This window comes from Nicotiana tomentosiformis, chromosome 11 (genome assembly GCF_000390325.3).
Source record: "Nicotiana tomentosiformis chromosome 11, ASM39032v3, whole genome shotgun sequence".
NCBI lineage: Eukaryota > Viridiplantae > Streptophyta > Magnoliopsida > Solanales > Solanaceae > Nicotiana > Nicotiana tomentosiformis.
Window position 1 is genome coordinate 39,413,874 of NC_090822.1, and position 72,089 is coordinate 39,485,962.

The 72,089-nt window shown below is 39.1% G+C and overlaps 2 protein-coding genes and 2 long non-coding RNA genes across 6 annotated transcripts; 1 reads left to right on the top strand and 3 right to left on the bottom strand.

The window, feature by feature from the left end:
- Positions 1–16,054: 16,054 nt before the first annotated feature.
- Positions 16,055–16,660, bottom strand: LOC138901301 (uncharacterized). The gene has a single exon (XM_070189056.1). It carries the CDS (start codon positions 16,658–16,660, stop codon positions 16,055–16,057), a length of 606 nt encoding a protein of 201 aa, XP_070045157.1.
- Positions 16,661–20,249: 3,589 nt separating this feature from the next.
- On the bottom strand, positions 20,250–27,908 carry LOC104106826 (protein At-4/1). Of its 3 annotated transcripts, none has more exons than XR_011412427.1 (9): positions 27,462–27,908; positions 27,289–27,394; positions 24,938–24,993; positions 24,682–24,759; positions 23,808–23,881; positions 23,587–23,720; positions 23,410–23,505; positions 22,704–23,264; positions 20,250–20,576 (listed from the first exon to the last, which is right to left on the bottom strand). XR_011412427.1 is itself a non-coding variant. In XM_009615457.4 (9 exons), the coding sequence occupies exons 1-8, from the start codon at positions 27,522–27,524 to the stop codon at positions 23,119–23,121; spliced, it is 753 nt and encodes a 250-aa protein (XP_009613752.1). In that variant the 5' UTR covers positions 27,525–27,905; the 3' UTR covers positions 20,250–20,576; positions 23,102–23,118. The 3 variants fall into 3 exon arrangements, 2 of the variants coding, with proteins under 2 accessions (XP_009613752.1, XP_033514696.1); XM_009615457.4 differs by having other exon boundaries at positions 23,102–23,264; positions 27,462–27,905; XM_033658805.2 differs by lacking the exon at positions 24,682–24,759 and having other exon boundaries at positions 23,102–23,264; positions 27,462–27,899.
- On the bottom strand, positions 26,243–27,282 carry LOC138900991 (uncharacterized). Its single transcript, XR_011412428.1, has 2 exons — positions 27,085–27,282; positions 26,243–26,870 (listed from the first exon to the last, which is right to left on the bottom strand). It is a non-coding gene; the product is annotated as an uncharacterized lncRNA (long non-coding RNA).
- Positions 27,909–29,804: 1,896 nt separating the features above from the next.
- LOC104106825 (uncharacterized) lies at positions 29,805–31,668 on the top strand. The gene is made up of 2 exons (XR_688648.4): positions 29,805–30,681; positions 30,903–31,668. It is a non-coding gene; the product is annotated as an uncharacterized lncRNA (long non-coding RNA).
- Positions 31,669–72,089: the final 40,421 nt, after the last annotated feature.

The window sequence follows — 72,089 nt, forward strand, 5'->3', positions numbered from 1 at the left end:
TATAGCACGGTCTAGCGCGCTACAAGCTGGAGACGCGAGATTGAAAAATTTCAACTCCCCAACACACTGTTCAACCCCAAAACTCCAAAAATATACTACATTAGCCTACCTTGGCACCATAGAACCTTAAATTCCTTAGCGAAATTTTCTGGGGCCTTACATTCTCCCCCGCTTAGGATCATTCGTCCTTGAATGAGGAGTAGAGGTCGTCCCCAAACACTTAATATAACTCGTTTCCTATTCCACACATATTAAGCTCCCAAACTTGACTATCTCCCAAATATTTCAAAACTTTCGGCCGAGTCTCCTTTGCAATTGGGCCTAACCACCTGCTAGATAATTACCAAAACCACTCCTAACAACATATCCACAACTCAACAAAGCATCACAATGTATATCAACAACACTAATCTCAACATTACAAGCATCATATTATCAAGAGTAATATCTGGACATGAGCTGCACATATTTAAATCATAACACATATAAAGTGCCTTTTGATCCACAATCATTTGACTATACACACAAGTGGGAACATTTTATTTCCTTAACACTTTTGGACCTCAAGGTGGCCTTCTCGTCTCACAGAATTCGCTATAACACATTAACTAAGGCAATCTCAACTTCCGAACTTATCTAACAAGGACGACAAATAATTACCTCTCATAAGTCGATTATCCATTAACTTCACCTTCTCTAGCTTTCACCGGAGCGATAGACAAAGGATTCCCAAGTACCTTCTTAGACATAGACATATGAAACATCGGGTACACGGAGGACAATAATAGGGAAAATATCGCACTCATAGTTTGGCCTATTGGCTCAAGATTTCATAAGTCCTAATGCTACTACATATGCTTTACCTTACTTAACAATTCACATAACATCCTCTTGGAGAAAATATTGAGAATAACCCGTTCACTTTCTTCAACTCTAAATCCCTACGCCGAACACCCAAACTAAACCTTTGGCGACCTCCAACAATTATTCTAAGATGTGCTAGCTTGAATATGACCATAAAATTTCCTATCCAATATATTTGATCAGGGGATGCTGCTTCTTCTTTGACATGTGACATATGGGAGACATAATCGGAAGGATAAAGACATTAGCGCAATTATTCTTGGAAGACTATGAGTCATGAAAAGGACAACAATAATTGTTTCATTCCATATGTGCCTTGTTCGGCAATAGTAAGCCTCAAAGAGAAATGGCCAAGTACATGACACCAGTCGTCTCCTGGAGTGTAGGGAAAATCAGTTCAACTCGAAATGAGAATATTTTGGCACCCCGAATGTGATATGGGTTTCAAAATGCATGAAATTGCATTATGCTCTTAACATTATCTCACACAAGGTATCTATGTCACAAGCCCATGGGGATGAAAAAGAAGTTGAACACTTGTGAGATTATTATCATTCTCACAACTTAACCTTTGCCAATAGTTGATCCTATGTGAGAGGACTAGAGATATGACGAAGTTGTGAAAATCTCATATTTCCCAAAAACTTTTATACGGACAAGTGACCCCTTTCAATTGACATTTACACATATGATAGGTTTTGAGATATGCTCTCATGTTTCTAGACAGTGAAAAGGATTCATGATAATATTCACAAAGAAGTGAAGTGATTGTTCAAACCATAGGAACCACATTCACCGGAAAGAGAAAGAGTGGCTCAAGAATGATCTCAACAATAGGCCGCAATACATTGGATTTGATACCACATAGGTAAACTTTATGACCGTGCATGCATAAGCACAAGTTAGCAGATGTCATCCATTTAAATCAAAACGTTCTGTAAGAAATTCATCGGGTATAGTCCCTTGTTGAGAATTTAGGGAAGCAACTGGGAAGTATTAATCATAGAGTTATAAATCAATTCAAGGACATAATTATAGAACTCAATTCCTCAAGAGGTCGTAAATAAGAGAATTGTGATCAGGAGGCTTTACGAATAATGCGTCTTTTTCAGAAAGTAACTACATGCAATGTTTTGTAATTCAACGTTTTGGTTAAGACCATATTTGTGTAGGCTCTTCAATATGGATGTACATATACAACAAGGAAAATAATGCGGTGTTCACAATGAGGTAGCAAGGAGTGACTTAATTGATGACTTTAGATTGACAGGACAGTACCTTAATTGATGCCTCTCTACTCCACATCCAAAACATACATTAGTACCATAGTGACATACCCCCGAATGACATCTCATACACTTCATACAACGAGGATGGGGTACGCTAAACTGACTCGCCCCACTTACCTGATATTTATCCTTTTTGCATACATCATAAGCATTCCCCCTATCCTTCCTCTAGGACCCCGTGATGGGATTAACAATCTCTGCAACATCTCGTTGTATGGACTTTTGGAATTGCCCAAATCTACCACTCCCAACACAATTCTGAGCATACTCACAACATGACGCAAAATATTTTTGCCCGCATATCGGGCATACCGAGATGGGTGTATCCAACTTAAGGGCATTTGTTCTTCTTGTGCCCCCTCTTTCCACAACCATAATATATTTCAAGAATCATCCAACATAAATCTGAGTGGCTCTTCTTTCATATCCATTCCGGCTTATTGATGCCAATAATCCCTTTTTATTTCTTAGGTGCTCTCACCACATATTCCGGTAGCGTGGTAACATTAATAGGAACAAGTACCTTCCCCTAGCAACTGGTTCATTCAATACCTCCTCGCTGCCTCGAAGTCGTGGGTTACTTATATGGAAAATGAGATATGACAAGGAAATTAGCTTCCTATCTTGAGCTCTATCGCACGATATGGAGTATTAAAGAAGTGTGAAATTCCTAAATATCCAAGTAGCCTCCTCATTATAGATGTGGTTGACAACACACTGATAAAAAGGACTCTACTAGACACGGCTCCGAGACATCCTAGGACACTTTAAAACCTTAGGCTCTGATACCAAGTTTGTCACGCCCCAAAATCGGAAAGCGCGACCGGCGCTCAACCGAGTATACCCGACTGAGCAAGCCTGTTAGATTTCATTCTACCCAAACTCATTCATGAAATAATAGGAGATGTACTCCATTAATCAAACACTGAGAAGATTTCATTAACAACTTCCATTCATTCCATTAGCAACTTCGTTCATAATTTCCAAAGTATTACAAATTTATAGATATAATGAAAAACATGTTTGCCAAATAGCAACAATTTTAGTTCAATTCCCAACATCATACACCACCCACAACCTGTCTACGGAGCCTCTAAATATGACAGAAGAATAGTATGAAAGTACCGGCAACAAGGCCTCGGCTATACCTCAAGACACAAAGTGTAACATCAAGTGACATCGAGCCCGAAATAGATTAGGGCTCACCAAAACCTATTCAACAGGGAGTAACTGCTAACGAGGACCAAAGTTGCACCGCTGATGAATCACCTGCATCCATTGAAGATGCAGCGCCCCCGACAAAAGGGACGTTAGTATATATGGAATAGTATTAGTATGTAAATCTAACTGTCCTCTTTCAAAATAGAATACCAATGTAAGAAAGGAAAATCCACATAAACAACAATTCACAATCAATGATATTCAAATGCCAAGTTAAAACATAATAATCTCCAAAATGTGAAGATAACACTGTGAAGTGATAATCAAATTATGATGATAATATTTTTTTTTGTTGGGAGATCTTTAGCACCGATATACCACTGTTCACAATATCACCGTTCACAATACCAATGTTCACAATACCAATGCCACCGTACTTTGTGGCACGGAGTCCGATCACGACCCGACTGGCTAGGCTATCTTATTTGAAGACATCAACTACAATTACTATTAATACCAATACCACCGTAATTTTAGCACAGAGTCCGATCTCGACCCAACCGGCTAGGCTATCTCATTAGAGACATCAACCACAATTACTATCAATACCAATACTACCGTAATTTTAGCACGGAGTCCGATCACGACCCGACCGGCTAGGCTATATAATTAGAGACATCAACCACATCTCAATTTCAATTATAATTTCCAGCACAATCACCACCATGTGTGCGGCATGGTGTCCGATCATGACCCGATCGGCTAGGCTGTCTTATTCGAGACATCAACCATTCTATATCAATCAATCTCATCCAAATTAAGAGGAATCATTTTTATCACATCAATCTCATCCCAAATAAGGAGAATAATTTTATCAAATCAATCTCATCCAAAATAAGGGAAATAATTTTATCGCATCAATCTCATCCCAAATAAGGGGAATAATTCTATCACATCAATCTCATCCCAAATAAGGGGAATAATTTTATCACATCAATATCTTCCCAAAAAGGGGTAATAATTTTATCACATCAATCTCATCCCAAATAAGGGGAAATATTCCCAAAAATAACATAGGTGAAAATGTATTTACCTCATCATCTTTCACATTATATAAATCTCCACTAGTATTTTCAACCAATAACAACAACAATATTTCCTTGGCTCTTTTGGCCATTCACAAGATTCTTTATTCAAGGCACGGTGGCCATATTTGATATTCCACACTTTCATTTCATCTCTTTCATGTATCATCATCATAAATATCAACATACATATAATATTCTGGAAATCACAACTTTAAGTTCATTAGAAATGAACAATTTAAGCACAATAGATTTCTTTCCGAGAAATGGAGTAAAATAATTGGCAATTGATGCGCAAGTTAAAATAATCAACAAATAACATACCATTTATTATTGACATATTTTTCCCCACAAAGGGCAATACACAATTTTCACTCACGAATATGTAAGAACGCAAAACACATTGAAAATACTCACAAATCATAACGTTTGTTAAAACAGCCACATATGAGCATGACTTGAGTTTATAAGCTTTTAGGCAATTCTATTTTCGAAGTCAATTCGAAATAGTTGAATCAAGGCTCATTTCATAACCTTTCTCACATCATTTCATTTAATTGGCTCCATTGGCCACAGGTATAACTTTCACTTATATCAATCATCGCATTTCATACTTCTTTCACATCTTTTAATTCCATTGACACCATTGGCCACAAGTATAACTTTCACTCTTGCACATTGTCCACACTTTATATCCCAATTCACTTATTTCACTTCCAAACATCTTTATAGGTTATCAAAAGTAAGACATTTCCAATCAAGACTTTATGTACACATATGAGCAATTAAGAGTCTTAAGCATATTGAGTTTTCTCACACAATTTGGAATCATAACCTTCATTTGAAACACAACTCAAAGACATAGCATTTTATGACACATATCATTCTTGAACACGTTCCCAAAGGATAACATAATGTGTTAGGAACATTCGGAACATGTTTTGAATACTTCATTCTCGACACTTTGCTTATTCGGAACAATCAAAATTATTGGAAACAACTCGGAACATAGAATAAGGAACTTAAGACAACCATACTTGAAACTTATGAGAACATCATTGAATTCAATTCTAAGAGAGTAGTTTAGCCAACATACCTTTTCTTGAGCTTTCCTTACATTACTACGATGTTCCGGAAATTCTAGCAACTTCAATCTATTTAGAAATATAACAAAAGTAAATAATAATTATGAAGATATTCATGGGTTCACTTTACTTAAGCATTTCATCAATCACTAGGTGTGCAAATTGGTTATAAGGTTCTTCCACAAGATTTCCTTAACTTCACAATCCAATCTTTACTTGTTTGAGCTCAACAGACTTCCCAAAAACCTTATTGGTACATTCATGTATAAATAATACTCTTACACCCAAGAATCATACCCTTAATCAACCATCTTCTACCCAAATTCGAAATTCAAAACTAGGGTATGGAACTCTTACCTCTTAGATGAAGAACTTGAGGGATTTCTTGTTGGATTTCAAGGCTTGAACAAGTTCTTGAAGAACAAAGCACTTGAGTTTCTTCCTCTCTCTAGAATACTCTCACTTCTCTCTAAAAATATGAGATTTTTGCACCAAAATGAGCTTCAAGGTTTATTTATCCAAGTTGGGTCGGGTTATAAAGATAAAAGAATGGATACTCCGAAATTTTGGACCGAGCTACAGACCAGGCTAGGCACGCTCTATAGCCAGCTATAGACCTGGCGAGGCACGCTCTGTAGCCAGCTACAGACCTGGCGAGGCACGTTCTGTAGCCAGCTATAGACCTGGCGAGGCACGCTCTGTAGCGCGGTCTAGCGCGCTACAGACCTAGATTTGCGAGGGATATAGCACAGTCTAACGCGCTACAAGCTGGCGACGCGAGATTGAAAAATTTCAACTCCCCAACACCCTGTTCAACCCCAAAACTCCAAGAATATACTACATTAGCTTACCTTGGCACCAAGGAACCTTAAATTCCTTAGCGACATTTTTCGAAGCCTTACAAAATCATCCAAAAATGCTTCAATATATAAAACTAGAGTTATAATCCACAACAAATCATCAATACTCCAAATCCATCAAACCCTAAAGAGAACTACTCCATAGATATAGAGCAATTCATCACAACTAAAATTAAAGTATAGGAAAACATAAATTCAATCCATACTCGTGTCTTGAGTGAGGAAGGAATGATGAAATCCTTGTGCTCGTGTTCTTCCAACTCCTCTTTAGCCTCCTTAGGTTGAATATGTGTCAAAAGTCCAGCAAATAACATTTTTCCATATATTTATACTGAGTAGGGTCGGGCCCAAACGAAACCACCTTCTCCTAGCCGGAATAGGACATTGGTTCTGAAATAATTGCACAGGCACGCTGCATGGGGCGACGCGCCATGTGGGGCATTAGTGGAGAAATCCAGAGAGATCAACTGTTGTCAGGCAGCAGGAAATAGGCATCCACGACGCCTCACGCGCCGCGGTTGTGAAGTTTTCTCAGAGTATAGATTTTGTTTGATTTTTGACGTCCATACTTAGTCCTCGACCCCCGAACACGATCCCGACTTAATCCCTTGGGCTTTTACTTAGACTTCAAAGCTCCAAATAGCTCGAATTAGCTCCATAACATCCACATCACTCGGAATCAATCCTACAAGGCATAAAACACACAATAAGTGCAAAACACTCCCAATTAAAGCTCAAAACAAGTAAAGTGCAGTGAATTAAAGTGCAATAAGTGACTAAAATACGAGATTATAGCCTACCATCAACACCCCACACTTAAACAATTGCTCGTCCTCGAGAAATCAAACTATACTTTATATAAACACGACCTTTTTCAATAACCCTTATAACTCATTACACCAAGAATATTTAAAATAGATTAAGCCCAATACCATAACATCCTACCCTCAAGATTTGACTCAAAAGCACCACACATTATTTATAACCCGCCCCCTTACTCTAACCCAGAGGTCAACGACATTACCTTTCCTTCATGAATCAAGTTCCCTCACACAGCAATAGAGAGTAGTTCCACACATAATGAAATTTAAGAACAATTAGGAACTCAAGATAGAAAGAATTTTCTCACTCTCAGAAACAACATTCATATGCCACAAAATACGTGCCATAGGCTTGCCCATAGTTTACTATTCTATTAATGGAGCTCATTCAGTCAAGGATCAAGTAGGACTTTATTTTGGTTGTAATGTAGGCTGCGGGATGGGTAGGATACATTTAGCTATAAGAGTGACTACACTTCCCTAAGCACTTTAATACATACATTTCATTGCTCAAAACCCCACATTTATGTCAAACCATAACTCCACCTTCACATCAATATACATTAACTCCCAACTTCTTTAAGCACAATTACATCAAGAGTCACCACTATCAAAGAATATTTTGCACAACAATAGAACTATTTTTTTCTTTTCTTTTTCAATTCAAGTGGATTTTGCTTTTTCAAGACAATGTACTTTTCTCCTTATTTCAATAGTTCCACTCAAAAGCCAAACCAACCACCTCACGCTTCAACTTTTACAAAGTTCATAAAAAAGTCAAGTGCTCACGAGAGGTACAAGGTTCAAATAAATGGTCAATTCAAACAAATGGGTAGGCTTGTAATGTGGTTGCCAAAGAAATAGGATTACAGGCTCAACGGGGTTAACTACAATACATAACACTTAGGTGGGTAAAAGCTTACAACTGGCTCAACAAAGAAACGCCTAATTCACTTCCAAGACTGAATAAAACTACCATTTCGCTTTGCAAACACACAGGGCAAGTTTTAGACATCAAATGCAATGCACAGAATGCATAAAACCTCACACACACATGGCACATAACTCACTCAAGATCGGAATCATCAAGATACTCTAGTCAAAGCAGTTAAGCAAAGTTAAGATCATACACTTTATGGTACTTATACAAGAGTCAAAAACTGAGCCTAAGCGTCACAACTAAAGTACTCACTATTCTCAAGGTATAATAAAGTCAAGAGATATTGCCTTCAATTCAAATCATCGCACAGGATTTCCTACTACTCTACAAAACAAAAACTAACTACACTCGGTTCAAACAAAACTCTTGGAAAAGAACCGCGGTACAAAGAAAAATCAAGTGGGAATTATTACACTACCTAACAAAAGAAAATCTTTTTGTCTTTTTCTATTCGACTTTAATCCCTCAAGAAATCTGTCGATGACATCCATCGTCGGAAAAAATCGAAAATTTTAAAATTTGTATGTTTTTTTCAATTTTTTCTATCTCCAACTACTACAGCTAACAAAAAAAACTAATATACATATATACATATAAATATCCCCCACCCCACACTTTGAGCCCTTCACTTTCCACTCAATACTCGCAGCTGGTTTTTCCTTTTGTGCCCCCTTTTCTACATCCATCTTGAAAGTCACAATCTCCTCACACACTCTAAGCATGAATTTTCTCTCGTGTATATCCAATATTGCTCTACCCATTGCTAAGAATGGCCTTCCTAGGATAAGGGGGACCTCCTTGTTTTCCTCTATTTTCACCACTATAAAATCCATAGGAAATGCAAACTTATCCACCCAAACTAACACATCTTCCACTATCCCCTCGAGTATTAAAGTCGTTTGGTCTGCCAGCTGCAACAATATTGGTGCAGACCTTACTTCTCCAATCTCCTTCTTCAGTTTCCTATAAATAGATAGAGGTATTAAATTAGTTGAGGCACCAGAATCACATAATAATTTATCAAAATGAATAGTTCCCACATAGCAAGGTATAGTAAAACTCCCTGGATCTCCACACTTTTTGGGAGTTTGTTTTGTAATATCGCACTGCAATGCTCTGTGAGCTTGACCATTGAGGTCTCTTCTATCTTCCTCTTCTTTGTAAGGATCTCTTTCAAGAATTTAGCATAAGCAGGCATTTATGAGAGAACTTCTGTGAATGGTAAGTTTACATGGACCTGTTTCAGCACATCCAGAAATCTCTCAAACTGCTTGTCCCGCTTTTCTCTACATAGCTTTTGAGGGAAAGGTAGCGCAAGCATATGCTCACTCTCATTATGTTCCTCCCTTCTCGACGTTTCTCCCTTCTTTTTTTTCTCAGCCTTCATCAGCCCTTTCTTCTTTTTATCAACATCACTCTTCAGATGCTCCCCACTTTCTTTTTCAAGTTTCACATCATTTCGGATCGGGGTGGGATCTTTCAACACTTGTCCACTTCTCAGAGTTACAACATTCACTGTTTCTTTTGAGTTTCTCTCGATATCAGTAGGGAGAGTGCCTGGAGACCTCTCAGATATATTATTGCAATTTGTCCCTCTTGTCTCTCCAGGTTTCGAAAAGATGTGCCAACTCTTTGATAGCTTCTCCATGGGCGTCCAGCCTCTCATCTGTCTTGATAATGAAGGCCTTTATTAGATCCTCTAGACCAGGCTGAACATGTTGTTGAGGCTGAAATTGATGCCTCTTCTGATTTTGGTATGTTGGAGCTCCTTGTCCCTAGGGTCTAGAGTTATTTTAGTTAAGTATAGTCTTCTTTCAGTCAAGAGAGTAAAGGATATATATATATATATATACAGTATTATATTTATTAACCAAAATCAAGCTATAATCGGTGGGCAGGCCCCTATTGGGCAGTATTACAGTATTTTCACCACCATCGAGCTATAACCAATGGGCAGGCCCCTATTGGGCAACTTCCGATTAGATGGTTAGTTATATAACGACCCTACTGTGGCTGAGCGCCTATGAGAGATCCTAGAAAGGCCGAGATACAGAGCCTAATATGGTCGAGCGCCTATGAGCGAGCCTACTACGATAGAGCAATTACACGTATTGAGCCTTATAGGGTCGGACAACTATTTTACTTACTATATTGAGAGAGTTGAGTCAGTATCAGCAGGTAAGCATATCTTCAGATTACCATTGACTCCTAGTTAATTTAAGTTATTATATTATCAGTTCAGTTTCAACTTTCAGTTATTCTGTTGCCGTACATACTCGGCACATTATTTCGTACTAACGTCCCTTTTTTCGGGGATGCTGCATTTCATGCCTACTGGTCCTGATAGACAATTGGATAGACCTTTCTTATAGATAGAGCCAAACGTCAGCTTGATCGGTAAACACCATTTCCCTGGTGTTACCAGGTCTAGACCTTGGTGTCCATTTTATATATACAGGTTTGATGGGTAGGTCAAGGCCCTGTCCCTACCATGATACAATTCGGTTATCTCTAGAGGCTTGTAGACGAGTCCTGTATATTTTGTATATCATTAATGTGTCCTTGTCAGCCCTGTGTATATGTTCAGTTTTGTATTGTTGGTTGTAGTCTTTCATGGCGGCCTCGTCGGCCTGCACAGTTATGTGTATGAGCTTTTGTATTAGTTTACCCCTCATATGAGAGAGACGTTATTTTTAGATGATTTAGAATATGGCCTCGTCAGCCTTGATTGGTATTGTCAGCTTGCATGTAGGATTCGTCGGTCTAAGTTGAGGGCTACCCCTCTAGAGTTCACAGTTACAGAGTGGTACGATTGGGCCGAGTATGGAAACGGGTGCCGACCACGTCTCCCCAAGTTTGGGGCATGACAAACTTGGATCCAGAGCAGTTCTATCCTAGTGAGTTTTCAACCTGTGTCTAGTATAGCCTTGTTTATAGATGTGTTGTGCACCACATTATATAAAGAAGAAGCTACAAGGCATTTAAGAGTCTGTTACTCTTCTTTCAAATGCAAATCGTGCTATAGATCTAGTCATAAGAGTTTGAGTCAGGACTTATGTTAGCTAATGATACAAAGATGTTTGCAATTAGAAAGATTAAAGCTAGCCAAAGGGCTAATACAGCAACATGTAAGGGCATTAATAGAGAGAGAGATTTCTTGGCGACGAGACCCTGTTTGAGGCCCTATCAGATCATTCGTGCAAATTTCCAGCTTAAGACCCTAAGATGGAAGTATCGAACACATCCCGTGAATACAAGGCCATAGGAGTATCAGAAGGTAAAAGTATAAGTTTCAAAAGGTAATAGAAGCAAGGTGAAGGAGGTCACGAGTCACCCAGTTAGTGAAGATTATCAGTATTTACAATTCATGTAGAGAAATATAATTATTCCGAGTTACCTTCAACATTAACAAAGGTATGTACAATTGGCCACACCCATCTCAGTTATGCCCTATGAGACCTAACAAATATAGTTTAAGAGAAGGATGAGATATCAGGATCCAACTGGGGTTAGAGTAAGCCAAAATGGTGGATGGATTGTTAGCATTAACTGACATTTCCAAAGGATATTGCAAACATAATAATAGTTTTCCTTGTGAGACACCCAGATGGTGCACTCTAGAATAGTGCAGTCAGATATGAATACTAGAATGTTCAAAAAATTAAGAAGATAGGTACTGGAATCCTAGAAGGGACAAATATTTACCTTAGTATGGCTCCCGTCCCTAGTAAAGAGAGAATGTTAGGCAACTCGAAGAGCCAGTGGATGGAGCAAGGGGAGCTAAAAGCGAAAGAATATTTTGTTGAAGTTTTCAGAATAAGGTAATGGACAGAAATATTAGCAGGAGAATAAGAAGAGAGTAAATGAAGCATTATGAGTAAAAGGTGATAAATGGGTGATAACGGTAAATCAAAATATGACAGGATGACAGAGTCTATACTCAAGTGAAAGAAAAGACAAGAGGTGATAGGCCTTGAGACAATGAAAGAGTATATGCCATAATTTCATATCCTTAATTCGAGAAATGAGTTTGTGACTCCAACATGATTACCAGAAGGCTAAGTTAGATCCCCCAAAGTAAGAGAAATTAGTATGGGCTAGTAAACAAGATGAAATCGAAATGAATTAGGGACCAAAGAATTTGATAATAGTTGACATTGTGAGAATTTCAAAGATCGCGTTCCGGCAATAGTAGAACAACAGAAGAACAACTTTTAAAGGTCATTGAGGAAGACGCTTCCCCAAAGCAAGCACTATAAGCAGAGTTAAGCTTAAGGGATAAAGTGTGCTAGTTACACTAGGTGTCACCCTCGTGCGTAAGAAATTCAGTTAACCCTGATACAGAAGGGTTACCGCAAGGTATGTAAGGGTCATTGAAAATATGGAAAGACGCCGAAGATGAAGAGGTGAAATATTTGCATGTAAACTGGGCATATTTTGAGGACCGAGCTTTCCGAATCAATCAACGGCATGTCCCCAAGTATCGTTCTTCTTACATCCCATTGATAGGGGGTGTGTAGGAAATCCGAACCCCCACAGTTAGAATATAATCCAGTGTCATCACAGCTTGATGTTGGGGAAATTTTCAAAATCAAAAATCAAATCATTCCATCGTATTTCTAATCGCTTTCTCGAACTACAATCGGCCTGATTCTCGTTGCCTTCGAGATATGTAAGAAACTCAACATAGAGCTCGGTTGTACCCATATCAAAGCCCATTCAAATCAATTCATCCATTATCCAACATCCACGTCGAGTGTCCCACAGCCCGACGTGGGGGCAATCTTGGAAGCAATGTCGAGATCACACAGGCCCTTTCGTCTTTGAACATCTGCATCCTTTGTCTTCCATTCCATGCGACTACTAATTCATAAGTAGTAGTAAAGTGCATCCCATAACTACACATGACCTGATTCTCATGCAACCCAAGATATGTAGGCAACTCAAATACCAGAGTTCGGTCACAATCTTCAAAACCTCCTCCCTCCCCACTCTAGCGCGTCAGGAATAAATTGAGTATGGCGCCAATATCTTTGCCCGAAGACTCTTACATCAAATCCGGTCAAAGAGGGGCAGTTGTTGACACTCAATTGACCCTCCGTATTAAAAATTAACTTCTACAGGCTTCCTAGTTGAAAAATGATAAAATGTAATTTCTTGCACATTATTTGACTTTAATGCAATTTATTGATAATTATTCCTATTTTCACAAAATATAGAAATTTTTATCATTTTATTGCAATTAGTTGAATACTACCATTTTTGTTTATTTTTCTAAATTTTAAAATAATTTGTTGATAATTGTCCTATTTTTTAAATATTAGGATTTTCTATCAACTTATTATCTTTTAAAAAAATAAAACAATAATTACTATAACACTATTGTAGTACTTGGTATTTTAATAAATACTACAAGGTATATTTTTAGTTTAATATTCATCTTTAATTTTATAGCACAGTCTATTAATTACATGGAAGTCAGTAAAATTTATTTCAGAATATAGATCAAATCCAGTCAAATCATATGTTTTGTCAATATCTAATGTGACATGACATTTGATATGACTAAACATGTGACATGACACCTGATGTGATATGTCATATGATGTGACATGACACCCTCTCATCCAACGGGTAAACCTTCTACCCAATGGGCAAATACCATTATTTTATCTTCTCCTGTGAGCTAAATTAATTACATTGATACAAACACATACATAGGTAAAGAGTACACGGTATTATAGCCATGGTATTCAAGCACACACTATTCGTTCCATGGTTTTTGCCCAATTTGTTTTAGCAAATCCACTGGGCGATGTGCCTAGGGCTAGTTTTTATATATATATGTAAAGCTAAACCAAATACAAAGGAAAGTAGTGTCTTATCTAGTGTAGCTAATAAAATTTCGATGCTTACATAGCCCCCAATACCAAATTTGAGCAGAAGACACTCAACTATTGTAATACATTTTGAACTACCTGAAAACTGACAACTAAATGCAATGGTAACATCCCACATTGCAATTGCTTGTAGCCTGTGCATTCTTCCTCACTTAATGTAAGCACATATTTGCTCCAGCAGTATCCTGATTTGTAGTGGTGAACTCAAGAAAAGTTGATGAATATGGCCTCCTAGCCGTATGGATTTAAGTGGCATGAGCGACCAATGTCTCCAATTGTAATTCATCTTTTGGAAATAACTGGGCCGCACCTTGTCAACCATTGACCACACTGCCCCATCACGTATCCTGTGTAGCCTTCCTCTCTTAATGTAAGCATACTTTTGCTCAAGCAGTGTCCAACATTGTAATGGCGAGCTCAAGAGACGTCGATTAAAATGTGTTCCCTACTGCATATAGTTTGTACAACAGCATAGCAGAATTTCTGGCACCTTGTACTCACACGTATATAAAGGTTTTTGCATGACTCTCCTTGTAAGTGTCGTAGTTGTCCTCCAAAGTACAGAGCTGATACCTTCTTGTATTCTTGATATCCCAGCATATATACAAAGGTATGTAGTCACCAAGTGCAGATGTATCTGGTAGTTGTCCCATGGTAAGTCCATTATGCCCACATTCCTCTTTGATTTTGATGTCCTGATCCTCTGCACGTAGTTGGTCCTGCCCTATTTGATGTGGAAATCGTGTGATCTCCAACAGCCAACTGATGAAGTCGTTGTGTAGAACCATTCTTGGGATACACTATGAACAAAGTGCACTGGGATTTGACTCCCCAGTACCTTCATTGTTCCCAATTTTGGATGCCAAAAAACTGTTCTTTCCTTAAGTGTCACGCTCAAAATCTGGGCAGTCCTCTCTTGTCTCTCCAGTATTGGTTGCTCTGTTCCTAGTAAACTGAAGATCCTCCATGTTTCCATGCTTGTACTTATCCTTGATTCCCCTCCAATGGAATGAGTACATAGTACTAATACCACCAATTGAAGGTTCCTCAGAAGACAAGGCACGAATATAGTAGCTTGTCCTGCAAAACAAAAACCAGTGTTAGTAGTAAAACAATCCACCTTACTCTCCTCCATCCGTATTTGAGTTTGGTGGTTGTATGTTTCCTTTCCATATTTCCCCCCAGTGATTATTTCAATCGTATCTAACTTCTGGTTCGTACTCGCAAATATGGGCATAACCATTTGTCATTGTTAACTATCCTTCTTCCTTGTGGTTCCAGTTGATTAAAAGATTGGGCTTCAAAGTCTCCATTATCAAGGGCATAGTTAGCTAGGTAATCAGCTAGTTTGTTTCCCTCTCTCATTATGTGTGAGAACCTAGTTTTGCTTCTTCCCATCGGTTCCTTTATTTCCTCCAAATATGCAGTCACTGCCCAAGGTGGATCCCAATTTCCCTCTATCACATTCTTCATTAACATCGAATCAGTTTGCACTAAGATGTTGGTGTATCCATGATTCACATAGTACCTCAAAGCCTCAAGTATAGCAGCTGCTTCTGCTTCAATATTAGTAGTCTCCTGAATTTCCTTTCCTCTTGCATGCCTGACATCACCTTCTTCATCTCGCACCACAAAACCAATCGAGTTCCGACCTAGATTTCCCCTTGATGCCCCATCTGTGTTTATTTTCACCCAGCCATGTTCAGGTAATTCCCAAAGGACCTTAGTCACCTTCAGCAGTAGTGTGTAATTATCCATTTAGTGTATTAAGTCTGGCCATTTATGAGGGACATTCTACAGACTTGGTTTCCTTAGCCTCACCAGTTGTTGAAGTGTAGATGAAATCTGATATATCACCCTACTAACAGTTACTACATCCCCATGTTTATAACTGTTTCTTCTTTTGCAAAGTTCCCATACAATGATCGATGGTAAAGCATTGAAAATATGTTTATGCCTGGGCACTACATGCAACGACCAACATTTTAGCACTGCCTGAAGCAAAGACATCCCCTTCATATTGATGCCTAATGTTGAAAGAAAATAATGTCACACTGTCCGAGCTGCATAAGAATTGAATAGTACATGTTCCATTGTTTCCTCATATGGATTAGCATAACACCAACATTTAGATGACATAAAGTAACCCAGCCTTCGAAAATAATCATCAAACGACAGCTTGCCTTTCCATACCTTCCACATGAAAAAAGTAATTTTGAAAGGTAATCCTCTCACCCATATATTTTTATATACAACACTAGGATCCTTTCTTCTTCGAGTATATTCCCAGGCAGACTTTACAGAGAAACTGCCTTTATGCTCCAAAGACCAGTATGGTCTATCAAGGTCATGATGCAACAATGGTGGCTTAATGTTTTCAGTAACATGTTGTGCCAGTTCTTGTGGGAGTATTTCCAGTAGCTTTTTCTCATCCCACGACCCATATACTATAACATCATATACATTGTGCACAGATTCATCACAGTAAAAATCTGGGGGAGTTACAAAGTATAAAGCTCCCAATCTTGTCCAGTTATCAAACCAAAATAGTGAAGAACCCATTCTTGGTTTCCAAACTATCTTATGTTCAATCTCATCTCTACATTCAAGCATTTTCCTCCAAATATGAGATCCTTGTTTCCAAGGAACCACCATTGCATTCAGCTTTTTACAATATTTTTGACTCATGAATGAGCTCCACAAAGTAGGCTTTGTCCTAAAATTCTACCATACTTTACAAAATAAAGCCTTTGATACATCATGTAGCGATCTAAATCCTACCCCTTCTTCCTCTTGTGATAGACATAATGTGTCCCAAGATGCCTAATGCTTAGCTTTTCCTCCCACAGAATTACTCCAGAAGAATCGAGCAAACAATTTATGGAGTTTGTTTATAACAAAAGAGGGGGGATTCACAGCTGATGATACTAGATGAATTGGCATAGTTTGAAGCACATGATAGATCAAAGCTACCTGCCACCAATGGAAAAAAGTTTACCTTTCCATGATTGAAGCTTGTCCAGTATCTTATTTATAAGCCCCTGATAGTAATCGATCCTTATCCTTGCATGATAGTAAGCCCCTGATATTGGAATTCACGCTATGTTGGAGCTTTGAAGTCTGAGTAAAAGCCCAAAGTCTTAGTTGGGATCGAGTTCGGGGATCAACGGACCCTAATACATTCAAAGAGAGGCGAATAATCGAGCCGGGCGTCACCCAGGTGCACGAGCGCGCACTGGGCGCGCATGTGAGGCAGTGTACTGTGCAAAATGCGTGACCAAGTGCGCGAGCACATCTCCAGGTGTGCGTCCGCACACGTCCTGTCCGTAAAGAGTCCTATTTCGTTAAGGAGAAGGTGTGTTCATTTGGGCCCGACCCTACTTGGTATATATACATGGAAAAATAGTATTTTGAGGACTTTTAACATACTTTAGACCTAAGGACGCTAAGGAGAAGTGGGAGAAGCAAGAGCACAAGGATTTCATCATTCAATCATCAACTCAAGACAAGGGTTTGGACCGTTTTATGTTTTTCTTTAACTTAAACGTATTTGTGATGAAGTACTCCATATTTATGGAGTAGTTCTCTTTAGTGGTTGATGGATTTGGAGTATTGATATTTGTTTGTGGATATTAATTCTAATTTTTATGTATTAAATCGTTGTGGGTGTTTTAATTGTTGCATCTATTTTTACATGTTCATGTAATCGAAAGAGGCATAACTTGTGATGTTTTTGCATTATCTTGTTGGTCAAATTCATTGATTCTTCTTAGTAATCGAAAGAGCCTAGTTGAATTATTGTTTAGACCTAGTTAGGAGAATAATTGGAAGAGGTTCTCTTACAACCCAATCTACTACGAATTCTTGTATATCTTCACCGAGCTTAACTTAGTTCATATTGTGAGGTTGAGACTTAATCGAGAGAGGAGTTTCTACTGGACGTTTGAACTAATAATTGAGTGAATTCGAGAGACTCACTTGAACCTTAGGAAATAATTAGCTAGAGTTAAATCCCAGACAAATATCTTGCTCCTATCTCATCAACCCCTATTTTCTCCCATTGATATCTTCCTTACTCATTGCTGCGATTGTCATTAGTCAATAGATTAAACTCTTAGTTAAATTTTAGTTTTAATCACACAAATCTCAATTGCTGATCATCTTGGATAGCAATCAAGTTATAAACTACAAAAATACTGTTTAACTCTAATCCATATGGATACGATATATTATTATACTATATTTGACTAGCGAGCATATTTAAGTGTGTGTTTTGCGCTCGTCACCAATTCCAGTAGCTGTGGGTCTAGGGCTGCGATTAAATTGAATTTGTTCCAGCAAAGCTAGTTGATTGTTCTCTTCAGTATCCTCTGCATCTTCCACTAAAGCAGCAAACTTATTAGTCGTTTGAACACCATCAATAGGGATAATTTCTTTACCAATGTCGCCTTGTGCATCCTCCTATTGAACTGATTTCTTGACATGATTATCTCGCACCTCTTTCCATTGCTTACCAAATGCCCAATAACTTTTCCACTTGTAAGGATCATCAAAGGGCCCTTATTTTGTTCTTTTTTCCAGCATTACCAGTACCTGCCTGCTTCTATTTGTCATTAGATTCCATTAGTTCTGGATGAAGTTGCCAACATTCAAACTGATCATGACCCTGTATTTTACATTGCTTACAATACTTAGGTAGAAAATCATAATTAATCTTCACCCATTTAGTCCTTACCTCCCTAGTAGCCTCATCCTCAATATCCATACGAACCTTCTTAGGTAAATCTGCTAACAAGTCAACTAGGATTTTGACTCTTGCACAACTAGGCCTAGTTTTATTAATTGTAGCCATGTCTAGGTGTAAAGGCTTCCCCACAGCTGAAGCTATTGAAAACAAGCATTCCTTGACAAAGAAGGTAGGTAGTAAACCTGGAAAAGAGATCCATGCCATAGCCATTGGCGTTTCTTCCTCGGCCTTGAATTTTGCATCATAAATAAGTAATCGCAATTGATATTCATAACCATCCCTGCTTTTGACGTAATAAGCACTTTTCGACGTAAAATTAATGAAATCTTCTCATAAAGTCAATCTAATTAAAACATGTCGATCTCTAAGGAAACCAACACTACATTCACCTTTAATTCCACATTGACTTGGGATGATTCTCCGTAATTTCTAAAGTTCTGGCCAGCCATATGACAATTTTCCAACAACTTCATATTGCAATCCTTCAATTATGTTCATGCGATCAACTTCAGTTTCTGTAGATTTGACAAAAGGTTCTACATTTAATACAGTAGCACGTCGCATCTGGATAGGCTCAAAATTGGTTTTTGATTATGGTTCGACTGCATTGGACTGTTTTGGACGACTGGTTTTAATATGTTGCTGTAATCTAAGGGTTGGGGATTGTTGTTTTTGGTCGTAGTAGTTGGGGCGAGGGAGGGAGGAGGCTGACCAACAGTAAAAGATGGTTGGCCGCCGGCGGGAGAGACCATGGCAGCGCTCATCGTGAAGATCGCCTACAATCGCGGAAGAAGGTGACTTTTTACTGTTTAATTAGTTTGTATGGTTTTTGCCCATGGTTTTGAAATGGTGCTTTAATTTTTGACCACATATTTTTGATTTTGCATTATCTTTATTTTCAATAAAATGAGGACCACATATTGTCTTACACATACTCATTACAAAGCACATACACACTATCACATTTTAAGAATGGGGTTACACAAAAAATCCCAAATTATATAACTCTCTATCTCTCATTTCTTCACTCATAGCCGCACCCCCATCTCAACAAGGCTCTCTCCTTTCTCACAGCCGCATCCCCCATCTTCTTCTGCTTTTTGAAAGAAGATGATCTGACTCACAGTTGATCTGCACTAGCCAGGCAGTCAAGAAAGGACATACAAAAAATAAGCCAAGCTTATGAACTGTCCAGAGTAACCAAAAACAGTCAAATAATATCATTGTGTTCCAGGTAATGGAAGAAAGAGATGATTTGAGAAATATTAACTCGTATTTTGCTATACAAAAGCGCCAATTCCGACTACCCATATAACGCTAATGTCGTCCTTCCATAATGGAAACCTATACTCATTAAGTTTGTCACGCCCTGACCTCGGGGAGCACGACCGACGCTCAACAGAGTTACCCCGGTCGAGCAAGCCCGCACAGTGCCGTCTACCCAACTCACCCACAAATAAAGAGACGAATGCATTTCACTAATTAGTCAGTAAGAAGTCATGTGAACAACATCATTTCATTTCCATTAGTTACGTCCTTAACAAATGTTCAAAACAATACATTGTACAATCATAGTTAAAGTGGGACAGATGATACAATTACAACATTTTTAGTTTTAAATTTCCCAAAACAGACACAACCCACACTATGTCTACGGAGCCTCTAACAGGAACAAAAGAGTGCTATGACAGTGCCGATAACAAGGCACCGGCTATACCTCAAAACGCTATGTACAAAGGATAGAAGATACAAGACCCCGAAATGAAGTGGGGCTCATCAAATCGGCTAAGGAGAGGGTGCGCTGCTATCACTGATCAATACCACCTGCATCCATTAAAGATGTAGTGCCCCCGGCAAAAAGGATATTAGTACATATGGAATAATACTAGTATGTAAAACTAAACACCCTCTCAATAAAACGAGCAACAGAAAACGAAGAATAAAATATGATATCAATAAGGGACTCAAACGGTATCAAAGTGTCACATTAGGGGAAACGTAAATTTCAAGTAGGTTTCGGTAATTTAAGTTGGGAGATCTTTAGCACCGATATACCACCGTATTTTAGCACGGAGTCCGATCTCAGCCGACCGGCTAAGCCGTCTCACCCCGAGACATACACTCACAATACCACCATGTGCGCGGCATGGCGTCCGATCTCAACCCGATCAGCTAAGCCATCTCACCACAATGCCGTGTGGGTCGACATTACATCACATCTAGCTAGCAGTAATCTCATCCCATTTAAGGGGAAAACATCCCAACACACCAATCCCATCCTATATAAGGGGAAACAGTCTCATCACATTAACACGGGGATTTATCCCTCAATCACTCCTACACCGGCACGTGTAGTTTTGGGGTTAGGTTGTTCCGACCTACCCTTCCTCGGTGGCTAATCGATACTCCCAAAGCATTTGTTATTAAAAGTATTTACCATTAAATTCATATTCTTTTACATGTCATTCATTTTATTGACATCATTGGCCATAACGCAATATCATTCTTGGCACATTGGTCGTACTTCATAATTCAAGCTCACTATTCCATTTTCAATCATTATCATGGATAATCAACAGTAAGGCCTTTCAAATTAAGACTTTAAACACATACTTGAGAAAATTAGGGTCTTAGGCACATATTACCTCTTATACAATTTGATGTGATCACTTTCATTTGGACTTGACTTGAAGTCACAACATTTTAATACATACTCATACTTCAAATACTCTCCCAAAGAATAGCACAATATAATAAGAACATTCTGGAACACATTTGAACATATTTATATATATATATATATATATATATATATATATACACACACACACACACATCATCTGACGTCAAACTTATTCAGAAAAGTCAATTCATAATGGCCAACTCGAGACTTACAAGATCATCATGGGAATTCAATTCTAAGAGAGAAGTTTAGCCAACATACCTTGCCTCGAGCCCTTTTAATTTACTAAAATGTTCCAGAGATCCTAGCCACTTCGATATATTTAGAGATATTGCAAAATTGAATACAAATTAGGAAGGAGTTCATAATTCTAGCTCACTTGAGCATTTTATCAAACACTGGGTGTGTATTAAAGTTCCAAGGTCCTCCTATGGTAAATTCTATCATCCCACTACCCAAAGCTTACCCAAAAGAGCTCAACAATCTTCCCACTACCCTAGATGGTGCATGCATGTAAAATAAACAACTCTCACACCCCAGAATTTACTTGGCTTATTACCTATTTTCAGTTAAAATCACTAAATTGAGGGCTATGGAGTAAAAACTTACCTCTAGGATGAAGACCTAGTGAATTCTTCTTACAATTTCTTCAACTTTGAACAAGAATTGATGGATGATAAGCTTAGGAACTCCCCCTCACTCTTTGGCACTCCCTCACTCTGGAATATATGTTTTTGCTTCAGAAGTGGTCCATTACTCTAATATATTGAAATAGGGTCGGGTAAAAAAATTAGAAAAAAAAAGGAGCCCCGTCACACATCTGCGGTCGCATATGCGACACATAATGCTTCTGCGGTCCGCGAAATGGTCCTCCGGAACTGGGCAACTCTGCCCCACTCTGCAGCCATTATGCGGTCCGCAGACCTGTTCTGCGGTCGCATAATGCGCCGCAGAACCTCCCTCCGAAAAATTTTCATGTTGGTTCCGCGGTCGATGTGCGGCCCGCGAAATGGTTTTGCGATCGCATAGTGACCGCACAATATCATCCAAACTTTACCCAGTTTTTTGCTTCATTCTGCGGCCCGCATAGTGGGCCGCAGAAATGTCTTTTTCTGCCAAAAATTTTCCTTTACTCCCCAGCGCAATGTCCAACCCAAAAAATCTACTTTGGCACCACAAAATCCCGGGTTATAGGTAAAATATTTACGGGGCCTCACATTAAGCATTCAAATAAAATTCGAATTTTCAACAGTACAATGAAAAATAACCTGTTATGGGAAACAATGCTTGAAATGTGGAAATGAAACAGCAAAGCAACTGTATGTTCCAGAGGAAAAGACCACAAATGTTCGCTGGCCTTTTATTGGGGAAAATCCTTCTTTGTTCTCCAAAAAAGCATTAGTAACATACTGTAAGATTTTGTGGTAAGTCATTTCACGAGTCTCACTACAATTAAGCATTTAGTAGTGACTAACATGACATCTATAGCATCTTTTCTTTCTTAAAATTAAAAGAACTTTAATATCTAACAGGATTGACGTACAATGTTCAAGACTTTTGGAATTACAAGGATTTACCAGATATAAGCTTGGTGACGCAATGTTCTCAGTTCAGTCAATATGCATGATATATGAGACTTGCTATCAAACCAAAAACAAAAACTCACAAATGGGAATACTTCAACTAGAACTCCTTTCTTTCATGTATCTGCCTTTTGAGAACCTCATTCTCCTTCCTCAATTTCATTATCTTTTGCTTTAGTGTATGCATATGTTGATTTGAAGTCGAATCTTGTTGGTACTCTACCAGTTTTGTTCTGCTGATAAACACTGCATATGCGAAAGGAACACTTAATTTCTAGCTGTTGTCAACTATAGAGTAACTCGTCCTTTTACTTTCAGATAGTGTGAAGTTTAGTGACTAGAAAAAGATAATGAGAAAAACCATCTATGTATCAGAAGTTACAATACTCACATTCTTTTTCCATATCTCGGAGCCTCTTGTTCAACTCATTTTTCTCTTCTTGCTCAACCAGGAGAGAGTCCTTCAAACCTTGAATCTCATAATGATCTATGAAATAACAGCTAACATTTAGCAGTGGAAGAAAATAGTATGCAACCAACAAGCATATACCAATTGGTGGAACTTTACATCTGGAGTCTACTTCAGCAGACACTTGATCCAAGTTTCTTTTAAGAGCTTCTATTTGGCTCCTATGCACAACTAAATCATGTCGAAGCTGGTTTATGGTCGCTTTGTTAACAGCATCCTCAGTTTGGTATCGTCTGATTTACATCATCAAAGACAACATAGATTCTGCTGAATAAGCAATATAATTTTCCTATATACATATCTCATAATATCAAAGTTACCTGATTTGAGATTCCAACTCTTGAATTCTCTCTGCATGATCCCCTTTAAGTGATTCAATAGTTCTTATGTACTCCTATTTACATGTTTCAATAATCATTGCTGTGTATAACTGTAAAGTCTGATAAAATTGGATTATCATGGGAAAACATGGGATTTTGACCTTTCATATATGAGGTGTGTAAAATCAACAAATGCCTAGATTTTAATAAAGCTTCTATGTATTTCACCATTTTACCCTTCCAATGCTCCAGTGGAGATGTTTGTTCTTCTTTTTCTTTTATAACAATGGTGTTCGGGTCAGCTTGTACACACCTCGAATAATTCCACCGGGGTACATGCTATGTCCCACCAGCACAGGTACCGGAACTCTATCCACCAAAGCTTAGTAAGACAGGAAGAAATTACCTAGTATTTTTGTCTCCACTCAAATTTGTGGAGGTGTTTGTTCATTTAGTTGTATAAGTAAATAGGACAAAATAAATAGTACTCCCTCCATCGTGAATACTCTTTCCATTTTGAGACATCCAAAATGTTTGACATTATTCTATACAATATTCACAACTTTCAAGAAGTCATATACTTTAACGATTATGTTCATCAAATTAATAACTTAAACTTCATATCAAATCAAACACTGCCGTATCAAACTGAATGAAGGGAGTACTAAGTTTGACTTACCCAGACACCAACAAATGTGTGAGCAACAACTTTCCTTATTTTCTTTTTTCACTATTTTTTCCTTGTTTCCCTTCAATCTGCCTAGATAGCTTTGAATTGAAGACAATTTATGTGCAAGAAGGCCCCATAAAAGATATGTTTGTGCATTCATTAAGATATACTCTTCTTGTGTCCTAAAAATTGGCCTGAACTCACATTTTCTTTCTGTAAAAACTCATGATGTACACCCTTTAGATCCTCCTTCAAGCTCTGGCAACTTGAATGGCTTTCAATCTGTCACTTATTATAACAATTCAAGATAATCAAAGAACTTCGGCAATAAAACATACAAGATTCAGCGGCAACCACTAAGAAAGCTCTGAAATACTTGGCTTGTCTTCAACTACCTCATAAAAATGCATTAATCCAGATAAACAACAGGAAAAATGGTGTTTGTTTGGTGAAAGTGCACCTTATAAGCCAATGTGTTGAGTGATTCAGCGTAAAGCTTTCTCAACCGATCATTTTCTGCATGAATAAGCATGGTTTATTTGACATGAAGAGGACAAAGTCCTACACAGGAAAAACATAACAACTTGAAGTCAAAGTTTAGGCTCATATCTATCAGGTTAGCACAAGCCTGTAGACATTGGAGTATCCCTCTAACCGTGACTATTATTAACGTTTTTTTGAAGAAATTTTTCGTAACATTGGGGCTGCAAATGCTTATCGATGGAAGCTTGAAAGCAGTTCATTCACAAAAATCAACTAATATTATGATGTACTGCATAAACAAAGGATAATCATCAAAGGGATCTTCCTTGAATGAAGGAATGTGAAATTTATTCTCTCATCTCCTAATCCATATATTAAACATGACTTCTGTTTTTTGTAATGAAGCTCATTAGTCAATTTGCGGTTTGAAAGAAAAGTGAAAATAATTATCTACTTAAACCTATAATGATCCTCACGGATTCTCAAGATTTGACTAAAACAAGTGTTACAGAATATACGGATCTGAGATGTAACACTCTGCATAAATGAATATCTGAAACAACACATGTTTATCATGTATGTGCCTTTGATTTTCAGTTAGTTCTTTGAAATCTTAGACATGATAATGATCATGCTTTTCTTTCATTGAGACCTTCAAAGAATGTGATATAAGAAGATCAAACAGGCATATACAATTGCTTAAACAAGTCAAATAATAAGTTGTCCCGAAATTACAGCAACCATCTCTATTTACTAATCCCAGCTCCAAAATTCAACAATGAAAGACAAGACGCCAATGTGTCTAATTAAAACCACACTTTCTCTATCAAAACATGGACACAACAATGTTTTTTTTCTTTGGTCAACCACTTAAAACTTTTAAGAAATTTAGTACTTTATTTCACTCCTGCAGTTGATAACCAAGGCCAGTGTTGGCAAAGGCTCATTTAAGGTGCACTTAAGCCCTGAAGCTCAGGAAAGCTCAAGGAGGGCACTTCGCCTAGCTTAAGTTGCACTTCAGTGTAGGCAAGGCACTAAGGTGTGCGCCTCAATGCCCATGAGTTCTATCTTGAATTGAGCAGTACTAAACAACAAATATTATAGCAAATAAGTGTATTAGTTGCTGAGGCAAACACTAGGAGAGAATTTGTTTCCTTTTTTGAATTGCATGTCTTTTTATTTGTTTCCTTAGTTGCGCCTTTTTTTTACTAACGCCCGCATTTTAATTGCGCTTTGCGCTTAAAGCCCCAGTCGACTTGGAGCGCTTTTTAGAGCTTTTCACTTTTGACAACACTGAGCAAGGCACCTCAATCTCAAGCACGAGGTGCAGGTTTTATTTGGTGCAATGATCCTCAATTTTACTTTGTTACCTTTGTTTCAACACAGATTCACAGATTTTCAAAGGCTATCCAGCGAAATTATGTTTAGTCCTTACAAAATCTCCCAGTTTCACATCCCAAGAAAGAAATTCATAAAAGGGTGGAGTGATTGATTTCTATGGTAAAATTCTAACCTTAAAAGAAGAAAAATATCAACTTATGTCCACCCTTACTCACCCTGCCCCAGAAATTAACCCTATCCCCTACAAATCCAAAACAAGTTTTTTTTTTCCACAAAACCAACACTAGAATCGTGTATACATTCACCAGGGGCGGATTTAGCATTTAAGTTATGGCCTTATGGGTTAATTCGGAATTTGTAGTTTTTGCTCGACCTTGTATATGTTTTTTAAAAATCCACTAAATAAGTACAAATAAAAGATTTTGAACCGGGTGTGGTAGGATCCGAACTCAAACCCTTTAAGTTCAAATCCTCAATCTGCTCATCATTAACTAATGATTTTCGGAAGTCGGCCCTTTAGATGCTTTTCCGGCAAAATTAAGCCAATTTTCAGCAAATAAAAACACATTCTATAGTGGGTGGTAAGCACCTTCCACTTCCAACCAAGAGGTTGTGAGTTCGAGTCACCCCAAGAGCAAGATGGGAAGTTCTTGGAGGGAGGGAGCCGAGTGTCTATTGGAAACAGCCTCTCTACCCTAGAATAGGGTTAAGGTCTGCGTACACACTACCCTCCCCAGACCCCACTAGTGAAATTATACTGGGTTGTTGTTGTTGTAAAAACACATTCCATAGTGTCCTGATGTTGAGACCAGTTTACGTCCAACTTATATGTTAGACATGTCAGTTTCTACGGTTGCGATATATCATATAAGTACCCCAAATATACTCCTGAAAAAAAAAGGCATCCTAAAATTTGAAAACCATATGGAAGATTATTGAGGATAGTCAAACTAAGAATTCTCGAAAAATAAAAATGTAGAAATTGACCAGATTGAAGGCGTTGTACGGTGAATTCAAGAGCTTCTCGTTTCGTGCTTCCCGTGATGTAGTCCGCTTGCAAGGTTTGAATCTCCACAGCGCCGTTCTTAAATTCCTGCAAAATAAATTAAAAAGTTGGAAGCATAAACAGAACCATAAGAGAGAGGAGTGTACGCACTTACGTCATATATTTGGTCGAAGCTCGAAAGCAATGACTCCATAGCTTCGTCAGTTGTTGCCGCCATTGCTGGCTGTTCTCTTCACTGTTTCGATTTTGGGCAATTGAAATGTCGGTTGAAACTGTTTGGGAAATACTCCCTCTTTCTCTATCCCATTTAAAGTTGGAGGAAGCGCTGAGTTATAACGTGACACTCATTCCCCATTTTAATGTTTTAATTTCATAAATAACCGTTGAAGTAGGTGATGAGATCAAAGACGAGGATGCTTAACCCAAAATTGGATTATTAAAATAAAATAATTAAATTTATAAGCGTGTCATCAACTTACGTTAGGCCAACCTGGGAACTAGATGTGGTCACGTTTCTGATCTAACACCAGAGGCGATAGCTTAGGATAATTGAAAATGAATTCACTTTCATTAATCGGAGGCAGGTGAGGGGATGGCGGGCACGCCCCCAGCTTCTTAAGTTTGGGAATTATGCCGGACCAATGCTACGAGCTTCCGGAATCCAATGGACTCTTCATAAAGTCGATCATTACGAGTGTTACGATTCTCCGAATCAAGCTAGATAGTCTCCTATCACTAGAGAAGATCTCCGAATAATTTTTCTAGGGGAGGACTTTCTTGATCGCCTCATTATTCAACCATGCGTGGGATCAAAGAGAAAAAAATGGGATGAGGAAAGGCAAAGCTATTAATCTTTAGTAAAGGCATGGCTTAAGCCAACTCAGGACGGGAGGTCTTTCTACAACTATTATAGCACACAGTAGGAGAGTTCGAGTGTGAAAGCAGTGTACTCACGTGGGAAAATAGACCTTCTTTCTTTGATTTGAAGCAAATTTTTTTGAAAGTAACAATTCCATTCAGTTCGCTTTCGGAAAACTTGCTGGTCGCGGACTAATTCGTTCCTCCCGTATCTTGTTCGTTCTGGAAACACGTATTCCTATTCCATCTTTTCTCGAATCTCCTTTAACGGAAGAAATAGAAGCTCGAGAAGGAATACCAAAAATGGGAACTCCTGTTTACCTTGAGACAAGTATTCCTTCTTATAGATATCACCGGCGGCTTGAAAGCTTACCTTATTATTAGAGAAAGGTTTACCCTAACCAAGGAAGGTGGAAGAAATGAAGTCTCTCTTCTTTTTTTTTTTTGGGAGGGGAGGGGAGGGGGGAGCAGAGTAGTAAAAGAATGAACCAAACCAAATGATTGTTCTAGAATGGCTAGCTTTCTCTCATGTACCTTTTTATATTATATTATGACGCCGGAAAGTTGAAGCTTTCTGAGAATGGAGAACCCGGGACGACAGTGGAGTCCTAACAACAAGACAGTCCGAAAAAAGGCTTTCTCTCTTAAAAATTGATACTAATATATCTTGCAACTCTATAGGATAAAAACCTTCCTTCTAACATAAAATATATGGAGAGAGAAATCGACATAATAAAGTAGGAAAATTAACTAAAGAAGTGCGGGAAATATTTTTCAAAGAGCTTCTTCGAAATTTCGTTATCTTTTTTAAGATAGAAAGGCGAATTACTAACAAAGGAATTTTCTTTATTGAGGTCTAAAACTAACAGATTCAATCTAAATAGTATCTAGACGGTGAAGATAGAATATGAAATAAGACAATGAATTGTAACACAAGAAAAGAGAAAAGATATTATTCCATGATCACTTGGAACTTGAGTGCTTGGAGCTTGGTTAAAGAGAAGTTGTGAGACTGCTAAAGATAAAAAGATAAAATTTCTTATGTAGATATTGATGTAGAGATTTTAGATTGTCCTCTGAAATGTTACAAATGTAAGCTTTTATAATGGTGAATCTCAGTTCTCGCTTCCTTAAATCATGTTGTCGTTACTCTCATTTGTTTGAGCCTTTTAAATGGTTTGTAACGGTTAATTTAATGTTAGAATTTGTAACCATAAGGTAAATATTGAATTCTGGATACTTCGGCGCCTTTCCGAGTACTCGAGTTAACCTTCCGAGGAGTCTTCTGCCTATATCCGATTTTCTAACTTCTCGTTTGCATTTTGGTTGTTTTGCAAGCCGACTGGACATTTATGGCTGCATATCTGTTTTTTTAATGGTACACGTGTTATGTTCGTGTTTTATCAATGCAAATAGTCTTTTCACTTTTCATATATTTTTCGGGAAATTTCCGGATAGTGAAAGATTCTTGGTGGGAAGAAAACGGTTATTGGTATTCTTAATTAGTAGGAGTAAAATCTTTTTTGATCCCCATATCTCGAAATTGAAGTAATATGAGTTGTAATTGAAGTAATTTACGCTGCCTTTATTTAAGGTTCAAGTCACGTGGGCGGCCTCGATTGGTGTTACTATTGGCAGTAATTTCAAGATAATGATAACTATATCCTAGATCAATTTGTTCTGGATCGATGCTCTATATTGTCTAGTTCGAAGGGCCAGTCACTTGCCTATATATGAAGGCTTTCTCTTTTCTTTTTCTTTTTTTTACTTTTAACCTTTTCAACCTAATTTCTTACATCTTTTGCAACTCCCTTTGAGTTCTTCCTTTGTTCTTAAAATTTTTCCAAAGGTTATGAATTCTCAAAATCTTAACTTAGCAGTTAATGAAACCATAGCTTCATTAAGCCATGTTTCTGGTGAATCTCTGGCAGAAGGAATCTTCTCAAGAACCAAAAGTGGGGGAAATCCCCAAAAATCTTCTAAAGGAGAAAGGACCAAGCATGATGTTGAACAAACCATTCAAGATATCCTACCCAGGAAGTTGGATTTCTATGCGGACAGGATCTCGTGGATAAAAACACAAGGGCAATCGGGAAATATGAATTTTCATGTAGATAACCTTTTTTTATGATTCAACCAGAGCATATTCTTCTCGTTCGAGAGGAATATCGTTGGGGTGATTATATCGATATTCAAGTAGCTTTGGAACGGGATTGATTATCAGTTAATGAACTAGTTTTTCCTTCATATATATATTGACCCCTTCACCCTTGGTTTTAATCTTCTGATCGACTCAGTGATCATAGATTTTTGTCGGCACTTCAACATTGGTATAGCTCAAGTTAGCCATGGTGTTTGGATATTGGTGGCCTGTCTTCGATTCTTGATGAATTTGGCTAAGGTTGACTTTATCCTACAACATCTTCTCCGAAGCTTTTCTGGAGTGCGATTTTCTTATATTTTAATCGAGGAAGACGGGCATTGGTGGATACTGAAGATGACCATGAGAGAGGATGGTATGACAAGTTCATTATCATATCAACATGAGAATTAAATCAGTCTGGAAACCAATCATTTCCTGAAATGTGAAACAATAAGCATAAGCACATTACCCTTTTTTTAGGCTTATGTTTGATAAATGAAGAATTTAACCACTTATTAGTATCTTTTTACTATAGTCTTTAGTCCGAAAGTACATATTTAATTCCCGATTCTAATAATAATTATTGAATTTCAGGCTTGCTAGGAAGGATTTAAGGTCTTGAAGGAAAAATGACACAAAATGAAATAATCATAGGCAATTCAGTTGAAGAGGAGAAGGGCAACGAAAAGTGCGACCCGCAAAAGAAGAAGTGTGGCCACAAAATTAAAAGTGTGATCCACAAAAAAAGAAGCGCGATAGAAAAATGAGAAACTGAAGCCTCAGAACCTCAAGCAGAAGTGCGGTCCGCACTTGAAAGTGCGCAGCCGCACTTTGATTCGCAAAGCAGTCCGTACTGCTGAAATAAAAGATCAAAGAATGAGCAGACAACCAATTTTGTTTTCTCTCCATGTGCGACCACAAAAGGAATAATGCTGCTGCAAAACCTTATGTGTGGCCACGACGCCTGAAGGGCGACCGAAAAGTCCCACTCGTTATCAGCAAATGGCAATTCAAATCCAGCAAAGTGCGAGCAACAAATCTCTTCTTGCAGTCGCAAAGTCCTCTGAAGGGCATTATTGGCAGAAATTTTGGGAGTCCTATAAATAGAATTCTTTAGCTCTTTTAGGGTATCTTCTCACTATAGTAGCTGTGGGTTAGTTAATTTTAGCTATTTGGAGCAAGTTTGAGCTACAATTGGACTCATCTGATCTTTCTTTTATTTTAGTATTATGTCTTTAATTTCATCTTGTATTTATGATTTTATGTCTCTTATCATGAGTAGCTAGATTTTTATCTATGGTTATAATCCAACTCTAGTGTGTGAATCTTATGGGTTGTTAATATTATACTTGTTTTTGACTGGGTTAAGTTTTATTTAGCCATTTTCATGCTTTAAATTTGAATTAGTTGTTGCAAGAGGAACTAAGTTTAGGAAAACTTGGCTAACAAGAAATTGGACTAGTTGAGGGATTGATTGGTTCAATTAATGGATTTGGACTAGAGATAGCGATAATTCAACTTGGGCTCATAATCAATTATTCTTATAGCTACCCATTTAGACTTGAGAAAACTAATTTGGATATAATCACTCTTTAATCAAGAGATATTGAGTGAACACTTTAGATTTGAGAGTCATAACAACCCTAATCAATCAAGCAATCATATTAGATTTCACCCATTAGGTTTACACCTAGTTTAGGACTACAACTCTAGGCCTTTCTTTATTTGTTGTAACTTTGTTAAAATCTTACATATTAAGTGTTTGATAAATAGTCTCTTAGATAATTCTTAGTATAATTAATAGTGTTACTAAATCAAGTTTTGTTGAAAGTTAATCTAAGATATATTAATTTGCCTACTTAAGTATTTACCATATCACCCATTCAAACTCCTTGTGGTTCGATCCCGACTCTAGTTTGGTATATTATATTGCAAACTACTATTACATATCCCATCTTGGGGTGTGCCTTGGGCATTATTAATTTTGGCGCCGTTTTCGGGGATCGAATCCGGGTCACCCACGTGACAGACGGGAATACTTACGGCATAATCACTCTTTAATCGAGAGATATTGAGTGAGCACTTTAGATTTGAGAGTCATAACAACCCTAATCAATCAAGCAAGCATATTAGATTTCACCCATCAGGTTTACACCTAGGTTAGGACTACAACTCTAGGTCTTTCTCTATTTATTGCAACTTTGTTAAACTCTCGTATATTTAGTGTTTGATAAATTGTCTCTTAGATTTACTATAATTAATAGTGTTACTAAACCAAGTTTTATTGGAACTTAATTTAAGATATATTAACTTGCTTACTTAAGTATTTACCTTAGCACCCATTCAAACTCCTTATGGTTCGACCCCTACTCTAATTGGATATAATATTTTACAAATGACTGTTACATATCCTATCTTAGGGTGTGTGTTAGGCATTATCAACTTTAGCGCCATTGCTGAGGAATTTACGGTGTTAGCTATATACTTGATTGTGTTTCTTGAGTATCTTCTTTTACTTTCGTGTTACTTAATCGTTTGTGTGATTGTAGGTTACCAATGGTGAACATCGAGCTTGATAAATTATAATTGGGAGAGGTGAATAGCGAGGATAAGCAACTTGATAAAATGCCTCCGGCACTATAAGCAAACCGCCAAGGACGTGCACAACATGACAATGTGCTCCACCTCCCCCACCTCTACCACCACCACAAGCCCAAGAGGCGCAACACCAGAATTTACCAAATGAAGGATATTCTAGGTCTATAGTCTTCCCCGCATTAGGGTACGCAACTTCCAAATCACCAATGTGCTACTCACTTTGCTCGAGCAACAAGGCTATTTCACCGGAGCTCCGCATCAAAATGCTTATAAATATTTGAAAGATTTTGTGGATACGTGTTGGGTAGCAAACAAATAAATATTTCGGAAGATGCATTGAGGTTAAGACTATTTCCCTTCTAACTACGGGGGAAGGCTTTTGATTGGTTGGAATGCTTGCCCAATCATTCTATTCATACATGAGATGAGTTGGCGGCAAAGTTCATTTCTAAATTCTTTTCCCCTAGCATATGGCAACCTTTCGGGATGATATTGGCCTTCAAGTAAGAATCCTGTCACGCCCCGACCTCGGAGAGCGCGACCGGCGCTCAACCGAGATACCCCGGTCAAGTAAGCTTTTACAATACCTTCTAAGCAACTCACCCATTAATAAAAAGAAGAATACATTTCATTAATTAGACAGTAAGAGGTCTTGTGAATAACACCAGTTTATTTCCATTAGTTACGTCATTAACAAGTCTCCAAAATAGTACATTGTACAATCATAGTTAAAGCGGAGCAGATAATGCGATTACAACATTTTTAGTTTAACCTTCCTGAAAATAAATACAACACACAATATGTCTACGAAGCCTCTAACAGAAACAAAAGAGTGCTATGACAGTGTCGGCAACAAGGTCCCGGCTATACCTCAAAATGCTATGTACAAGGATAAGAGATACGGGACCCCAAAATGAATTGGGCCTCACCAAGTCAGCCGAGGAGAGGGTGTGCTGCTATCACTGATCAATGCTACCTGCTATGGAACCACCTGCATCCATTAAATATGCAGTGCCCTCGGCAAAATGGACGTTAGTACATATGGAATAGTACTAGTATGTAAAACTAAACACCCTCTCAATAGAACGAGTAACAGTAAACGGAGAATAAATCATGAAATCAAATAAGAAACTCAAACAATATAAAGGTGTTAAGTGAGGGGAAAGGTAAATTTCAAGTAGGTTTCAGTAATTTAAGTTGGGAGATCTTTAGCACCGATACACCACCGTGTCTTAGCACGGAGTCCAATCTCAGCCTGACCGGCTAAGCCGTCTCACCTCGAGATATACACTCACAATACCACCATGTGCGCGGCATGGCGTCCGATCTCAGCCCGTTCGGCTAAGCCGTCTCACCACAATGCCGTGTGGGTCGACATCACATCACATCACGCTAGCAATAATCTCATCCCATTTAAGGGAAAATATCTCAACACACCAATCTCATCCCATATAAGGGGAAACAGTTTCATCACATTAACACGGGGATTTACCCCTCAATCACTCCTACATCGGGACGTGTAGTTTCGGGGTTAGGTTGTTCCGACCTACCCTTCCTCGGTGGCTAAACGATGCTCCCAAGGCATTTATTATTAAAAGTATTTACCACTCAATTCAAATTCGTTTACATGTCATTCATTTTATTGGCATCATTGGCCATAACGCAATATCATTCTTGGCACGTTGGCCTTACTTCATAATTCATGCTCACTATTCCACTTTCAAATATTAACACGGATTGTCAACAACAAACATTTCTATTCAAGACTTTAAGCCCACATTTGAGAAATTTAGGGTCTTAGGCATATGTGATTTCTTACACAATTTGATATAATCACTTTCATTTGGTCTTGACTTAAAGTCACAACATTTTAATACATACTCATACTTTGAACACGCTCTCGAAGAATAACATAACATGATAAGAATATTCTTGAACACATTTTGAACATATTCGTATAAATACATCTTTCAACACCAAACTTATTCAGAAAATTCAATTCATAATGGACAACTCGGGACTTACAAGAACATCATGGGAATTTAATTCTAAGAGAGAAGTTTAGCCAACATACCTTGCCTCGAGCTTTTTAAATTACTACAATGCTCCGGAAGTTTTAGCCACTTCGATTTATTTACAGATATAGAAAAATTGAACACAAATTAGGAAGGAGTTAATAATTCCAGCTCACTTGAGCATTTTATCAAACACTAGGTGATCATTAAGGTTTTAAGGTCCTCCTATGGTGGATTCTTTCACCCCAATATTCAAAGTTCACCCAGAAGAGCTCAACAATCTTTCCACTACCCTTGATGGTACATTCATGTAAAATAAATAACTTCCACACCCAAGAATTGCTTTGCTTATTACTTATTTTCAATTAAAATTACAAAATTGAGGGCTATGGAGTAGAACCTTACCTCTAGGATGAAGACCAAGTGAATTCTTCTTGCAAATTCTTCAACTTTGAGCAAGAATTGATGGATGATGAGCTTAGGAATTTCCCCTCTCACTCTATGACACACTCTCTCTCTAGAAATATATGTTTTTCCCTTTTAAAATGATCCCTAAGGCTGTTTTATAAGAATGGGTCGGGTTCAAAAATTAGAAAAAATAAAGCCCCGATGCAGGTCTGCGGTCGCATATGCGACCGCATAACGCTTCTGCGGTCCGCGAAATGGACTGCATAATGGCCCTCCAGAACTGGGCACCCCTGCCTCACTCTACGACCGGTCTACGGAACGCAGACCTATTCTGTGGTCGCATAATGCGCCGCAGAACGTCCCTCCAGAATTGTTTTGTATTGGATCTGCGAGGTGTTATGCGGCCCGCAAAATGATTATGCGGCCGCATAATGGTCCAAAAATTTTGCCCAAATTTTTGCCTCGGTCTGCGGCCGATATGCGGTCCATAGATCAGTTCTGCGACTGCAGAATGGACCACAGAAAATGCCCTGTATTTCTAAAAAAATATTTTTTCAACTCCCCAACGCACTGTTCAACCAAAAAAGTCCGAACCGCGGCTCGCAAGCTCGTCGTGAAGAATCCCTACAATTGCCAATGCATAAGACTACTTCGGCACCACGAAACCCTGAGTCTTAGGTAAAATTTTACGGGGCCTTACAAACCTAATGATCCATTACATGAGATTTGGAAGCAGTATCGCACTATGGTGAAGGAGTGCCCCAACAATGATATGACCGACAACATGATCCAACAATAATTCTACCGTGGAATCAATACCACGAACCAATACCGTCACGATTACAAAATCCCACCTTTAGGATCATGATGGCACCTAGTCTCTAAGACTAGGTAAGCTTAACACTTGCTGAGATTTAAAGAAATAAACAACTTAGCTATTAAATTAAACTAATAAATGACATAATATAACTGAAACGGAACAATGGTCATACATCCCCCAAAATCGGTAGTACGAAGTCATAAGCTCTATTGAGTACACTAGAAATCTCTAAATACAACACTGTTCCGGAATGAAAATAAATAGTAGTAATGAAAGACAACAGAAGGTGACTCCGAGGCTTGCGAGCGGAATGACAGGTATACCTTGAAGTCTCTGCAATTCAACCTCGACTCAACTCTCTATACGATCTGATGTACTTGGATCTGCACAAAAATGTGCAAAAGCATAGTATGAGTACACCACAATCAGTACCCAGTAAGTATCAAGACTAACTTTGGTGGAGTAGTCACAAGATACAAGTTAAGATACTCACTAGACATAAAAACCTGTGCATAATATTATATAAAGCTAACAATGGAAAGAATATTAATATGAAGCTAATAATGGAAAGAATATTAATATGAAGCTAGCAATGGAGAGTAAAAAAGCAATAAATGGCAACAAAGAGTTAAACATGTGATAAAGCAATAAAATAATAAAAATACAGTTAAAATACAAGTGAAATAAATTAAGAAAAACAATAACAGTTTAAATCATCAAGCCGTTACAAACAGAATTTACAATGAGAATCACCCCGAGGTACCACACCTCATCATCACAATTCACATATCACTAATCTTCCTTATGACGCCACGTGAGCCTTACATTTATTTTTAAAAACACTTTCTGAAATAGCTTCACGCACTTTAGCCCCCTTATCTCATCGCGTGTGCCTCAAATAAAGTAATTTCCCTTACTAGCAACACGCGTATAAATCCCTCTTATCTCATCGCGTGCGCATCAATAACACCACCCTTATGCCGCTGCATGTGAATCTCATCACAACACAATAATCATCTCGCATCACACGTGCCTATATGCCACAACATTGCCGAAACAATAATACCAATATCACAACGATACATAGCCCACGGCTCAACAACAATGCGTACAAGAATTTCCAACAATAAAAAAATAAAATGGAAGAATAACTCAACAATGAAAGATATCCAATGCAACAACAACTTAAATTCAATGCATATAAACAACCTAAGAGTCTAAATCGGTCAATTACCACAAATAAGCCCGTGCACACACTCGTCACCTGTAACGACCCGACTTGTCGTTTTGAGCTTTTGCATTCTGTTTGGTGGTTTGAGGACATGGGTATCTTCATATGGTGAATAATGACTTGCGTATATAGCCATTTTTAATTTTCGAGTGGTTCGTAATTGATTTGAAAGAATGATTCTTAAATAGTAGGCTTTAAATTCGAAGAGTTGACCGATTTTGCATTTTCTGTATTTGTCATCAGATCAAAGTTTTGATGGTTTCGTTAGGTCCGGATGGTGATTTTAGACTTTGGCGTATACTCGGATTTGCATTTGGATGTTTCTAGAAGGTTTTGGCGCTAATTGGCGAAAGTTGGCAATTTGAAGGTTTTAAAAGTTCATAAGCTTGACCAGGCATTGAATTAGATGATATCGGCTTCAGATTGTTGTTTCGGGAGTTGGAATAGGTTCGTGATGTCATTTGGAACTTGTGTGTAAAATTTGAGGTCATTCTGAGTTGATTTGATGTGGTTCGGCATGAGTTTTGGAAGTTGAAAGTTCAAAAGTTCATTAAGCTTGAATTGAGGTGCGATTTATCATTTTGATGTTATTATGCATTATTTGAGGCCTCGAGTAGATCCAAGTTATGTTTTGGAATTTGTTGGTATGTTCGGACGGGGTCCCGAGGGGCTCAAGTGAGTTTCGGGGTGGTTTCAGACCACTTCGTCTCTTTTTGGCATTGCTGGCTTTCTGCTGGTTCTGGTGTTTCAAATCTTCTTCGCGATCGCTAAGGGGAGGATGCGATCGCATAGTTTTTTGGGAGCTGCTTGCTGTTTATTCATCACGTTCGCAATATTAAGAGTGCGTTCGCGAAGGTTTGAGAGGCTTTTTCATGGCGTTCGCAGGAGATGGTCGCATTTCAGCGAGGAGCTAGGGACTTCTGCCTTCGTGTTCGCGAGGTCGTGGGCGCATTCACGTAGTTGTGGTACCTGTGTTCATCGCATTCATGAAAGGGTAGTGCCATGAAAGCGAAGCGTATTTTTGGCTGAGTTCATCTTTGTTCTTCGCGATCGCAAAGTGTGGTCCGTGATCTCGAAGGGTTTGCCTGGGCAGTGTATATAAGTACTCTATTTCCGACCTTGAGTTCATTTTATCACATTTTGAGTTTTAGAGCTCGGATTTGGGCAATTTTGAGGAGATTTTCACCACATAGATTTGGGTAAGTGTTTTTGACTCGGTTCTGATTATATTCCATAATTCCATCTTCGATATTGGCATTTGATTGATGATTCTAAAAGTGAAATTGAGGGGTTTTTGTCTAAACTTTTCTAAAGTTAATTATTGGGTTTTGAACATCGACTCGGAGTCATATTTGAGTGAAATTAGTATGGTTGAACTCGTATTCGAATGGGTTATCGGAATTTGTGAGTTTTGTCGGGTTCCAAAGTTCGGGGTTGGGTTGACTTTGAGTATTTGATTAAAGATTCAACCTTTAACGTTTGGGTTTGTTTCCTTTGGCATTATTTGATGATTTTGAGTTTCTTTTGGCTAGTTTCTAGTTGTTTGAAGGTCGATTCACATGGGATGGCATTTTTAGAGTTCTGTTTGGCTTGCTCGGCATTTGATTTGGCTTGCTTGAGGTAAGTATTTTACTTATACTTGGTTGAGGCACTAGTTTCCCGAGTTATTTATGATAGCTATATGCTATGGGTGCGCATATGTGTGGGGGTCTGAGCCCATGTGCGAGCACCAGGTATTTATCTATGCTCGGAGTAGTGCTTAGGCTATCATATGCCTTGAATTGATTGATAAGCTTCATGTTGTGATGTTGCTCTTATTTGTATCCCTGTTGTGAACTATTTGAGCCATGTTTAAGGTTGCATAGAGGTTGAATCTCCTTATTAAGCTTGATAGCTGCTATTTTGTGATGTATTCACATGATTTGAGCTATGATATCACACTTGCACATGCATACATCTTAGCATATCACTTATACCTGTCAAGGAGTATGAAATTTGATCTTCTTTGATCATGTACATGTATTCTTGCATATCTGCTTTATGTATGATATGGTTTGGACTGGTAGCCCGTGACCACCCCGAGCGAATTGTGATGTTGTGCCTGCGACCAAGCCTGGCGAATTGTGATATTGTGCTTGTGACCATGCCGGGCTGATAGCGCGTGAATTGTCCGTGCTGCATGTGGATATGGATCCATCCCCTAGGGCCACCCTCACATGTTTCTCTCTTGATGGTGTGCACGCGTATTGTGATAAACCGACGGGTTTTTGGTTGATGTGAGCTATGGGAGAGCTGGAACTGGAGACGTACCTACTGTCCGGATATAACTACCACTTGCCCTTGGTGGCTTTCGATTTGAATTCTATTTATGTACATTCCAAACAGATGTTGTATTTATTTCATATCAGCTTTTTAAATCTATGTCTTAGTGGCTCGTGACTTGCACTACCAGTCCTTGGGATATTGTATGGAAATTCAGTTATATCATTTGTTGACCCCTTTTATTTCATTAGAACTGTTTTGACTGTTATTTGTCTTACCTAAAAGGTTTGGTTAGGTGCCATCACGACTATGTTGATTTAGAGCTCTAGGTTCGTAGGTTCTATGAGTCATGAGCAAGTGTCTTGTAAAGTCTTGCAGATCAGTATGATGACGTCCATACCTATCTTCGAGAGGCTACAGAGCATGTAGGAAAATTTCCATCTGTCTTTCCTTATCGTGCGTCATTGATTCAGCTTGAAGCGTATCTCTTTGAATTATGCCCACTCACTCATACGTGATGTTGATTTAGTTGTGCACTGAAGTCTTGTGATGTCATGGATGATGTGCGAGATGTGTCTCTGTGTTGTGGTGTTAGGCCTATTTGGAGGCCTTGAGGCCAGGTTTAGACCGCAGCTTGTGCTCGGTGGTCTCATTTGTGTGAGTATGTGCATTTGGAGTTATATGTCTGGTAGTGTCCTATGACTGGGATTGATGGCTTAGTGAGTGGTTGGATTGCTATGTGATGGGTATTATGTGACTATGGGATGAGTTTGGATGTGATGAGAAGTCTTTTGATTGGGATGTGAAAGAACTATGGATGCTCGATTTCTGTTTTGATGTGTTGCACAGTCTTGAGTTATGAGTGTGTTAAGGATATTTCATATTGATTGTGGAATAAAGTAAATTCTTATGTCTTGTTGATGAGTTTCGACTCGGGAAGGTTTAGCGATTGCATAGTGGTTGTGCTCGTGATAGGGCGTAATGAGATGCCAATTTGAGGCTAGCAGGTAGATTATCTCTTGTAGGATGTTCTTGGGTTGTGTGATCCCTATGATGCTTATGGGAAGAGTTTTCTTTCTACCAGTGGGATGTGTATGTGACGCAATTTGAGTTCGGATCATTTGAAGAAGTTCGCAAGACTGTCACGGGGTTGGATATGCGCTTAGCAGAAGATTTAAGGTACTTTATGATTTGTGCTACATGATTTGTAAATGATCCAGTTGAATTACAGTACGTGATCATGGCAGTTATGGAGTAAGGGTATTGTGGGTTATCAAATGTGATGTTTTATGGCTTTGATCCAAGTGGGGGGAGTCTGCTATCGATGATCAGATTGCATGGTTATGTGTTATATTGGTTTCAGTCTGAGACATATTTGAGGATCGGTGGTGATTTGAAGAGTTTGTTGTCACACCCCGAACCTGGGCCTGGACATAACATGGCACCCGGTGCCTGACTACAAGCGTCTGAGCAAACCAACTGGCTGGCTGAATCAACATGTGATATCTTAACATACTGAATGCGGAAGATAAACTAACACACGATGATATACTGAAAGTCTGGATGATATAAATCAAAGTGTGGAAAAATTAGTACAAGTTTGAAACATATCTGTAGTCAACATTGCTTAACATGAAAATCATGTGACTCTATCTAACTGTTACTATAGTCTATGAAGCCTCTAATGAAATACTGAAAATGCCAACTATCTATAAATACTGGAAGACTATAAAGTAATGATAATGCCCCGAAAGAACTGGGGCTCACCCAATAGCTGGTACGAGAATCTTAGCGCTCTGAATCGTCAACCTGTAAATCATTACCTGCATCGTGAGATGCAGGCCTCGGGTAAAAGGGGCGTTAGTACATTTGAATTGCACTGGTATGTAAAACAACTGAAAGAAAGAACTGTAAATGCTGGAACTAAAATTGAACTGAGAACTGATAACAAAAAACTGCAATGATAACAAATAACTAATAACTGAAATGATAACTGATAACTGATAACTGCTGAAATTGAAACATAAAATGATAATTGATAACTGATAACTGATAATTGAACTGAACAAAGGAAGTAAGGATATGAATACTCCCTCTTCTGAATGATGAACAATATGTTTATCTGAATAAACTATGGCCTCAGGCCCAATATATATGTGCACAAGCTATAGCCTTAGGCCCAAGTATATGTATACATAACTATGGCCTCAGGCCCAAAAATGCATAAAGCATCAACTACGGCCTCAGGCCCAAACATGCATAAAGCATAAACTACGGCCTCAGGACCAAATATGCATAAATCATATAAACTACGGCCTCAGGCCCAAATACAGGTGTTCAACATTCAGAGATTTAAATTCAGGAACTGAGAATCATACTACAATGTGTGATGCTAAAATACTGAATCATATTGAGTTACATGATACTGGAATACTGAATAGGACTAAACTGAGACATGTATTCTTGAACTGATTATGAAAACTGAAACTTCAATTGTTTATGACATGCTGAGTAATCTAGACTGAGACTCATGGGCATCAAACCCAAGTCTATATTGATTATGCACTGAGCTCACAACATTCAGAATGAAAGTCACGAACGAGTTATGAAGCTAGATAATAGAAGTTTTGCAACTATTTAAGGAACTAGGCTTAATTATATATTTCTGAGGAAAGTAGTAACATCGTAAAAGAAACATAGTGTAGGGAGAATCATTAACATTCCCAAGCATAGAGAGTTAGCCTCACATACCTTGACTTTGGTCCTTTAAGCGTAACACAATGTTTGTCGCCTCTTTCAATGATAATCTATGTCAATATATATCAAGATGAACCAATATTAGCACTAATTCTCATGTTTTCGTCACTGAGGCATTGTATCAAACACCTTATGGCATAAAGCCTCATATCCCTTAGTATTTGGTCTTTTCTTAACCAAGTTCTCATTCTACTACTTCTGGGTGATTCTACAATCCCAAATAGATGTAACTAACACCATTTTTTATCACCCAAATCTTTACAACAATCATAAGTCAACAACCCAAAACCCTAGCATAGTTCATATGGTTCTCTTTATAAAACCCATTTACTATTCTCCCAAAACTCATCAATTCATAGTTATAAATGATTAGGGAATAGAAGAATTATCTTTTTGAAGTTCACTCCTCTTGAATTCGAGTTCTAGAGTTTCCTTTCTCAACAATGGTGTCTCTACCGAATATCTAATGAGTGGAAGGATTTACCCATGTTAATAAAGTGTTGGAGAATTGAAATTAGCTTAGAATCATCGTTAGAACTTACCTTGGATGATAGAGGGACCTTGGGAAAGTTAGGTTCTTGAGAGCTTCCTTTCTAGAGTAGGTTTTCGTCTTTGGGATGTGGGGGAACGAGGTAGGTCTTTTAAATAAGTGAACACGTCCCAAAATTGAGGAGGAAAATAAAAATAGCTTGGGTAAACCTTGCCGGTGCGAGGCATCGTCAGGGGCGCCACAATAACTGTGCAAGGCGCCATTAGAGGCACCAAAATTACAGTGCCTTGCACTGTCTGGGGCACTGAGGATGATGCCCTGGACAGTGCCTTGCATTGTCTGGGGCGCTGAGGTTGATGCCCTGGACAGTGCGTTGCACTGTCTGTGGCACTAAGTTTTTATGGCCTTGCACTGTCTATGGCCGTGAATTTTCATGGCCTTGCACTGTCTAAGGCTATAAGATGGACCTCCCATAAACTTAGTCGATTTTATTGAATTTTATACACCTCACTCTCGGTCTTGATTCTAAAATGATTGTTTCCACCCATACTCATCCCGATAGGAATTCACATGTCTAAAAGGTCACATTAATACTCATTTAACGCATCCACAACTAATCCGGATTTACGGGGTGTTACATTTGTCCTTGAGGATGAGTTGAGCAATGTATTTGTTGGATGCATGACGTGCTATACTTTATGGGGATACTGGAAAATCTTATAATGACTCAGGTTTTTCATTCGTGGTGGAGGGAGTGTGCATGGATTAGGGATTCACTCGGTTGTTTAGAAATGTGGGTTACTTCTTGAGGTGATTGTGTGCTAATGGATCATAGGTCGGTCAGCTTGTTTTGGCGGTGAATTTGAGATTAGAATAGGGTGGATGACTCTTGAGAAGGTTCTAATGGGCTCAAGATTCATATGTGGTATTTGAGGAATTTCAGGATTTGTAAATGGCTAAGATATGAGATTTTCATGGGATGGTGTTGGGACTCGTGGTATTTATGTATCATTATGGATTCTACATTTTAGTATCAGAGCGATTAAGAAAACAATGTTAGATTCACGTAAGGTCTCTTCAGATTCGGTATCTCGGATGTGGCATTTTTGGGTGCTTAAGAGGGAGTACATCGGCTTATGGGCCTTAAGACGATGTGGTTTCATGCTATGATCTTTTGTGGTAAGCTTTGGGCTAAGGATCGTAGTGTATTGGTAAGTGGTAATGTTAACTTGAAGGCAAGTCAAGAGGGACTAAAAGAAATAGGTCAGCTTAGTAGTGGTTTGGATAAGCATGTTAATAGAAATAATTGGTTATTTTGGTCTTTTAGTGTGGTGAGGCTTTGTAGGTGTGTTGTGGAAATTCTCTTGGGCTTGGCGATCTGTATAACTTGGTTGAGTTAGGGAGATTCAGTTCTGATGGCTTGGTTATGTGCAAATAGGTTTTGAAGAGTTCTCGATGATTTCGACCACAGCTTGGGGTAGATGTTTTTAACATGAATGATGAGTATGTTGGATGTTGTGATTTTATCTTGGATGCAAGATCAAGTGGAAGGTTTCTGTTTAATGGGGTGTCTATACTACCTATGATTCATAGTTCATAATGGGATTCTCGTGTTTTCATATGATGGCTTGATAGGTGAGGTGTGTCATATGAGATTGAGGTTTGCATGTACAAGGTTGCGGTTCAGTCTCGAAGGGAAGGTCATGGGTTCTGGACAACATGGACGATTTCAGATATTTAGAAGAAAGCTAGCACTATCTGGTATCACCTGAGAAGGGTGCGCATTTTAGAAGGGGCACTGTGTTGTGACTTGTGGATGCTTCATTGATATTACGGCAATCGCCTGGTTAATTGACTACTGATGTTTTGATTTTTCTATGTGGCACGTAAGAATTATGGAAGTATTTCTCATGAGATGATTGCGTATGAGGGATTGGAAGACTAGGAAGGTTCTCAAAGGCAGATTGTTCCTTGGCTACGGATAATGAAAGTATGTTAAGAGGTTGACGACTGAGTGTATGTATTGTGGATGGGTTATTGTGAACTTCTTAGAGGTTATCTATATATTTTGGGAGGATCAAAACTGATTTGGAGGCCACAGGTAGGCCTATTGAGGATATGTATTCTACATCAAGACGGATTTGTTTATTCAGCACAACTATTATTGAAGGGTTTGTCATTGATTAGAGTTGATCTTATTCGTTCTTGATATGTTAGGGGTGTTGATATTATATGCTACGATGGATTGTGAGACTGTTGAATATTTACACACATGATGCGGGTCTGTTTGGGCCTTGTGGCAGAACTCAAGCAAAATGGCTCTTGGGGTGTCGAATGATTGATTGCTCCTTGGTTATGGTTTTCCTGTTTGTGGTATATTGTGCTATCTATTTCTCCATGGTTATGATCATGCACATCACGTATTTGTTGTTGATATACATATGGTTGTTGATTATGAGCATCATGGCTCGAGGTATTTTATGTAGACCGGTGTTTGGATTGGGTCGCGCATCGGAGCAGATCTATGTTAGGATATGATCCTTTATGTTTATCTCGTGTGTTTTAGTTCTCTGTGTGTGATGGGTTCATAGCAGTGCGCTTGTGGTGGTATCTGTTGAGTTTGCGGGACGATCCTCTCATTTGATTCTTTTTCCACCATTAGGTATATTTGAGTTGTTGCTTGTTTGGTGCATGGATTGCACGGTATGTGGATATAGATGGCATCGGCGTGTCATGTCGGTCGAGTAGCTTGTACTGGATGAGTTAAGGTTATTGGACCTGGAATGAGTACTATCAGATTTGATTAAGGTATATTTGGAAGAATAACGTCACTAGTCAGCTTATAATTTGGCGATGGTTCTTGTCGGGTGAGAGAGCTCCACAACTTTGATCTGATGGGTGATTATGCGTTTCTACGTGTTTCTTTCATCCTTGTCAGTGTAAGAAGGTACAAAACATAGTTTTATTTGATCTGAGGTATGTCGCCGGTACCGGGTTTGTTATTGAGCAATTATTATGGTTGGAAGTTATTGCTATGCGTATCTGACTTATGCGGTATATCATGTGATTATATCTTGAGTGATGGTTAAGGCTTGATAAAACTTGTTTAGACTTATACAATGTATAGATGCGAGATTCGGGTCTTATGATGAGTTTCAGATGTTGGGATTGGCTTCTAAGGTTTATGAACAAAGGCTGAAGTAAGGATCTATAGTTAGGTTGTATCGTTGGACTTATATGGATTGGGGTGACGTGAGATCACCCATGAGTATGTGCATGGTGAGTTTATACAGTGATTGCTGGCTTTTGAACGACTCTTGGCACGTATAAGGACGAACATATGTTTAAGTGGGGGAGAATGTAACGACCCGATCGAGTGTTTTGAGCTTTTGTATTTAGTTTGGTGGTTTGAGGTCATGAGTAGCTTAATATGGTGAATTATTACTTGCGTGTATCGTCGGTTTTGGTTTTCGAGTGGTTCAAGATTGATTTGGAAGAATGATTCTTAAATAAAAGAATTTAAGCTGGAAGAGTTGATCGAGTTTGACTTTTGTGTATTTGACCTCGGATCGGAGTTTTGATAGTTCCTTTAGGTTCGAAATGTGATTTTGGACATGAACGTATGCCCGGATTTGCATTTGGATATTTCCAGAAAGTTTTGGCACTAATTGGCAAAAGTTGGCAATTTGAAGGTTTGAAAAGTTCATCAGCTTGACCTGGAGTTGACTTTGATGATAGTTGGAATAGGTTCTTTATGACATTTGGAAGTGGTGTGCAAAATTTGAGGTCATTCCGAGTTAATTTGATGTGGTTCGACACGGGTTTTGGAAGTTGAAAGTTCAAAAGTTCATTAAGCTTGAATTGAGGTGCGATTCATCGTTTTGATGTTAGTATGCATGATTTGAGGCCTCGAGTGGGTCCTTGTTATGTTTTGGGACTTGTTGGTATGTTTGGACGGGGTCCGGAGGGGCTTAGGTGAGTTTCAGAGTGGTTCAAGACCATTTCGTCTCTTTTTGGTATTGTTGGTTTTCTGCTGGTTTTGGTACTTCAGGTCTTCTTCGCGATTGTGAAGGGGAGGACGCGATCGCATAGTGTTTTGGGAGATGCTTGTTGTTTATTCATCACGTTCGTGATATTAATAGCGCGTTCGCGAAGGTTTGAGAGGTTTGTTCGTCGTGTTCACACGAGATGGTTCGCGATCGCATTTCAGCGGGGAGTTGGGACTTCTGCCTTCGCGTTCATGAGGTCGTGGGCGTGTTTGCGTAATTGTGGTACCTATGTTCATCGCGTCGCGAGGGTAGTTCTTCGAACGCGAAGTATATTTTTTGTTGAGTTCAACTTTGTTCTTCGCAATCGCTAAGTGTGGCTCGCGATCGTGAAGGGTTTGCATGTGAAGTATATATAAGTACTCTATTTCGGACCTTGAGTTCATTTTATCACATTTTGAGTTATAGAGCTTGGATTTAGGTGATTTTGGATGGGATTTTCACCACATGGATTCGAGTAAGTGTGTTTGACTCGGTTTTGATTATATTCCATGATTCCATCTTCAATTTTGGCATTTGATTGATGATTCTATAAGAGAAATTGAGGGTTTTGGTCTAAATTCTTTTAAAGTGAATAATTGGGTATTGAACTTTGATTTGGAATCAGATTTGAGTGACATTAGTATGGTTGGACTCATATTCGAATGGATTATCGGAATTTGTGAGTTTTGTTGGGTTCCGAGGTGCGTGCCCGGGTTGACGTTTTGGTTGATTTTGAGTATTTGATTAATGATTCAACCTTTATCGTTTGAGTTTGTTTCCTTTGGCATTATTGATGATTTTTAGTTGCTTTTGGCTAGTTTCGAGCTATTCGGAGGTCGATTCGCATGGGATGGCATTTCTAGAGTATTGTTTGGCTTGCTCTGCATTTGATTTGTCTTGCTTGAGGTAAGTATCTTACCCAAATTTTGTTGAGGCACTAGTTTCCTGAGTTATATGTGTTAGCTATGTGCTATGGGTGCGCATATGTGTGGGGATTTGAGTCCATGTGCGAGTACTGGGGTATTTATCCATGATCAAGGTAGTGCTTAGGCTGTGATATGCCTTGAATTGATTTATAAGCTTCATGCTGTGATGTTACTCTTATTTGTACCCCTGTTGTGAGGTCTTTGAGCCATGTTTAAGGTTGCATAGAGGTTAAATCTCTTGATTAAGCTTGATATCTATTATTTTGTGATGTATTCACGTGATTTGAGCTATGATATTACACTTACACATGCATACATCTTAGCATGTCACTTATACCAGTCCAGGAGTATGAAATTTGATGTTCTTTGATCATGTACATGTATTCTTGCATATCTTCTTTATGTGTGATATAGTTTGGTCTGGTAGCCTGTGATCACAGCGGGCGGATTGTGATATAGTGCCTGTGACCATGCCGGGCAGATTGTTATTTTGTGCCTGTGACCACGTTGGGCGGATTATGATATAGCCTATGACCACGGCGGACGAATCCGTGATATTGAGTCTGTGACCACAGCGGGTGGATTATGATATTTAGCCTGTGAAAACACCGGACTGATAGCACGTGAATTGAATGTGTTGCGTATTGATATGGATCCATCCCCCTAGGGTCACCCTCTCATGTGTCTATCTTGATGGTCTACACGGGAAGTGTGAGAAACTGACTGGTTTCTAGTTGATGTGAGTTCTGGGATAGCTAGTTATTGGTTTGGTTCGGTTACTGAGATTCTGATGTGGGCCATAGAGCCATGATGTAAATTCTATTTGGATCAGGTTGTGCACTGCAACATATTGATATTTGGTTATTGAATTTCATTTTTACTTGCAATTTCCATGGCTGATTACCTGATTTATTTGCATATCTTCCTTATATGCTGGATTGTTGACTGAAAACACAGTAATTGAGTAATTGTGTGCACCAACGTGGTCTTATCTATGATTTCATGATTTGGTCGTATTACTGTTTTGTACTTGTTTGAATTATAAACTGTACAGGTGATAGTGAGTATCATTTATAATTATTTCTTCTAATACCTTGTCGAGGTTTGTTATGATACTTCTTGAGTACATGAGGTCAGTTGTACTCATACTATATTTCTACACCTTGCGTGCAAATCTTGGGAGCTAAGATGTTGTGGATGATGGGAGCTGGCACTGGAGATGTACCTATGTTCCGGATATAGCTACCACTTGCCCTTGGTGGCTTTAGATTTGAATTTTGTTTATGTACATTCCAAATAGATGTTGTTTTATTTCATATTAGTTTTGTAGATCTATATCTTAGTGGCTCATGACTTGTACTACCAGTCCTTGGGATATTGTATGGAAATTCAGTTATATCATCTGTTGACCCCTTTTATATCATTAGAACTGTGTTGACTGTTATTTGGCTTACCTAGCGGGTTGAGTTAGGTGCCATCACGACTAGGTGGATTTTGGGTAGTGACATCACCTCATGTACATGTCTTTCACATAATTCAAATAATGTAATTAGACCAAATCCTACAAGGAAGTTCCCCCGCACAAACTTAGGCAAGAAACTTACCATAATTAGGCCAAAATTATCACCCACATATAGCCTTTCCTTTAAAATTCGCCTCTTCACGACTCAGATCTAACAAAAAATGACATAATATCATCAAACAATGCAAAAGAAACTAATTCCGATAGTTAAAGTTAAGATCTTTACACAATTTCCCAAAGTCAAGAAAAAGTCAACCCTGGGCCCGCCCGATCAAAATCCGAGTCCAAGGGTAGATCTCGACTACGCATAACCCCAAGAGTCCATATATGTGTTGTGATTTCAAATATAAGTCCAATTTGACTCTTAAATCTCGAATTTTCATCTTTCAAAACATAGTCAAAATTTCTCAAAAGGTTTCTTCAAATTCCATGGATTAGATGTTAAATATCTTAAAGAATCATATAATATAATTGAAATTGGATCAAAATCACTTACCCAATATTTGTATATGAAAATATGTCCTCCAAAATCGCCTCCCACCGAGTCTAGGGTTATAATATGTGATAAATGAAGCTAAGTCCCAAAATCTCATTATTTTGTTTAGCTACAGGTCTCGCAAATGCGATCTGGGGTTCGCAAATGCGGAAAACCTATCGCAAAAGCGACGCCTGCAGATCCCATGGAACGTCACAAATGCAATACTGACTTTGCATTTGCGAAGTCAGCCCCTTCGCAAAAGTGGCCAAATGGTCACAAATGCGAGGCGCCCCAACCCACTACCCCCTTCGCAAACGCGATAAAGATTTCGCAAAAGCGGTGATCGCCAATGTGAACTGGTTCTCGCATTTGGGATAACTCTAGCACCAGCACACCAGCTGGTGAGAAACAAGTCAAAAACCAATCCAAAACACGTACAAAACTCATCCGAGCCCTCGGGGCTCCACACTAAACAGCTACACAAGTCTAAAAATATCATACGAACTCACTTGCGCGATCAAATCACCAAAATAACATTAAAACCACAAATTAGACACCAAAACACATAGAAAAATTACAATGAGCGCAAGAATCGCTAGAAACACAACCAAGCATCTGATTCCTATCAAACCAACTTGGAATGACACCAAATTTGCAGACAAGTTTCAAATGACAAAACGGACGTATTTCAAGTCCCGAAACAAAAATCTGAACCTGATACTCATAACGTCAATGTACGGTCAAACTTAGGATATTTCTAAACCTTCAAATTGCATCCTTTCGGCCAAATAAGCCAAATCAACCTAGGAACCTCCGAATGCAATTACGGGCATAAGTCTAAGTCCAAAATCACTATACCAATCTATTGGAATCATCAAAACACCATTTCGAGGTCATTTTCACAAAAGTCAAACCTCAGTCAATATTTCTAGTTTAAGCTTCTAAACCAAGAACCAAAGGATTCAAATCATTCCAAAACATCCCCGAAATGAAACAAACCATCCACGCAAGTCATAAAATCACAAATACACATACGGGAAGCTTCGAAAGGGGAAATGGGGCTCAAATACGCAAAATGCCCAATCGGGTCGTTACCTTCTCACCTTTTTAAACAAACATTCGCCCTCAAATGAGTGTAGAGACATACTTGAAGTGCCAAAAAGATAAGGATAATGGCTACGCATATCATGCTCGGACTCCCAAGTCGCCTCCTCGACCGGTTGACCTCTCCATTGAACCTTCAGTGAAACAATGTTCTTCGACCTCAACTTTCGGACCTACCTGTCCAATATAGACACCGACTCTTCAACATAGGTCAAATCCTTGTCCAACTGGACTGAGCTGAAATCTAATACATGAGACAAATCACAATAGTTCTTTCGGAGCATGGAAACATGAAACACTGGGTGGACTCCCGATAAGGTGGGTGGCAATGCAAGTATGCAGGGCACCTCACCCACTCTCTCAAGGATCTCGAAAGGACCAATGTACTAAGGGCTCAACTTGCCATTTTTCCCAAACCTCATCACAACCTTCATGGGTGAAACTCTAAGCAGAACCTTCTCACCTACCATGAATGCCACATCACGAGCACTCCAATCAGCATAACTCTTCTACCTGGACTGCACTGTACGAATCCGATCCTTAATCAACTTCACCTTCTCCAAAGCATATTGAACCAAATCAGTGCCCAACAACCTAGCCTCCCTAGGCTCAAATCATCCAACCGAAGAATGACATCACCTCCCTTATAAGGCCTCATAAGGAGCCATCTGGATGCTAGACTGATAGTTTTTGTTGTAGGAGAACTCTGCTAGCAGTAGAAACCGATCCCATGAACCCCCATAATCAATAACACAGGCACGCACACATGTCCTCCAATATCTAAATAGTGCGCTCAGACTATCCGTCCATCTGGGGATGAAATTCCGTACTCATCTCGACCTGTGTGCCAAACTCTCACTGCACGACTCTTGAAAAATGCAATGTGAACTGTGTGCCTCCATCAGAGATAATAGACACCGGCACATCATAACGGCAAAAAATTTCCCGAAGATAAATCCGAGCGAGCTACTCTGAAGAGTAGGTAGTCATGACTGGAATGAAGTGTGAAGTCATGGTCAGTCTGACCATAATAAACCACACAGCATCAAACCTCTTCAAGGTATGTGGAAGTCCACTACAAAATCCATGGTGATACGCTCCCACTTTCGCTCTGGAATATCAAGTCTCTAAAGCAAACCACCCAGTCTCTGATGCTTGTACCTCACTTGGTGACAGTTCAAACACCGAGCCACATACTCCACAATATCTTTCTTTATTCTTCTCCACCAGTAATCTGCCTCAAGTACTGGTACATCTTCGCGGAACCCGGATGAATGGAATACCGCAAACTATGGGCCTCCTCATGTATCAACTCACGTAACCCATCCACATTCAGAACATAGATTCGACTCTGCATCCTCAACACCTCATCATCACCAATAGTCACCTCCTTGGCATCATCGTGCTGCACCGTATCCTTAAGGACATGCAAATGGGGATCATCATACTGACGTGCCTTGATGCACTCAAACAAAGAGAACTGAGAAACCACACAAGCAAGAACCCGGCTAGGCTCCAAAATACCAAACCTGACAAATCTGTTGGCCAAAGCCTAAACATCCAAAGCTAACGGTGTAAGGCCCCATAAAAGTTTTCCTAAAAACCGGGGTTCCGTGATGCTGGGGTAGGCATAGAGGTTAATAATAGTAGAAAGCAGTTCGAACTTTTTGGATTGAACAGTGCGCTGGGGAATTAAAGGAAAATATTTGGAAGAGATAGGCATTTCTACGGCCCAGAATGGCCGCAGAGTGAGACAGTCTTCTGGGCCATTTTTGATTTCAATTTCGCGGCCCATTATGCGACCGCAAAACCATTTCACAGGCCGCACTCTGATCGCATATCCAGCTTTGAGATTTTTGCAGAGGGAGGTTTTGCGGTGCATTATGCGACTGCAGAACAGGTCTTCGGGCCGCATAACGACTGCAAATCCGGTCTCGGGGCTTTATTTTTGGGAGTTTTTAAACCCGATCCAATTTCGTTAAAACATATGCCATAGTCCATTTTGAGCAGAATTTTTGATACTTTTAGAGTGAGAAAGAGTGCTTAGAGTGGGGGAGTAACCTTCAACCTATTATCCATCAATTCTTGCTCAATCATTGAAGATTATCAAGAAAGTCCTCATCCTAAAGGTAAGAATCTATGCCCTAGCTATTAATTTTGAAAATCTACTAAAAGGGGAGTCATTAGCAAGGAAATGTTTGGGTGTGGGAGTTGTTATCTTGCATACATGTGTTATCAAATAATGTAGGAAGGTTGTGAGCTAAAAATGGTAGAGAATGGGTTGAGGGATGATGGAATGTTTCGTATAAGTGCCTTAAAAACCTTAATGCACACCTAGTGCTTGATAATATGCTCAAATGAGCTAGAATCATGATCATCTTCCTAATTTTGGTTCAACTTGCTATGTTTCTAAAATAGATTGAAGTTGCTAAGAAATCCGAAATGTTTTGAAGGTTTAAGGAAGCTCAATTGAGGTATGTTGGCTAAACCCCTCTCTTAGAATCGAATTCCACGGTGTTCATGTAAGTTATGAAAGACCCTAGTTGATCATTATGAAATCGGTTATCCCGAGTAATCTTGTGTTGAGAGATACATATTTAATATGTGTTTCAAATACATTTATTCATGCTATGTTATCTTCTGAGTATATATATTCAAAGTGTGGCTCTGTGTGTTATAATTGTTATGATTTCAAGTTATGCTTGAGTGAAGGTCATCATGCCTAATTATGTGAACAAAATCTCTATATGTCTAAGAATCTTAATTTCTCTCATGTGTACCTAAAAGCCATGAATTGAAGAGTCTTGTGGTCGATAATGGTAATGGTGTGTGAAAATGAAAAGGGGAGCATGAAATATGAAATTCGGCCAAGTGCTAAGAACGATATTATAATTGTGGCCATAAGTGCCGATGAATTGAATAGATATGAATGAAGTATGATGTGAGATAATTGACTGAAAAAGGTAATGTCTTGGGTGAGACGGCCAAACCGATCAGGCTGTGATCGGATGCCATGCCGCATACATAGTGGTGACTATGCAGGAAATGATAATTGAAATTGTGGTTATGGTTGATGTCTCAAATGAGATGACCTAGCGATCGGGTCGTGATTGGACTCCGTGTAAGAATATGGTGGTATTGTGAATTATGGTATATCGGCACTAAAGATCACCCAACCTAATAACATGGAAATTGACTTGAAAACTTATGTGATCCTTAACTTGATGTTTTAGTATTATTTGAAGCTCTTATTGAATTCTTGACTGTTCCCCCTTGTATTATTATTCATTCTATTGAGATGGTGTTTAGTTTTACATACTAGTACTATTCGACAGTACTAATGTCCCTTTTACCAGGGGTGCTGCATCTTTAAATGGATGCAGGTGGTTCCATAGCAGGCAGTGTTAATCCGCGATAGTGGTACATCCTCTTCCCAGCAGACTTGGTGAGCCCCACTTCATCCCGGGGTCACGTATTGTATCTTTTGTTCATATTATTATCATGTCTCAAGGTATAGCGGGGGCTTTGTTGCCGGCACTATCATAACACTCTTTTGTATCTTTTAGAGGCTCCGAAGATATTATATGGGTTGCACATGGGTGCTAGAAAGGTCAAACAGATTATGTTGTATTTTGTTCTCTTGTTTTACTCGAATCATAAGAATGTGTGTATTTTTGGACTTTAAAATGATGTAACCAATGAGACGATTTAGTATTGTATATATGATCTTCCTACTATTTAATTAATGAAATCATGTCTTCTCTTGATCATGGGTGAGTTGGGTAGAAAGTATCTACAAGCTTGCTCGACCGGGTTCACTCGGTTGAGTGCCGGTCACGTTTCCTGAGGTTGGGGCATGACAAACGGTCTCTACCCAACTAGAATAAAGGAAAGACTACCCGTGTTCTCAGCCTTCCTACTCAAGGCATCGACCACCACATTGGCTTTCCCAGGATGATAAAGAATGGTGATATCATTGTGCTTTAGTAGCTCTAACCACCTCCGTTGCCTCAAGTTTATATCCTTTTAGTTGAATAATTGTTGTAGGCTCCTATGATCTGTGAACACCTCACAAGACACTCTGTAGATATAGTGCCTCCAAATATTCATTGCATGAACAATGCCTGCCAACTCTAAATCATGTACTACGTTGTTCTTCTCATGAGGCTTCAACTGACATGAAGCATAAGCAATCACTCTACCCTCTTGCATCAATACACACCCAATGCCAATCCGCGAAGCATCACAATAAACTGTATAAGAACCCGATGCTGAAGGTAAAACCAAAACTGGAGTTTTGGTCAAGGCAGTCTGGAGCTTATGAAAGCTCTCCTCACATTCGTTAGACCACCTGAATGGGGAAACCTTCTGAGTCAATCTAGTCAAAGAAGCTGCGATGGATGAAAACCCCTCCATGAAATGGCGATAATAACCAGCCAAGCCTAGAAAACTCCGGATCTCAATAGTAGATAACGGTCTGGGCCAACTCTGAAGCCTCCACCTTCTTTGCATTCACCTGAATCCCCTTACTGGACACCATGTGGTCCAATAATGCCATCGAATGGAGGGTTTAGCATATAATGTTTTCTCCCTCAAAGTCTAGAGCATGATCCTCAAGTGCTACTCATGATCCTCCCGGCTATGAGAATACACCAATATGTCGTAATAAATATGATGATGAATGAATCAAGATAAAACTGGAGTACATCATTCATCAAGTGCATAAATGCTACTAGGGAATTGGTCAGCCCAAAAGATATCACCAAGAATTTGTAGTGACTATAGCGAGTCTTGAAAGTCGTCTTTGGAATATCTGAATTCTGGATCTTCAACTGATAGTACCTCGATCTCAAGTAAATCTTCGAGAATACCCGAGCACCCTAAAGCTAATTAGACAAATCATCAATATGCGGTAGCAAATACTTGTTCTTGACTGTAACTTTGTTCAACTACCTGTAGTCAATAAACATCCTCAAAGAGCCGTCTTTCTTCCTCACAAATAGAATTGGAGCATCCCAAGGAGAGACACTCGGTCGGATGAAACCTTTATCAAGAAACTCCTGAAGCTGTTCCTTTAATTTCTTCAACTCTACTGGTGCCATGGGATATGGTGGAATACAAATAGGCTGAATACCCGACACCAAGTCAATACCAAATTCAATATCCCTATCGGGCGGGATGCCCGATAGGTTTGCCAGAAACACATATAGGAAATATTTCACTAGCAGAACTGACTCAACGATAGGAGTATCATCACTAACATTACTTACAAAGGCTAAATATGCCATGCACCCCTTCTCAGCCATCCGTTGTGCCTTCAGAAAGGACATCACCCTACTAGGAACATAATCCAATGTACCATTCCACTCCAACCGTGGCAAACCCAGCATAGCCAATGTCACGGTCTTAGTGTGGCAATCTAGAATAACATGATAGTACGACAACCAATCCATGCCTAATATCATGTCAAAATCCACCATATTGAGTAACAAAAGCTCCAGCCTAGTCTCATAACCCTCGATAGTGATCAAACACGATCGATAAATACGGTTTACCATAATAGAATCCCCAACAGGCAAAGAAACATAAACAAGGGCACTCAAAGAATCATGAGACATATTCAAATATGAAGCAAAGTAAGATGACACATACGAGTAAGTGGAACCCGGATAAAATAAAACTGATGCATCCCTATGACACATCATAAAAATACCTGTGATGATAGCATATGATGTAATAGCCTCAGTCCTACCCGAAAAAGCATAAAAATGGGCGTGGCCTTCCCCTCTAGGACGACCTCTACCCGCCAATCCTCCACCCCGAGCTGGCTGTGCAGGTGGAGTAGGAACTGGAGCAACAACCATAGCCTGTGAACCCTGTGGAGGTGCACCACTTATATGTCTCGTACAGTCCCTTACCATATGCCTAGTATCACCACACTCGAAACAACCTCTGTATGGGCATTGCTACTGGAACTGAGTCTGACCCGATCAGCTAGAATGACCGATGTAGGCACCCCATGCAGGAGGTACACTAGAAAATGGTTGTGCAAAATGGGCGCTCTGAGGCCTCTGAATAGCTGGAGCACTACGAGTATCTTAAAGCGTCGAATGAACTGGTCGACTAACATAACCTCTGCCATGAGAAACTGCAGCACAGGAACCATTAAATCCTCCAATATCTCGAGGCCTCTTGGCCTCCCTATCATCACTCTGCTGCCCACGCATATGCTCCAACCTCCGAGCAATCTCCACAACCTGCTGAAATGGAGTATCAGTCTCCAACACTTATACTAAATCTAAGACCTTGACTGAGCCCCTCGATAAATATGCAGACTCACTCTCTGACTGTAGAAACCAAAGCAGGTGCATGGAGGGATGACACACTAAACCTCATAGCATACCCTAACACCGTCATAGTCCCTTGAAGTAACTGCTCTAACCTATACGCCACACATCCTGGAGGGTCTGTAGGACTAACTCACTCAAAGATATATCAGAAAACTAAGCCCATGTAAGTGGGGCTGCATCAGCTGGCCTACCCTCCTCATAAGCCTACCACTACCTATATGACGACCCCATCAACTGAAATGTAGTAAAGTCGACTCCGCTCACCTCTACAATGCCCATGGTGTAGAAAATACGGTGACACTAGTATAGAAAACCCTGTACATTCGCAAACACTGTGCCACTAAAAGTAGGAGGATCATACTTCTTGAACCTCTCAAGCCTCCTCTGCTCCTCCTCTGATGCCAGTTGCCTGACCTCAGGCTAAATTGCGATAACTGACTATACTAGCATAACACCCAAAACTTGATCAACATGGACCTGCTGCTATGGAGTTCGGGCGGTAGGAGTCTGAGCTCCTCCCCTAACCTTAGAAGTAGTTGGTGCAACTGGAATAAATATTGCCTTAGCTAAAGTACCGAACATGCTAAGAAAATGTGCCAAGGTCTCCTGAAGTCCTAGGGTAGCAACAAGTGTCTCAGGTGCCTGCCCCCCAACTGGAGCTACTGGTGTCTCCTCAGTCGCTACTCTGGAAAGTGCTCTAGCCGTGGCATGTGCCGCACCTCGGCCTCTATATCGGTCCCGGTCTCTCGCGGCTCTAGCAGGAGGCATGAATGTCTACACAACTGATCCGGTAGTGCGTGTCCTCACCATCTGTGAGAGAATAGAAAGCCAAAGGCTCAGATTGCAAAATGAACAAATCCGTACGATAAGGAATGAAAGAAGCGTAATTTCCTAATAGTTTCGTAGCCTCTCAAAGATAAGTACAGATGTCTCCATACCAATCCGCAAGACTCTACTAAACTTGTAGCACATATGAACCTAAAGCTCTAATACCAACTTGTCACGACCCCAAAATCCCACCTTTAGGATCGTGATGTCACATAGTCTCTAAGACTATGTAAGCCCTACTTATGCTGAGATTTAACAAAAATAAAAAACTTAGCTATTAAATTAAATTGATAAATGATATAACATAACTGAAACGGAAAAATGGTCATACATCCCCAAAAATCGGTAGTACAAAGTCATAAGCTCTACTAAGTACACTAGAAATCTCTAAATACAACACCATTTTGGAATGAAAATAAATAGTAGTAATGAAACATAACAGAAGGTGACTCCGAGGCCTGCGAGCAGAATGGCAGATATACCTTGAAGTCTTCGCAACTCAACCTTGACTCAACTCTCTACTATTCGGCATGATTCGATGTAACTGGATCTACACTAAAATATACAGAAGTGTAGTATGAGTGAACCACAATCGATACCCAGTATGTATCAAGACTAACCTCGGTGGAGTAGTGACGAGGTATGAGTCAAGATACTCACTAGACATGAAAACCTATGCATAATATTAATATAAAGCTAACAATGGAAAGAATATTAATATGAAGCTAACAATGGAAAGAATATTAATATGAAGCTTACAATAGAGAGTAAAAAGCAACAAATGGCAACAAAGAGTAAAAAATGTGATAAAATAACAAAATAATAAAAATACAGTTAAAATACAAGTGAAATAAATAAAGAAAAACAATAACAGTTCAAATCATCAAGGGTTCATGGGATCAGTTTCTTCCGTTAGCAGAGTTCGCCTACAACAACAACATTCAGTCGAGTATCTAGATGGCTCCTTATGGGGCCTTATATGGGAGGAGATGCCGTTCTTCAGTTGGTTGGTTTGAGCCAAGGAAGTCTAGGTTGTTGGGCACTGATTTGGTCCGTTATGCTATAGAGAAGGTTAAGTTGATCCAGGAGCGGCTCCGCACAACGTAGTCCAAGTAGAAATGTTATGCTAATAGGAAGGTTCGTGATGTTGCATATATGGTGGGTGAGAAGATTTTGCTCAGGGTTTTGCCCATGAAGGGTGTGATGAGTTTCGGGAAGAAGGGCAAGTTGAGCCCTCGATATATTGGCCCTTTTGAGGTGCTTGGGAGGATTGGAGAGGTGGACTACAAACTTGCCTTGCCACCTAGTCTATCGGGTGTTCACCTAGTGTTTCATGTTTCTATGCTCCGGAAGTATTATGGTGATCCGTCACATATTTTGGACTTCAACACAGTTCAACTAGATGGGGATTTGACTTATGATGTGGAGCCGATGGCTATTTTTGACTGGCAGGTTCAGAAGTTGAGGTTGAAGAATATAGCATCAGTGAAAGTTTGTTGGAGAGGTCAGACGGTCGAGGAGGCTACTTGGGAGACTGGGCGAGAGATGCGGAGCAAATATCCATACCTTTTTTAGACTCTAGGTATGATTCTAGACCTATTCGAGGACGAATGTTTGTTTAAGAGGAGGGGAATGTAACGACCTGGCCATTCGTTTTGTGTATTGTAGCCCCATTCCACTATTTATCGCTCCTTCTATATTTATTTGTGGTTATGCAACTTGCTGGGGTGGTTAGATTGGTTCCGAGATAGTTTTGTAGTGAATTGGAACACTTAGTTCCAAGGTTGAAGGCTTAAGTTAAAAGAGTTGACCGGAGTTTGACTTTTGCATGGACAACTCTGAAATAGAGTTTTGATGGTTCCAATAGCTTCTTATAGTGATTTTGGAATCAGGCATATGTCCGAGCATAGATTTGGAGGTCTGTAGGTTGGTTTGAGGCTTTTTGTCGAATGTTGGAAAGTTGAATGTTTGGAAGGTTGAGAGGTTTGACCGCTAGTTGACTTTGTTGATATCAAGTTCGGATTTTAGTTATGGAAGTTAGAATAGGTCCACTGTGTCATTTGGGACTAGTGTGAAAAATTTAAGGTCATTCAAAGATGAGTTGATAAGGTTCGGTATTGGTTTTAGAAGTTGGAAGTTCGTTAGTTCATTATGCTTGAATTGAGGTAGAATTTGTGATTTCAGTGTTTCTTAAAGTGATTTGAGGGTTTGAGTAAGTTAAACATCATGTTTTAGGACATGTTGGTAAGTTTGAATGGGATCCCGGGGGCGATTCAGAGTGTTGGACAAATATGTTTGCACTTAGAGGTAGTGTTGATGGCTTCAGGTCTGGTGTAATCGCACCTGCGAGGAATTAGCCATAGGTGCGAGACCATAGGAGAGACCCTATGGTCGCAGAAGCGCATTATGGCTGGGGCTGGGAAGGCCGTAGATGCGAGGTATTTTCTGCATCAACGAGCCCGCAGATGCGAAGAATGTTCCGTAGAAGCGAAAATGGGCCGAATGGGCTGGAGTCGCAGAAGCAGAAGTGCTTCGCAGGTGTGAGGGCACAGGAGTGAAGTATTGACCGTAGAAGTGGTCCCGCAGGTGCAAATTTTTAGTTGAAAGGTGCGCATGGTTGGAGTTTAATGAATTTCCGCACCTGCGATGGTTTGTTCGCAGGTGTAGTGTCGCAGGTATGACCTTTTGGACCGCATATGCGGTATCACTAGGCAAACTTATAAATCGAAGGGTTTGAGTTATTTCTGTCATTTTAGACTTGAGGAGCTCGGCTAAGGGCAATTTTTGAGAGGGTGTTTACTACAATTGAAGAGGTAAGTGAAGTTTAATCACTTTTAATGATAGATATTGATTATCATTGATTATTACACCTAGTTTATATGAATTTGAATTGAAATTAGGGGGATTTTAGACTATGTTATCGGAGAGTGGGATTTGATGATATGGGGGTCGATTTGTGGATGAAATTGGATGAAATTAGTATGGTTGGACTCGTAACTTAACGGGTGTTCGTAATTCGAAAATTTTGTTGGGCTTTGGTGTGTGAGTCCGAGGTTGACTTTTTAGTTTTATCATTTGAGATTGATTCTTATGGCTATTATTGATTGTATTAAGTTGTTATGACTAGATTTGAGTCGTTTGGTGGCCGATTCCCGAGGCAAGCGCTTGTTGGAGTATTGATTTGTGCGCTTTGAGGTAAGTAACACATCTAAACCTGGATTTGAGGGTATTTAACCTTGAGAACTATGTTTTATGAAAGATATTTGTGTGACGTACGCGCTAGGTGACGGGCATGTGTACGTGCACCGGTATGTTTGGGGAGGCATTTAGGCTATTACCAGGCTTAGTTTGCTATCATATCTTGTTATCCCCGCGTTTTCCCTAGCCGTTTGATCATTTGGATTTTGATTCATGTCATACATCATGTCTAGGCTAAGTGCTAATTGTTTGAGACTTGATAGGTCTATGTTTGCTGTTTTAGAGCTATATGCCTTATTTGTACACATGTTCTCATTCATGATGCTATATCCGTGTATGATATCTTTGTCTTAGTACTTCTTATTTGATTCCTCACATGTTGTTGATGCCTCTTATGTGTAACAATGTTAAACTGAGTATTTTGAGATGTGTTTGTCTGAGACATGAACGGTAAATGACTGAGTTTGGGCCATAGAGCCGATTTGGTATTAATTTTGAGGTGACACGTTCGCCAGGCCTATATTGGGTTAAATGTTATGGTTTTGGGGCGACGCGTGCACCAACACTACTGGGCTAAATTATCATGATTAGAGCTTAGGCAGGAGCCACCCCTCCGGAGTCTGACATGTCAGTAGTGGGCACATGCACAGTGTTTTATATGCGTGTTTTGATGACGGGCAGTTATGCTAGGCACCCGTAAAGTGCTAAGTGTGAATATTGATGGATCCACTGTGACATTGTTTATTGACATGTATACTTGTCATGTAGGCATAGAGGTGTACCTTCCACATGCTAACTCTTAAATGAAATGCTTTATCTATGTTGGGCTTTAACTGTTGTCACACCTCCTTTTTTCCTAGGGGTAGGGAGTTTTTCCAATTTAAGTGACATTAATCGAAATGGGATTATTTATTAGATTCAGAGTCGCCACTTGGGATAATTATATGGTGTCCCAAGTCACCGGTTTACTTTAAATCCCAAATCGAGGAAATTTAACTCTGTTTTAAAGTCTGTGAAAACCAGAAGACCGAGTAAGGAATTATGTTAACCATAGAGAAGGTGTTAGGCATTCCCTGGTTCCGTGGTTTTAGCACGGTCGCTTTTAATCATACCCGGCTTAGTTTGTTTAATTACGTACTTTTAGAACCTATGTGCATTTTACCTCTTACCACTTTTAATTACTTGATTATGACATTATGGAATTATCTTGAAAAAGAGTCACGCGTACGTGTACTCATCTCGTTTGGCGCGTCAAGAATCATGTCACGCGTATGTGTACGCAATTAATCACGTTTTATTAATTATTAAGATTGTTCTCGGCCAAAGTTGCACGAACGCATACCTTAATTTATTTTTGAAAATCGTAATTATGTCACGCGAACGTGTACACAATCACGATAAGACTTTTAGAAGCATACGGCATTTAGGTGTTGCAATTTCAATTCTTCTACTTCATTTTGTTTTAACTTTCATTTAGACTACATTTTATACACGTCAAATTTCATTGGTGAAGTTGGCTAAACGTTTTCAGTCCAACCATACGACCAAATACTTGTAGTCACCAAAATTTTAATCAACACGCATTAAACATCTATATCTTAATGAAGCAACGAATCAAGGAAACCAAACTCATTTTTAGTCGTGAAAATCTATCCAAGAAGATTAAACCAAACAATTTACAAACAACAATTAGCAAAACAAAACTGAGCAAACCAAATACTAATAGGACACACTCCAAAGTAGAGGAATAAAACGTTAACTCAGACGATCAACAAAACAGAACACAAACTGATTAACGAGGCTATCAAAACAAAAGCATGACTTTAAGCGAAAACAATAGAGGAAAGGGAGAAATAAACCTCGAATAAGTCTGAAATTCAATTGTTTGACGGCTTTGAACTCAAAAAAGTGACGAATGCGGATGGAAACTTGAATCAACGGTGAGGAAGACCAAACTGCTATGTTTATGGAGTTTGAAGGCTGATATCTGACTGATAAAGGCTAGTTTTAGAGCTGGATCTTTGATGAAGAAGAAATTTGCGTTTTCTTTTTTCGGATCTCGTTTTTATGCTCTATTTTTTCTCGTTCCTCTTTCCCCTCTGTTTCTCGTCCCTTTTATTTCCTCCTTCTTTTTATTTTTATAGGGAATAATATTAGTATTTTTTTTGTTCCCCCCACTTGTAGTGGGGGAACATGATTTATATATTTTGTGTGTATGCAGATGTAGATGTGAAGGAGTGGGGTGAGACGTGAGTAAAGTGGGGAAGTGGGAAAGTTGGGAATTGGGTAAGATCTCTTTTTTTATTATTATTAAAAATATGTTATTTTATTTACTTCTTTTATTTAAAGAAAAGGTAAGGTAAAACACATAAATAAAAATATGAACCCACTTCTTTTAGACTAAGAAAAATATAAGAAAATTAAATATTTGCATATAATTTAAATAATACTAAGAAAAGATACCATAGCATACTTATTTGAATTCAAATTAAAAGAAACCAAGTATTTTTTGTAAATTTTCTTTTCTCTTGTAAATAGAAATAAACTTATACCCTAAGAATGTGAATATTTTTTTTGTAGTTTTTAATATTTATTTTTCAAATCAAACCTATTAAGAGTAAGATAAAAATTTAAAATATTAAGATTAGACCTAAAAAAAATATTTTACACTAAAATAGTATCGAATTTGGGTGCGGTCAAAAATTAGGTGGTCACAACTGTTATACTTGAAAACATGTCTAGATTTATGAAATGTGCACAAGCTGAACATGATATCATTGAGCTACTTGATTCTGCGATTTTTACTTTATATTCTGAACTGAAATTGGTTATTGATATTGGTATTTGACTACTCTTCTGAACTCATCACTGCATTCACCTCAAGGTTAGTGTTGTTACTATAAGGCCCCGTAAAATTTCGCATAAGAAAAAATGTTTCGTGGTGCCGGATTGGGCTTACGTGTTTGAACAGTGCACTGGAGAGTTGAAGGAAAATGTTGGGCAGAAGTAGGAATTTCTGCAACCCATTCTGTGACTGCAGAACCACTATGCGGACCGAAATATCGTCATAGAGTGAGTCAATTTTCTGGGTTATTTTGATGTCAATTTCGCGGCCATTGTGCGACCGCATAACCACTTCGCGGGCCACGCTCTTGTCGCATATCCCACTTTGGGATTTCTCGGAGGGAGGTTTTGTGGTGCACTATGCGACCGCAGAACAGTTTTGCGGTGCATTATGCGACCGCAGAACATGTCTGCTGACCGCATAGTCACCGCAGACCCAGGTTGATTGTTTTTTCTAGTTTTTGGCACCCAGATTATGCTGCCGATATGCGGTCCGCATATCGATTATGCGATCGCAGACCATGTTCCAGAGCTTTATTTTTGGATTTTTAAAACCCGACCCTACTTCGTTAAATACACGCTTTGAGCCATTTTTGAGCTAAAATCTGACGTTTTAGAGTTAGACAAAGTGCCCTAGAGTGAGAAGGTTTTCCTCAATAATTGTTCTTCAATTATTGCTCGAATCTTGGATGATTAACAAGGATAACCCACAAGGTCTTCATTTTAAAGGTAAGATTCTACACCCTAACCCCTAATTTCAAAATTTTCTGAAAATGGGTAATTAGCAAGATAAGTTTTTGGCATGGGACTTGTTTATTTTACATGAATGTAATATCAAGGGGTGTAGGAAGATTGTTGAACTAAGCATGGTAAAGAATGGGTTGCGGGATGATGGAATCCTCCATAAAAGAACCTTGAAACCTTAATACACACCTAGTGTTTAGCTAGAACCATGATCATCTTCCTAATTTTGGTTCAATTAGTTATATTTCTATAATAGATTGAAGTTGCTAAGAATTCCGGAATATTTTAGAGTTTAAGGAAGCTCAATTGGGGTATGTCGGCTAAAGTCTTCTTTAAGAATTGGAACCCCAATACCCTTGTAAGTTCCAAGATATTTATTACAAGTTGAGTATTCCGAATAAGTTTTGTGATAAAGATATATGTTTAATTAGTGTTTCAAATGCTCTCATGATATTGTATTATAAATTAAGGATGTATTCCAGACTATGGATTGTGTATCTACGTGTTATAATTCCAAGTCGTGATTTATGTGGAAAACTATTTTGCCAAATTGTGTAGAGATTGTGATTGGGGTTACACCTCCACCCGCATATATTGGGGTGAGGCGGTAGTGACGATTTGTGTATGATTTTGGTATTGTTGCACCACCACCCACACACACACATATATATATATATATATATATATATATATATATATATATATATATATATATTGGGGTGAGGCGGCATGGCCGCTTTTTGTAGGTATTGGTGTCGTTGGTGCACTTCCACCCGCATATATTGGGGTGAGGCGGCGGGGCCGCTTTGTGTGAAAATGGGTATTGTGTTTACACCTCCACCCGCATACATTGGGGTGAGGCGGCAAGGCCGCTTGAGTAGAGTTTTGGTATTGTGTTTACACCTCTACTCGCATACATTGGAGTAAGGCGACGGGGCCTCTTTGTGTGGAAATGGTTACAGAGGATCTCATCTTGAATTCTATAACTGTTAATGACAGCTCTTGATAGGCTTGCTTTGGTTTAAACGACTATCTATGCTATTCTATTGTCGCCTTGATTCATCATATTCATACTGTATTTCTGAGTTCTTAAATTGGTGTTTGGTTTTCATACTAGTACTATTCGACATGTACTAACGTCCCTTTTGCCGGGGGTGCTGCATCTTTAATGGATGCAGGTGGTTCCACAATGAAGGATACTGACTAGTGATAGCAGTGCTCATTCTTCCCAGGTGACTTGGTGAGACCCATCTCATTCTGGGGTTGTGCATCTTTTGTTTCTTATGTGTTTTGAGGTATAGACGGAGGCTTGTTGCCAGCACTATGATTGTACTGTTTGGTATTTTTAGAGGCTCCATAGACTAAGTGTGGGTTGTGTATGTGTGTTGGGAATGTTAAACAAGTTGTGTAGTGATTAAATCACTTGTTCCACTTTGAACCATGAATATGTGTGTGTGTGTTTTGATACTTATTGATGGAGTGACTAATGGTAATGAATTGGTATTTTAGACATGATCACTATTGTTTGAATAACGAAAACATATATTCTCTTTATTCATGAATAAGTTGGGTAGAAGGAAATCTAATAGGCTTGCTCGGCCGGGTTCACCCGGTTGAGCGCCGGTCGCGCTCCTCGGTTTTGGGGCGTGACAAACTTGGTATCAGAGCCTAAGTTTTAAACTATCCTAGGATGTCTCGGAGCCATGTATAGTAGAGTCCTTATTATTGGTGTGTTGTCAAATGGTGTCCTCGGGCCATGAGGATGGCACCTTTGAAATATGACGCATTTTAATATTGATGTGCAACTTTGATATCCTTGGGCCATGAAATGTTGTCCTTAGTCTATAAGGATGATGCCTTCGGACTATAATTGCTTCGGATAGTGTAGCGATATTTTAGCCCATGAAATGCAAGGATGTGGCAATATATGATTGTTTGACAAAGGAAATAGGTAGTACTTAGCCATATGCAGATCACGAAGGCAGGTTTTAGCCTTATGCAGGAATGAAGAAAGGTAGTTCTTAGCCTTGCATGAGATAGAGGCAGAGCTTAGCCTCATGCAAATGATGAGGGCAGTGCTTAAACCTATGCAAGTAATGAGGGCAGTGCTTAACCCTATGCAGGTGAAGGCAGTGTTTAATCTCATGAAATAATGATGGCAGAGCTTAGCATCATGCAAGTAATGAGGGCAGTGCTTAGCCCTATGAAAATAATAAGGGTAGTGCTTAGCCCTATGCAAGTTATAAGGGTAGTGCTTAGCCCTATGAAGAGGAACGCAATGCTTAGACTTATAAAATGATGAAGGCATGGCTTAGCATCATGCAAGTAATTAGGGTAGTGCTTAGCCCTATGCAAGTGACGAGGGCATTGCTTAGCCCTATACAAGTAATGAGGGAAGTGCTTAGTCCTATGTAGAGGAAGGCAATTCTTAGCCTTATGCAATGATGGAGGCAGATCTTAGCCTCAAATAAATTAAAGAAAGGAAAGAAATTCTTAGCTCGACACATTTAGGCTTGGTAGCATCCATCCATGTGAAGATAGAGGGTTCGTCGTGTATTGTTTGCGGATACTTCTGCTAATATTGTACCTGTTATACCTTCATTCAAAGAAAAATTATGTGTCGGGGGGGGGGGGGAGGTTAGTTCGTGCTTTTGATTCCTTGTTCCATCCTCACTTCTGACTTTGCCTTCAGAGCTTGACGCTTCTGTGCTTTGAGCTAGCCTAGTAGCATTTGGCTATTACTAAAAATTGAGTTTTGAAAATATGCATTTTGTAATTGGTCAGTCATAAAGTTTGCATTTATTGAATCATGTGATAATGCATTAAAATAGAGAGTTTTGTAGAATCATAGACTGGGACGCATTTTTAGACATTGCAACGTCTTTGTCCTGGATGGAATTTTGAGGACTCCCTAAAAAATCTACCCTAGTCCTGACAAATACTTTCCGGCAATACACTTTCGGCGACCCTTGGTGCGACAATACTGAATATGACGAAGCTCAAAATCTTGCCTCAGTTTTTGTCCTTGGAAGGAAATGGAGATTTTATTATAATATGACCGAACCCACAGGGCTTCCTATGTATTCCCTCTTAAATGTGAAACTGGTCAAGCGTAGTTCGTGTTACATCAAGAATAAAGTGCAAATTAGACATAATATCTTTTGACATCGTCCGAATTGATATGTTTTAGCCATATCTCTCCATCCTTTTATACTAGTATGAGTGTTCCTCCTGTCAGCACTTGGTGAACCATGTAAGGACCTTGCTAGTTTGGTGAGAATTTACCCTTTGCCTCATCTTGATGTGAGGAGATTCTCTTTAGAACCATTTGACCCAGTGCGAATTGTCTTGGTCTAACCTTCTTATTGATAGCCCTTGCCATTCTATTATAGTAAAGTTGGCTGTGACATACCACGTTCATTATTTTCCCGTCGATGAGAGCCAACTAATCATATTGACTCTGTACCCATTCTGCATCACTAAGCTCAGCTTCTTGTGTGATCTGCAGGTAAGGAATTTCTACCTTAGCGGGTATAACAACTTCAGTACCATACACCAATAGATAAGGGTTCTCCCCAGTTGATGTTCGGACCGTGGTGCCATACCTTGGCAAAGAAAATGGTAATTTCTCATGCCACTGTTTGTTGTTGTCCACCATCTTCCTTAGTATTTTTTTTAATATTCTTGTTGGCGGTTTCTATGACTCCATTCATGTGTGGTCTATATGTAGTGGAATTTTGGTGTTTATCTTAAATGTCTCGCACATGGCCTGCATTAGATCACTGTTGATGTTGGCGGCATTATCAGTGATAATTGACTCGGGAACCTAAAATCGGTAGACAATACAGTCTCGAACAAAATCCGCTACGACCTTCTTTTTCATGGCTTTGTAGGAAGTGGCTTCGACCCATTTGGTGAAGTAATCAAGGGATACCAAGATAAATATGTGTTCATTGAAGGCAACGATCTCGATTGGACCGATGACATCCATGGCCCAAGTGTCAAAAGACTAAGGGAAACTCATCACATTGAGTTCATTAGGTGGAAGCCGTATCATGTCAACATATACCTGACACTGGTGCCATTTTTGTACATACTTGATGCAGTCAGTTTCCATAGTCATCAAAAATATCCCGCCCTTAGTATCTTCTTGACTAGAACGAAACCATTCATGTGAGGTCCACATGTCTCGGCATGTATCTCTTCGAGCAGTCTAGATGCTTTCTTGGCATCGACACATCTTAGCAATGCTAAATCGAGAGTTCTTTTATACAAAATTCCTCCGCTCTGAAAGAAATGGTTAGCTAACCTCCGTACCGTGCCATTTTGAGTATGTGTAGAATTTTCTAGGTACTCTCTCTTTTTTAGATACTCCTTGATATCGTGAAACCATAGATTCCCATAAAATTCTTCTTCAACATGAGTATAATAGGCAGGCTGCTTGTGGACATCTATTGACACGAGGTCGATATAATTATTATCTAAATGTTTTATCATGGAAGATAAGGTGGCCAGTGCGTCTGTGAACTCGTTCTGAATCTGGGGAACATGCTTGAATTCTGTCTTTGTGAACCTCTTGATCAATTCCTACACACAGTGTAGGTATGGCAGTATCTTGGTATTCTTGGTGGCCCATTCTCTAAGTACCTGATGTATCAACAAGTCTGAGTCTACGATTACTAATAATTCCTGGATGCTCATGTTGATGGCGAACCTATGTCCCAAAATGCAAGCTTCATATTCTGCCATATTATTGGTGCATGGGAACCAGAGCTTGGCAGATACCGAATAATGTTGGCCAGTTTTCGATACTAGGACAACTCTGATGCCCACTCCCTTGAAGTTTGTAGCTTCGTGAAAAAACATTCTCCTACCATCATAAGCTTCAGTGATATCTTTCCCTATGAAAAATACTTCTTCGTCCGGAAAATATGTCTTCAATGGTTCGTATTCTCCACCCATAGGGTTTTGTGCCAGATGATCGGCCAATGCTTGCCCCTTGACTACCTTCTAAGTAACACAGATGATGTCTAACTCACTTAACAATATTTGCCACTTTGCCAATTTGATAGTAGGCATAGGTTTCTATAAAATGTACTTTAAGGGGTCCATTCTCGATATGAGGTACGTGGTGTATGCGTAGAAATAGTGCCTCAGTTTATGGGCTATCCATGTCAGGGCACAGCAAGTACGCTCTAATAAAGAATACCGAGCTTCATATGGTATGCACTTCTTACTTAGATAGTATATTGCTTGCTCTTTCCTTTCGGACTCATCATGTTATCCCAAGACGCACCCAAATGCTCCATCCAATATGGACATGTATAGCAGTAGGGGTCTCTCGGGCTCAGGTGGGACTAGCACAGGAGGCTTGGACAAATATCCTTGATTTTATTGAAAGCCTTTTGACATTCCTCAGTCCAACTTGTTGCAGCACCCTTTCTCAACATCTTGAAGATTGGTTCTCATATTACTGTCGACATCGCTATGAAATGGCTGATGTAATTGAGACGTCCTAAGAATCTCATCACGTCCTTTTTGTTACTTAGCGGTGACAAATCCTGGATGGCTTTGATCTTTGACGGGTCCAGCTCGTTCCTGTGATGATCCGATAGGTCATCTCATGTTTTGAAACCTAATTCTGTGAACTGAAGCCTTAAAAATAATGTTTTAGCCTTCCTCGATTTGCGTGCATAGTCCGGGCATCTTTCTAGAAAGCTTTTATGTTAAAAACTGAGAAAAATATGAATTATTGCCTTAAAATCCACTTGAGTTGACTTCGGTCAATGCTTTGAGAAAACGGACCTGAATTTGTATTTTGATGGTCCCGGTGGGTCCGTATCGTGATTTGGGACTTGGGCGTATGCCTAGAATCAAATTCGGAAGTCCCTAGCTCGAGATATCGAACTTTGTTGAAATTTGAAAGTTAAAGGCTTAATGAATTTGAAATATTTGACCAAAGTTTTACTTTTTGGATAACAGGTCCGTATTTTGGTTCCGGAACCCGTATAGGTCCAATACCATATTTGTGCCCTGTCTTTGAAATTTGATGAAAAACGGAGTTGGTTTTACGTGATTCAGAGGTCCGGTTGTGAAAATAGAAGTTTCAAAGTTTTCTTAAAAAATATTATTTGATTTGGTGTTCAATTCGTAGTTTTAGGTGTTATTTGGTATTTTGATCGAGCGAGCAAGTTCATATGATGTTGTTATACTTGTGTGCAAAGTTTGTTTAGAGCCCCAAGGGCTCAGGTGAGTTTCAGATTGGCTACAGAGTGAATTGGACTTAGAACATTTGCCGGTGTCTGAAATGTTTGCCGAACATTTCCATCTTCTGTCAGGCTCGCATTTGCGAGCCATTTATTCGTATTTGCGAAGTGTGCCTGGTTCAGCCTAGGTTCGCATTTGCAATCATGAGGTCGCATTTGCAGAAGGCCAGTGTCCATATTTGCGAACAAAGTTTCGCATTTTCGATGTGAGTTGGGGAGGGAGATTCTTCGCATTTGCGATCATTGGGTCGCATTTGTGGTCAAGTCAGTGTTCTCATTTGCAAACTTTTCATCGCAAATGTGATTGAAAGATGCGATAGATTTCTCACATTTTCGGGCTTCGCATTTGCGAAGCCCAGGTCGCAAATGCGACATCTGCAGCTGAACAAAATATGACTTAGACGGGATTTTTGGTCTATTCTTCTAATTTTCAAAACCTAGAACCTTAGAGGTGATTTTTCTAAGACTCCTTCTTCCCCAAATCGTTTGTAAGTGATTCTAACCTATTTCATTTCAATCTTTCACTACATTTCACAAGTTTTCAACCTAAAATCTAGAGTATTCATTGTGGAATTGGGGGTTTTGGGTAGAAATTAGGGATTTGGTAAATTGGGGATTTAGACCTCAAATTGAGGTCAGATTCCAAAACAAATCACATAACCGGGCTCAAAGGTGAATGGGTAATCGGGTTTTGGTCTGAATTTCGGGTTTGGACCAAGCGGGTCCGGGTGTTGACATTTTCAATAATGGCCTAAATTGAATTCTTTATAATGGTGGGTAGTTCCTAAGGCTTAATTTGAATCGTTTGTTTGGTAAATTGCTAGATTTTATTGGTTCGGAGGCTTGTTTGAAAGGAAAAGCTGTGGTTTAGCTTTGAGTTTGGTCTTCGGAGCGAGGTAAGTGTCGTGGTTA

What these genes read in the sequence shown, in the direction of transcription:
- LOC138901301 (XM_070189056.1), bottom strand. Translation starts at nt 16,660, where the DNA reads ATGGTGGTTCCTTGGAAACAAGGATCTCATATTTGGAGGAAAATGCTT.
- LOC104106826 (XM_009615457.4), bottom strand. Translation starts at nt 27,524, where the DNA reads ATGGCGGCAACAACTGACGAAGCTATGGAGTCATTGCTTTCGAGCTTC. An exon ending in GAGTTGGAATCTCAAATCAG is followed by an intron (nt 23,721 to 23,807) that starts GTAACTTTGATA and finishes GATGTAAATCAG; the next exon opens with ACGATACCAAACTGAGGATG. An exon ending in TGCTGAAGTAGACTCCAGAT is followed by an intron (nt 23,506 to 23,586) that starts GTAAAGTTCCAC and finishes GTTATTTCATAG; the next exon opens with ATCATTATGAGATTCAAGGT.